General features: G+C 39.6%; 4 protein-coding genes and 1 long non-coding RNA gene across 8 annotated transcripts; all 5 read right to left on the bottom strand.

Moving 5' to 3' along the window:
• Positions 1 to 6,578: 6,578 nt before the first annotated feature.
• Positions 6,579 to 12,864, bottom strand: LOC309700813 (uncharacterized protein). Its single transcript, XM_082524645.1, has 4 exons — positions 12,471 to 12,864; positions 10,530 to 10,625; positions 6,851 to 6,948; positions 6,579 to 6,755 (listed from the first exon to the last, which is right to left on the bottom strand). Exons 1-4 carry the CDS (start codon positions 12,832 to 12,834, stop codon positions 6,663 to 6,665), a joined length of 651 nt encoding a protein of 216 aa, XP_082380771.1. The 5' UTR covers positions 12,835 to 12,864; the 3' UTR covers positions 6,579 to 6,662.
• Positions 12,865 to 16,685: 3,821 nt separating this feature from the next.
• LOC309700811 (uncharacterized protein) lies at positions 16,686 to 20,682 on the bottom strand. Its single transcript, XM_082524641.1, has 4 exons — positions 20,276 to 20,682; positions 19,513 to 19,617; positions 17,794 to 17,891; positions 16,686 to 17,336 (listed from the first exon to the last, which is right to left on the bottom strand). Exons 1-4 carry the CDS (start codon positions 20,637 to 20,639, stop codon positions 17,238 to 17,240), a joined length of 666 nt encoding a protein of 221 aa, XP_082380767.1. The 5' UTR covers positions 20,640 to 20,682; the 3' UTR covers positions 16,686 to 17,237.
• A 14,054-nt stretch (positions 20,683 to 34,736) lies between these two features.
• LOC309700812 (uncharacterized protein) lies at positions 34,737 to 40,855 on the bottom strand. Of its 3 annotated transcripts, XM_082524643.1 has the most exons (5): positions 40,603 to 40,855; positions 40,417 to 40,497; positions 36,860 to 36,958; positions 36,123 to 36,220; positions 34,737 to 36,027 (listed from the first exon to the last, which is right to left on the bottom strand). In XM_082524643.1, exons 1-5 carry the CDS (start codon positions 40,778 to 40,780, stop codon positions 35,929 to 35,931), a joined length of 555 nt encoding a protein of 184 aa, XP_082380769.1. In that variant the 5' UTR covers positions 40,781 to 40,855; the 3' UTR covers positions 34,737 to 35,928. The 3 variants fall into 3 exon arrangements, with proteins under 3 accessions (XP_082380769.1, XP_082380768.1, XP_082380770.1); XM_082524642.1 differs by having other exon boundaries at positions 40,417 to 40,855; XM_082524644.1 differs by lacking the exon at positions 40,417 to 40,497.
• A 1,085-nt stretch (positions 40,856 to 41,940) lies between these two features.
• LOC309700808 (uncharacterized protein) lies at positions 41,941 to 60,359 on the bottom strand. 2 transcript variants are annotated; one of them, XM_082524638.1, is made up of 5 exons: positions 58,671 to 60,359; positions 58,308 to 58,403; positions 47,230 to 47,346; positions 46,736 to 46,870; positions 41,941 to 44,295 (listed from the first exon to the last, which is right to left on the bottom strand). In XM_082524638.1, exons 1-5 carry the CDS (start codon positions 59,071 to 59,073, stop codon positions 44,291 to 44,293), a joined length of 756 nt encoding a protein of 251 aa, XP_082380764.1. In that variant the 5' UTR covers positions 59,074 to 60,359; the 3' UTR covers positions 41,941 to 44,290. The 2 variants fall into 2 exon arrangements, 1 of the variants encoding a protein (XP_082380764.1); XR_014274758.1 differs by lacking the exons at positions 41,941 to 44,295; positions 46,736 to 46,870; positions 47,230 to 47,346 and adding an exon at positions 55,778 to 58,215 and having other exon boundaries at positions 58,308 to 58,740.
• Positions 60,360 to 64,037: 3,678 nt separating this feature from the next.
• On the bottom strand, positions 64,038 to 68,243 carry LOC309700829. Its single transcript, XR_014274772.1, has 4 exons — positions 68,073 to 68,243; positions 65,616 to 65,714; positions 65,313 to 65,419; positions 64,038 to 64,595 (listed from the first exon to the last, which is right to left on the bottom strand). It is a non-coding gene; the product is annotated as an uncharacterized lncRNA (long non-coding RNA).
• Between the last annotated feature and the right edge of the window lie 3,152 nt (positions 68,244 to 71,395).

Raw genomic sequence — 71,395 nt, 5'->3', positions numbered from 1 at the left:
TTTTCGGTCATGTTATGTTTACCTGTCAAAGGCTTGTTACAAACTATGAAACACATCGTGCAGACTTCTGGATGTTAGAAGAAAACGAATACTGCTCATGAATGAGACTAAAGGCAGGAAGGTGTCCTTTAAAACTAAAAATGTTAATAGGACCTCCCTGTTTATATCATAGTTTATGATATAGCACGTGTATTTCAGTAATAGCCTGCTGAGGCCACTATACGTGCTGGCCTCATATCAAATGTGAAGGCAGACTGAGTCTATGTTTGACGTTTGTTTATATCTAATCTTCCTTTTCAAACATTTAAACAGCAGCGAGTCTGCAGCTGAGGGAATACAAATTCAAATTGTCGGAACAGGTTTGCTCGTTTCTTGGATTCATTTGGTGATTTATTAAATGTATAACTGTGTGGTGGGGCGTGGTCTGCGGTGCCGTGCAGGGAGGGCGGACGCACCTGCACGGCATCCTTAATCACGCCCGCCTAGTTAAAAACACGGGGACTGAGGGGTTTGGGGGTGTTGTGGTGTGGTGAGATGTAAATAAAGATGACTCTGAACGGTGCTCCGTGGTCCCGCCGTGTCTTATTCACGCCACATTGGTGCCGAAACCCAGGAGGCAGCACGGCGGGTCCATATCGGAGCCAGGGAATGGAGGAGCTGGCCCAGAGGGTGGCCGAAATGGCGGCCGCCCAGCGGGAGCAGGCGGCGGAGGTGCGTCGCCAGCAGGAAGAGCTGCAGGACCAGTCCGAGCGGCACCTGGAAAGGATTGGGGAGCTGGCGGCGCTGCTCTGGGCCTGGGCGCCACCCCCACAGGTGTGTCCCGAGGACAGTGAAGCGGTGGAGGAGCCGCGTGAGGCACCTCAGCAGCCGGAGGTGGCAGACGAGGCGCGCGGGGATCTGCGCCTGCCGGAGGAGGGGGAACAGCCAGGTGAAGGGCTGCTCCTGCCGGGAGTGGTGGATGAGCCGCTCCAACCGGAGGCGGCAGACGAGGTGCGCGAGGGTCTGCGCCGGTTGGAGAAAGAGGAGCTGCACGAGGGGCTGCTCGAGCCGGGAGTGGCGGCGGAGGGAGCAGTAGTGACGGAGGAGTCGCGCTATGGGCTGCTCCAGCAGGGAGCGACAGCGGTGACGGAGGGGCCGCGCAAGGAGCTGGAGGTCCCAGTGCCAGGGGAGCTTGCTCAAGTGGAACTGGCGAGCGAGGCGGGCGCCACGCTTGAGATCGCCGTGCTCGCCAGACCGGCCTCACCACCACCAGAGGCCTGTACACGCCACACCTCTGCCCAGCCACCTGTGAGCTGGGGCTCACGCTTGTGCCGGCCGCGCCGGGTGCACCTGTCACGTGTCCGACTTCCGAACCAGCTTTGCCTGCGCCGCTGGATTCGCGGGCGGCCGCCTGAACTCGCACCTCCCCGTCGCTTGGCCGGGGCCTGGGGGTGCCAGCTGTCCGGGCTGATTCCCTCTCCCACTGGCGGTGGGGGAGTAGGTTCGGCCGGATGGCTCCCCGGCCTCAATCGGGCGATGGGGGTATGTGGTGGGGCGTGGTCTGCGGTGCCGTGCAGGGAGGGCGGACGCACCTGCACGGCATCCTTAATCACGCCCGCCTAGTTAAAAACACGGGGACTGAGGGGTTTGGGGGTGGTGTGGTGTGGTGTGGTGAGATGTAAATAAAGATGACTCTGAACGTTGCTCCGTGGTCCCGCCGTGTCTTATTCACGCCACAAACTGTTATTCTAATCTGCTGCTGAGTCTCTTACACTTTTCTTTATGCTGTATATTTTCACGTCTCTGGAATAGTTGGCAGTTAGATAGTCAGCTGGGAAACTTTGTGTTAACTCATGGAGCTGAGGATATCGTGGATATGCTGACCTCGCTGCGTGGTGTACAGAGCGAGGTCAGCATGATTAATATTCACAATAAAAATATTAGCCGAACATCATGAAGTCTGTATGTGTTTCATAGTGTCGAACAACCTTTGTACAGTTAAAGCCAGCAGTTACTACATGACGGAAACACCAACGTTATCTCTTTTATGTGTTTATACACAGGTCACGCTGATTACTGAACAAAAACCCAAAGATCAGATGTTAAACAGATTTATTTGCTCTCTCTCCTCCTTAAACATGTTTTTAATGTTAGTTATAATTCAGAATTGGCGACTGAAACACGTAGGACACATAAGAACATCAGGAAATAAAACACCGATAAATATAACCTCAGTAAAAGAAGTCAGCGGGGGTTACTACAGCTGTGTACCGGGGCCTGCGCTTTGTCGGTGGGATTGCTTGCGAGGCGAGCGGGTCTATCCCACGCTTTGCCGTGAGACTGGGACGACATCTCCGAAATCATCGAAACACTTTTGCAAAGAGGCTGTATCTTGACAAACCGACCAGACACATGAAGATTAAACCACTACATTCTCGGCTAAAAAAATATCAAAACGGTATTTGGTAACACACAAACAGGGTTTTTCAAAGCTCAGTTCTGTTAGCTTCCACATGCCGGTTGTTGTGTGCTAGAAACAATGGCCACCAGGCCAAAGCAATGGTTTTGACTCAATCAGCGTTAACCCCGCCCCCTGAGTTTGATGGGTGAGGCTGACAGATAAAATTATTTCATGATGAGAGCCAGGCGTCAGGACTGCCAAAATGAAATAAATAAATATATCATTAAATAATTAATTAAATGTGTCAATAATTAATTAAATGTGTCAATAATTAATTAAAATGTGAAATACATAAATAATTAATTAAATATGTCAATAATTAATTAATTAAATGTGTCAATAATTAATTAAAACGTGAAATACATAAATAATTAATTAAATGTGTCAATAATTAATTAATTACATATATCATAACTATTTATTTAATTAATTAATTCCAATTTTAATTAATTATTGCCACATTTAATTAATTATTTAATGGTGTATTTAATTAATTCATTATGGCAGTCCTGGCGTTCCATACATTTCGAGCAGCCTTTGAATTGGGAAAGCCTTCTCTTGTCGCTGTGACGTAATCGGCCTTAAAATGCGGCCTTTAAGGCTGCAAACCCCAAATCCGGTCATTGGTACTTCCTGGCTTGTGTAGTTACTAGGTAACAAAAGCTCAACACTGCCCCTAGCGTCCTGGAGCACTTCTGTTGTGTTTTGGAATTTGCAAGTGTTTTTGAGTTTGCAAGTGTTTTGGATTTTGCAAGTGTTTTGGAATTTGTAAGTGTTTTTGAGTTTGCAAGTGTTTTGGATTTTGCAAGTGTTTTGGAATTTGTACGTGTTTTGGAATTTGTACGCGTTTTGGAATTTGCATGTGTTTTTTAGTTTGCAAGTGTTTTGGAGTTTGTACGTGTTTTGGAATTTGTACGTGTTTTGGATTTTGCAAGTGTTTTGGAGTTTGTACGTGTTTTGGAATTTGTACGTGTTTTGGAATTTGCATGTGTTTTTTAGTTTGCAAGTGTTTTGGAGTTTGCACGTGTTTTGGAGTTTGCATGTGTTTTTTAGTTTGCAAGTGTTTTGGATTTTGCAAGTGTTTTGGAGTTGGTACGTGTTTTGGAGTTTGCATGTGTTTTTTTAGTTTGCAAGTGTTTTGGAGTTTGTACGTGTTTTGGAGTTTGCATGTGTTTTTTAGTTTGCAAGTGTTTTGGATTTTGCAAGTGTTTTGGAGTTTGTACGTGTTTTGGAGTTTGCATGTGTTTTTTAGTTTGCAAGTGTTTTGGAGTTTGCATGTGTTTTGGAATTTGCAAGTGTTTTGGAGTTTGTACGTGCTTTGTCTCTAGGGGCCACCGTAGTTTTATGACGGGGACAGCCTCTATAAAGCTGGCTGTAACGAACAAAGGGGTGAAGATTTGGAGAGGGACACCGGCCTTGTCTTCCCTTCTAGAAGTGCATGCTTAAATGAGGATAAATGAAGAAGAGTAAAGATAAATGAAGATTAGTAAAAGATGAGTAAATGAAGATGAGTAAAGATGAATAAAGACTTTGTGAAAATGACTACTGAGTCCGGTGCCATCTCTGGATGCTCGAGGAATAAAAAGAACCGAGGTAAAACTGATTTCACAACAGTAGCTTACACTCTGAGGACCCCTGTACCACTTCCTGTTTGATACACATGCCACGAGGTCACTGCTGTGACACTTTGTTTGTTTTTATTTCATTTATTGCACACCTTTCTAATAAAACTCTGTGTTACAACCATAGTGCATCAACACCAAAGTCGATGTAATCCAAGATTAAATTTTTTTTTTTGTAAAAACAGCCTCATTTAGGTAGATTGTAGAGGCCATAAGCAAATGATGAAAAACAAGATGGCTTCTGTCAGAAAAACACGTGTTTTGAGAGAAAGTCGGGTATTTTGTCAACACCATCAGGATTTTTATCTGACGGCGTTGACCCTTTTTCTAATGGTGTTGACAAATGTCACAAAAGTGCGCTATTCACCATTTATATTAAGTTATTTTTTACTAATATTTCAATCATATTACTTCTTGTGTATTTTACTGATATTTCTGCTTCACAGATGTGTCAAATATTATCAAATTTGCCTTATCTTGAATCTCATTGTTTATGTATACATTATTAATCCTGTAGGAAAGTGCTTAGTCCTCTGCATTTAACCCATTCACTCAGTGATGCAGTGGGCAGCTACCAATCCAGGATAGCCTCTGTTCGTTGGATTTGAACGCTCAACCTTTCGATCATGTGGCATCTACTGAGCTAGCTGTGCCCCGAGAGCTGTTCTTTAAGTGATGATGTATGAATCCTGCTTTCGGGCCCAAACTACTCTGCGTTTATTAAGCATGTTGTGCTGTTAAAATGTTTTAATGCTTTTTATCTTGTTGTATTACATCTGAACAAGCCCCTAAAAACAGTCAGTGATCACTGTCAGCCTAACCATCGGGAACCCTCACGATAACTTTTATCAAGTGGAAAAAAGTTAGCATTCATCCTCCAGCTTCACTGTGTTTATGTTATGCTAACACAGCTGTGTCGCCAGCGGTCATGTAGCACATCACTATATACCAGCTGGCCCAACTTCAGTAACCTGACAATAGTCACTGCTGTTTAGTTTTCTGTCTCCATTTATGTTGGAAGTGGTAGCAGAGCTGGTATATCATGTTCAGGTGGAAACAAGCAATCTAACTTTAACTCTGTTAAATTTCATATATTCTGTTTTCATGGATGCCTGGATGTTACACCTGGTAGAGCAGCCACACTGATCATTTTATTAAAGATGAAAGAATTTAGACAGTTTGTAACTCTCAGTGATGCCGCAGAGTTCCTTTGACTTTGGGATCTGCAGCGGAGTTTGGACCTGGAAATGGCTAATGACATCAAACTTAATGGCCGGATAGCATCTCTATTGCTTATGCATAATTGTGTTGTGAATATTCATCCTTAATCTGTGAAAAAGCATAAGGTTCAGAAAAATTATAGTAATTACAAAATGGTACATTTCAGGCTAGAATAGCAAAGAGGAACACCAGTGATCTGAAAGCAAGAGAAAAAAGTCAGAAGAGAAGGTTTTGGAAACAAGCACAGAGAGACAAAAGGAGAGAAAGTCCAGCAAGGTCTAAACACACAACCACAGAGAACTTTAGGAATCAAGGAGTAGTAGACAGCTACTTGCTGCTGAACTATTGTAGAACTTGACATGTGCAAAAACAGAATTGTTATGACGTGTCTTGTGATATTACAAAGGTTGTTAAGGTTTAATTGTCATTTTGAAAGAAATAATATCTTGTTTTCTACTAGTGTGTCAACACCATCAGATTTGTGTCACCACCGTCAGCACGTTGTCAACTCCATAATATGGAGTTTTTGTTTATTTTTCTCTTTTGGAGAACCATATAGTTTCCTCCCTCATAATCTTCCAATAAAAATACGTAATTTTCTCAATAAATGTGTAATTTCCATGCCGCTTAATATGACTGTTTCTTATACAGATTAAATACAAGCTTCTGAAAATATGTATGACTGTAACTCTAATAATAAAAAGCCAAAACAATCTAACTTTTAAATGTGGTATAATTACTTTGAAAACATATGTGCATAAACAATAGAATAGAGAAGCTGCTAATAGTTTAAAGAGCTGAAACAACTTAATTTAAAATATATATTTTTGCATTTCTTTGTGTCTGACGGTGTTGACAAAAACCTTGTACTTCTGCAAAAACATAAATTATTAAAAAGGGAGATTGTACCAAAACATGGTGAGACAGCCAAAACTTAACAATTATATGTAAATATGTTTTTGAAAAATCAAAAAATATATTTTAGAAAATTAAAACCTGTTTTGTCCCTAATCTCAGGAATCACTGGTAACTAAAACCGATAAAGAATACAGACAGAGGATTCAAATAAATATGAAATGTTGGACTGTTTTTTTACAGGTTTTCACAGAAGCTTTGACTTGACGCTTATCTACCTTAAATCCTAAAACACCTTAAAGCAGGATAAACTGGTTTAACCTTAAAGGTCACATTCATTTGAATCTGACTCAAATGGTCTTACAGCATTTTCTTGATGTCCTGTTGTCCAAGAAGCTAACAGTTGACATGAAGAAAGAAATCCTCCAATGAGCAGAGGAGCAGCAAGATCTCAGTCATCAGACTGACCTCTGTCCACAAAATCTGAATCCACCAGGTATCATCCACCTGTCCAGGTGTGTCCATCAGCTTTGAGGCAATGTGAAGGGAAGAAGCTGAACCTGAGAGTAAACACTCTCAGCAGGAGCAGATCGACAGGGGAGCTTGATCTCCTCGTACTGAAACACAACAGCAGCACTGAGTACAGAACAAAGTAGCACTGAAGGAGAACAATGAGCATGAGCTGCAGGGTCACTTGTACACTTTGAGTTACCTGTGGAGCCTCCAGCCTCTCACTGGTCCCAGCTGGAGGGAGGTTTGCCTGATACTTGCTGATTCTCCTCTTCAGAGACAGTGATACACAACTCAGACCTGCCAACAGACCGTCAGAGGAGTCACTTCACCTTCACACTCACATCAGCACTCATCACATACAACACATTTCTCCGCTGTGCAGAGAAATCTTCCAACATCTGGGACAACACCTGGACAACAGAAGCACTGCTGAAGCCTGCTGGGGCAGTGAGCAGTACGTTTGTGCTGTACTGTCTGTACAGCGTCGGCTTTCAGCCCCCATGGATTACATCTATGTACTTTGGTAATATGTGAGTAACATAAAGAATGTTGTGGGCCAACTTTAAAAATACTTATTTCCACAAATGTACAACTATAAAACTACCTCACATACTTGCAGCTTATGTGTAAAAGTTACAGTATGAACCTGCACTTGTAAATGTTTTATAAGCTGGATGAATATAAACTACAGAAGCCTGAATCCACATAGTAAGAAGCGCTGCTGGAAGGAGAGGGTTACAAGATGAGTTGACATCTATTATAAAAATAAGAGGTTGGTTCAAAGCAAGCTTGACAGCTGGCAGAACACAAAGAGAGGAAGTTGTTTTTAAACTGTGACTGGAAGGTCTGAACTAAACTCTGATCAGAAACAAGTATGAGCAACAATGATCTCTTTCCACACAAGCAACACCAGCTGCAACACAGCTTTGAAGGTGAAACTCTAAAAGGACATGAACTTATATCTCACACTCAAAATAAAAGACAAGAACTACATGCAAAAGTGAAACTTGTACAGTTAAAATTTTCACTTTGAATATGAACATCTGATGTTCCGATTGTTTATTTTGGTAAGAATGATTAAACCCCATAGTTTTATTTTATTTAATGTCCTGCTTGAATATTCAGAATGAGTTTAAGCAAGTGAATTATGCTAGCCATGATAAGCTAACATTTAATAAACAATATTAAGAAATTAAACAATACTTTTTCTTCAAATAAGTCATACATTTCTTCATATTTGTAACATTTATTCACTGTCTGTGTTTTAGCTAGTAGTAACATCACTTATTTGCTCTTACACATTTGCTAGTCTTGCTAGCTGCGCCGTTTGGGTGTTGTTCAAGTCTCAACATGTTTTAACATTCATTCTGTCCATGATTAAGACTGAAGGTTTATTTTGACAGTGTCTGCCATCTATAATCCCGTTTTCAGTCAGGTTTCACAGTGAGCTCACCCGAAACTCTGGCTGATTGGGACCCACACCCGTTTTCAGGTGAAACGTCTTCAAGCAACTTTAAGAATTCCAGACGCCTTTCTTTGAAAGCTCTTTTAACTCAAAATCTGACTCTAATTCAACGTTAGATCTCTGACAGGGAGACAAGCTAATGTAATGGCTACTCAGAAGGCAGCTGTGACAAAAATACATTTTTCACAGTGTAAAACAAGATAGACCCCAAACATCCAGTCTGCATAACAACCTGGGATGCAATAGGTTTTGCATTCTTTGTGTTTAAGAAAAAGTTGTATGTCATTATGCCATAAGCATGAAAAAAAAATGTTTTCTTTTTTTGTCATATCAGGAATACTTCCTGATTCTACACTGTAGCAGGTTTCTGACAGAAACTAAGTATTTATGAGTACTGTTGTGGAAATTTTAACAATACACCTTCAGCCCCATCCTTTAAACCTTTTCCCTCACAGAGAGAATTATGACCTTGTTTTCTGCTTGGCCGTCACCCAAGGACACATATACAAGAAGATACATCCCTGATAAGCAAAAGGAGTCTCACTATCTATTTAACGTATTCCATGAACTAACAATAGCCTCACTGCGTGCGCATATATGTGTGATAGAGCATAAGGCCCATTTCTAGTGCACATGGATACAACTAGGTGAGAAAGTGATATTACTATTACTAAAGTGATTTAGCACACACATTTGAGATGATTTAGATTCAAATGGGTTATTTTAGTATAGTTAGTAATTTTGTAAAGTTTTTATTTTTTAGTATAACCTGGGCGATAATGTACATTTGGATAATTCAGTTTTTTGATTTGGAACAACTTAAAAGTTTGACTTTTAAAACTGAGTCAGAGAGATTTGAATTCTTTATTTGAAAGAAGCTGAACGATTTGAGTAAGATTGTTTGACTTAAAAAATTTAAGTCAAACTTAATTAAATTAGGTATAAACCTAATTTAATTACTTGTTACCAACTGAACATTAACTAATCAGTTGGATCAATTATTCTCTTTTTTCAGTGTACTAATTTTCAGACCTGCATTTGTGAAATATTTATTTCATTTTTTCTTACTAATTTAGTTCTAATATGAAACATATTGTAGACACCTGCATGCAGACACCACTGACTGTGAGTGATGAGAAAAATAATCTAGCTTAAAGTTTTACAGATTTTTGACTTTACCTCCAAAATAGTTTTGTAACTACTCTGAAACAAAACCAATTTTTTTAGAGAGCACTTTTAAATACCCAGCACAGGACCAAAGTGCTGTACAGAAAATAAGTTAAAAAACAATAGAACAACAGAAAAGAGCAAAAAAAATAAATAAATACACATAATACATAAAAATTTAAACAGCCCTATATTCAAAAAGAAAACAAGATAAAACAGCATAGAATCAACTAAAAACAACTAAAAACTTAAAATAAAAACCAACATCTCACGTGGTGTCAAAGGCCAGGGTAAAGAGGTGGGTTTTCAGGAGTGACTTAAAAACAGATGGGGAAGTGGCCTGTCTCATCTCTAAAGGAAGATCGTTCCACAGTTTTGGAGCTGCTACAGCAAAAGCACGATCTTTTACGCCCAGTCCTGGGTACATTCAGGAGCAGCTGATCCGCTGACCTGAGAGAGCGGGTGGGTGTATAAGGCTGCACCATCAGAGAGATAAGATGGGGCTAGGCCATGGAGAGCTTTAAAAGCAAATAAAAGAATTTTAAAATGAATCCTAAGAGAAATGGGCAGCCAGTGAAGTGAAGCTAAAATAGGGGAAATGTGCTAAAACTTTCGAGTGCCAGTTAAAAGACGAGCTGCATCATTTTGCACCATCTGTAGATGACTAATATATGATGCGCTGACCCCAATATAAAATGCATTACAGTAATCCAGCTGAGTGCTAACAAAGGCGTGGATCACTGTCTCAAAGTGCTGCCGTGAAAGAATTGGCTTTATTTTTGCCAGCTGCCTGAGCTGAAAGAAGCCAGATTTTACCACTGCCTTAATTTGATTATCAAACTTCAGCTCACAGTGCACTTTGACCCCCAGGTTTGTAGCAGTTGGCTTAACATACTGAGCCAAAGAATCTAAATACACTCTGGGGGTCTCAGTGGGGCGACCAAAAACCATCACCTCGGTCTTTTATTTTATTATTGAATTTTAAAAAGTTAACAGACATCCAAGCCTTAATGTCATCGAGACACTGAAGTAATGGCTGTGTGCGGTATGTGCCTTTTTTCTTTAGAGTGACATAGATCTGTCATCAGCATAAAAGTGGAAAGCAATATCGTGCTTTCTCAGTGCAGAAACGTGATCTGATGGTTACATCTATGCACCTCTAAATGCACCACGATGCTGCACACTGCGGAGGTGTGCTGATATTAATAAAACAGCAAACCACAATGTGAAAAAAGGACAGACTCACAGATTACCACAAAAACAAGTGCAGCATTCAAGCTCAGAGAGATAGAGACGGCATGATCACTCTGCTGGTTTTTGCTCTTATGTTCAGCTCTTGGATCTGAAAGAAGAAAATGGACACAGGTTGAGAAATAGGTTAAAGAGTGTTTGAAGAAACATGTCTTACATGTTTAAGGACTTTGGGGCTGATTAGTTGAAGCAGTTTGTGATCTACATTTCAAGAAAAGTTTGAGAATGAAGTTGTGAACTGGCCCAGCCGTCAACACTTTTTAACAAACTGGTTTCTTTGAAGCCTCAAAGTGTGGACGGCTGTCAGTTTCACAAAGGTACAAAGTTACTGTAAAAAGCTGCCTTCAGTTTAAGCATCTTAGACTTTTGAAGTCTGTTTATTTTCAAAGCTTTGGACCCTCGTGAGTGTGAAAATAGTTTTAGTTACAGCTGATTTAAATAAATGAGAAAAAAAAAATCATGCTCACATGATAAAGGATTTAAGTTGCCTGTGAAACAGCAGAGTAGGACTAGAAAGCAACACTTAAAACTCAAAACAGCTGGAGGGTTACAAAGTAAACATAACAAGGGCTGGGGACTTATTACCATTGGCAACATCCTTTAATGATATTGCTATAGAGCTTCGGTCAATCTTTCACCAGATGATCCCACTGAACCCTGTGCTGTTTGTTCTGGGTCTATCTATAGTTGGCCTCTCTGTCTTTGTACAAATGCTTTTGTTATGTAAACCTTTACATTTAGCGAGGCGATGTGTACTGTTTCAGTGGATTCAGAGACAGCCTCCCACTGTTACACAATGGTACAGAGAAACATTCAGAGTGTTGCCAATGGAGCGCCTTAGTGCCATTATAAAGGGCAATTATGATGCATTCTGTAGGATATGGCGGCCTTTGCTTGATCTCCAACCTCATGACCTTACTGTGCTAATACATAAAGGGAGATCACATTTTGTTTTTAAACATAATAATTAATGTCTGTATTCCCTTTTTTCTCCTTTTCTTTCTTTCCGTTGACTTTAAATGTGGAGCACTCGACATATTTTGACTCAGAGATGTACATTTGTAACTCATATACCTGTATTTGTTTTTTTTCTTTCTCTTCTTCTTGTTTGTATTTGGCTGTGCTGATTTGTTGCTATTTGTATTGTTCAAAAATAAATAAATCATTGTTTAAAAAAATATAACAAAGGCAAGGAACGAATAAAAAAAAACGAAGTGACGCACAGAATCTAACTAGGAACACACAAAGAGGACACTTTTTAAAGAAACTACATGATGTTTTCAGTTTGAGTCTCAAGACTTCATAAGCTATTATTTTTACTAAATACAGCATGAGCATGACAGGGACACCCTGCCAACGGGTCACTGGTGGAAGAAAAGATGTTGCAGATAAGTGTTCATATCCAGAAACACGACAATGAGGTGGAACCAGTGGACATATACTGTGTCCACTCAGAACAGGGAGGTATTTGGTGTAGTCTTTGGTTTCCACCAGTGTGCTAAAACTAGAAGCTGCCTTTAACCACGAGGTCACTGCCTGACGTGAACACCTCTAACAGCAGGACTCTGAGACCACATCCTATGCTGCAGACAGTGAGCTGTTATTAATACAATGATCCTGATCTGCACCAACATTTAACGACTTCTTCCTTTGACTGAAAACAGAACTTTGATTAAGCTGAACTTGTGAGATTTAGCTTTGGACTCATTCATACATATACGTTAGTGCAAACTTTTTTCCCAGAGTGCACTTGGGACCTCCAAACAAACAAGACTGAGTGGAAAAACAACATGCAGCACCCTGAGGCCTCACTCAGGATTCACAGATAAAATAACTAAGAACATTTTTAACATTCATTTATTTAAGGTGGTATGATGGCTGTGAGGGGCCATGTTTCTGTAGTTTTCAGCATTAAAGTAAAAAACCTTCTACTTACCTGAGATGACGTGGAAACTCTCCACAAACTGAATGCTGCCTCCTCTCTTGATGGCACAGAAGTAAAGCCTGCAGTCCTCTGCTGTCACGTTTTTAATCACGAGTTTGCTTCCCAGGATTAAAAATTTGGTTTCAAAATCAGGAGAGTAGTAGGTAGAGTCTGCTGAAGAAAAACTGCGGCCGATACCTGCTCTGAACTGACTGTAGATCTTCATGTACCAGTATGGGTCTGATGTCTGATTGGAGCAGGTTAGAGTGACATTGGTCCCCAGCTCTCCTCTGACCTCGGTCACGTTCTCGGCCTGTGCACAGAGCAGAAGCACCAACAGGATCATCCACAGGAGAACCATGATCAGCTTCAGCATCCACAACAAGACGGAGTCGTCTGAAAGCAGCTCTGATGGACTCTGACACAGAAGTGCTCTACACTTCCTACTTCAGGTGCTGTTGCTCACAAACCACTAATACCAAGTAACTCTACAGGAAGTGAAACTTGTTCACCTTCAGCCAGAAATCTGCATCAGAAATTTTATACAGTAACTCTAAAGGAAGGTTGACCGTTAAACTTAGACGACAGTGATGTCTTTAAAGTACAGAGGAGCAGAGAATGTACTGACTCATGATCATGTAGTACTAGTAGTAAATGTTGCAGTAGAAATAAAAAAACAGGATTCAAATTGTTGAAACAAATCAAAAGCATAACCAAATAGCATCCTTACTTTAACATGTCTGAGCTGAAAAAGTGGCTCCGTCTTGTGTCTCTAACCAGTTACTGCGTACTTTTATACTGCAGTCTGTACTACAGATACTTCTTATTCTCTCTCTAACAGCGGTGAAGCTTCAACTACAGTATGTAGCAGTAGCCTGTGTACTACTACATGACTGCAACATGCACTACGCCCTCTGGCAGTACTGCTTTTATTACAACTGTTTCTCCTTCATTTGCACTACAGCTGTCATCTATATTTAGTTTATACTTCTCTGTTTCCTTTTACTTCATTTTCTACTGTACTTTCTAGTTTTCTATTGTTCTACTGTAAAACGATGGGTAATAACTTTTGTTATGAGCAGAATTACTACCTCATTACTGCCCCTACTGTCAGCACTGATACTGCAAACTTAACCCTGAAACTGGGTCAGACTGTCTGTCCTTGACTTCAGCCTGGAGATGGTTTCAGTTCTAACACTGTTAGTGAATCTCTCTGTCACCTGATCTGATGGTGTTTAATTGCTGGTTTGTGCTGCTACTCTCAGTCTGATCACTGCGGTCATTATTATTTAAAATATCTTGATAGTTCTCATGTTTTATGCTCAGTAACTTTGCTTTCTGTTCTTCAGTCGCCTTCCAACTGCCTGTGTGAAACACCTGAATAATTTTTTCATGTATAATGTTATACCTGTAATACATGTATGTGGAACAAAAGGGTAAAAAAGGAAGAAGCTTTTATTGCTCTTACACGACACTCCAAACAAAAACAGAAAAATCATAAAGAAACAAACAAAAACTAGAAGCTAGGAAAGGAAAACAAATGAACAAGCAAACTATGACGCTATGAAAACATGGAAACACAGCCTATGGGGACAACACGACAACAAGCAGGGGAGATGAGGACAAAAGATTAACCAGAGGCTGGACAATAGGTTGGGACACAGCTGAACGTAATTAGTCACAAAAGGGACAGAGGAAGCAAAAGTGAAGTCAAAGCAAACAGGACAAGAGATTTCCAAAATAAAACAGGAAGCTACACACACACACTGAGACTCACCCCAAGACACATGAGCTTGACACAAGGACAGGGGAAACGAGACAAACTAGAGAGACAGTGGGATGAGGGACCAGACATGGACACAAGACAGACTAGGGAGACGAGGAGCAAAACACAGAGATGAACATGTGAACAGGGACAGAGACAGACACGGTATGACCGAGAGACTGAAAGAATAAGAGAAAACACAGAGATGAGGAGACGAGGACAGAGTGGACATGCAGCTACATGAACAACATATATAGAGCTAAAAATGCAAATGATAAAAAGTCAGTATACAAAACTAAAGACCAGCTAATACAGAACTAGAATATGGAAATCTCCTAAATCCAAAAGAACGAGTCACAAAACCAAAATCAACTTTAAAACTGGATCCGAAATATTACAAAATATCTCTAATATATAAATATTGTGATATTTAACAGAAAAATAAAATATATATGAATAAAGTTGGAATTGAGGTTACAATTTCAGGACCATGGAAAGTGCATGGAGTTTTCACCATGATCTGATGATCTGTCTCAAACACATTCTTAGTGTTGGACCTGCACTAATTCAGCTGCCTGCACTTTAACAATGTTTTATTTTTTAAACAAACACAGCAAAGTGCTACTGTTAACACCATCAGGCATTTTATGCGTCGCAGCCCACAAAACTAACCACACTTGCAGTCTTATTAGGACACTGCTATTTTGTCCTTTTTAGTAGATATGGTCATATTTACATACACAAAGGAACGTAAACCTGACAGTTACAGCATTGCTAACACAGGTGACAGTAGAAATATGTAACAACCTCTGAATTTTCTAAACCAAAAACGAATGAATCAAACTGAAAATGTGCACAAACATGGATTGCATGTACTTTAAAGGGTAGTACACGAGTATGGTTTTGCTTCACCTGCAGAAAAAATAAGACTTCCCTGAAACTGACATTTTCTGGAGGACAACGTGTTTCTAAACCTGTAGATGTTCAGGATTCCTCTGCGGTGTGCACTAGCATGTCCCACATTACTCAACACTCTGGCTTTGAACTGTCTGCTGATAGTAACTCAGCATACAAGTGTGTGTGTTCTCCTCTTTGCCCCACATTTCATGCTGGTGCTGTGGGTCTGTCCACTGTGGGGAAACCACACGGTTTGCTGTGAAGCCAGATATCCAAGAAGACACAACATCCATGACTTCCAAAGAATCTCACACTGTGATTGGCCAGAGCATTCAGGGATAGCTCAGTAGGTAGTGTGGTTGCCCCATGATCGGAAGGTTGGGGGTTTGAATCCACTGAACGGCTCCCCTGAGGTACCCCTGAGCAAGGTACCATCCCTACACACTGCTCCCTGGTGCGCCTGTTTAGTGGCTGCCCACTGCTTCACTGAGTGAATGGGTCAAATGCAGAGAGAGTAATTTCCCCACGGGGATCAGTGAAGTATACATCATTATTATTATTCGACAGGTTTCCACTTGTACTCATCTTAACAAACTCCGGGTGCTTTGTCAGTGTTTCTGTCTCTCTGTTTGTTTTTTTCATGGTAGAGTTTGAGCTTTGTGTGTGTGTGCAGTGATTATCCACAGAATTAGGTTTGTTTTTAATGCCGTGCTGCCTCATAACAAGAAATCCAGAAAGTCTTTTATGAAGTGACGTCATTGATGAAACTGAAGCCTCGCTGGTTCAGAAAGTGGTTCAAGTGTTGGTGTGATTTATGTGCATATAGAAAACTCAATGTATGCCCACATAATTTACGTGTGTGTTGGAGACATCACGTGAAAGTTTTTTCTCCAAAGCTAGAGAGCTCATTACTAAAAATCTAACTGACCAAGTCCAAAATATTTTTAGAGAATGTGAATGAAGTCACCATCAGCTGAATATTTGTAAGCACAATCATTGTCCCATCACTGGAAAGCAGTGCAACACTTAATGTCTCATGTCCTGTTTATTTAAACACTGACTGAAATCATATTGATCAGGATTTTTCCACATTGATGGACTTTTATTATCCTTATAAAAACTGATGAAATTAATTAACTACACAAAGTCATATTAAGGTGTTTTTATGTTTTTATTTCTATTCTTTGATTATCTCCATGCTGACACTGTTGGAACACAGCCACAAGGCCATAACAAATAGTTGAAATGAGCACATGAAACCTTGAGAAAGGAACTTTTTTTTAACCCCTTGGAAGAAAAGTTTCAAGGCTTCACTACTATTTACCCTTGCAGACTTTCACAGAGCATTAAATCCCTCTATCTCTTCGAGAGAGATGATGTCACCTATTTTCTTGTAATTTCTCACATGAACATGTTGCTTTTTTGTAGTTTCAGTTCTGTTTAAGCTCTGAATGTAAATCAGCGGATTCTGTTTTTGCACACACACATTGTCACACAGTAACAAAAGCACAACATGACACATTACGCTGTCTCATTATTTATTTAACAAAAGCTAAACCAACTGTTAATCCCAGCCTTACTGTTTCCGTAGGAATAAACAGGATTTGCAGCACCCAGGTGCACATCAGTAACTGATCATCAGTGAGCGTGAGCAGCTCTATAAAAGCAGCATTGTTGGCAGGTTGCAGGTCTGGAGCGTTCAGGTGTTTGTTAACACAACGCAATGATCTTCTAAATTCACTCCAACGTCAGATGGTCTTGAATTGAAAAAAAGAAAAAAAAAGAAAAACTACCTCTCACACTCTGCTTGATCTATTTATGACTTTTTGAAATTTAATTTTCAGTCTCTGGTAGCTTTACAATTTATATTGTTTTTATTTTTTTTAAATCTCAAGATTTTCAGACACGGCCTTTTTTTGTCCAACATTGTAACGTTCACACTGTGTTCACTATAATGTGATGAATGAAAGTGAACTGTACACATATTTACAGGTTTTTACAGCAGCCTCTGGGTCTGGTTTATCCATCTGAAGTTCTGAAGCACTTTAAAAAAGGTTTGGCAAAAAGTTGTGAAATCTGAATCCAGCAGGTATCATCCACCTGTCCAGGTGTGTCTGTCAGCTTTGAGGCAATGTGAAGCAAGGCAGGTGAAGTTTGTAGTAAATGCCCTCTGATGGAGGAGCAGCAGATCGAGGCGGGGGCTGGATCTCCTTCTTCTGAAACACAACAGCAGCACTGAGTACAAACAAAGTAGCACAGAAGGAGAACAATGGGCATGAGCTGCAGGGTCACCTGTACACGTTAGGGCCTTTCCCACTACTAACACTCGGCTTTGTTTGACTCAACTTGGTCTTTAGGTACATAATTTTCCATTAGGTGGTAGTACCTGATACCAGGTACTAAAAAAAGTAGCTGGTTCCAGTTCCTTGTTTTAGAATCTGCTGAGTTTCAAGGGATCTGAGGCGACATGCAACATCAATAGACTCCATGCCACCGATTGGCTAGTTAGTGGCATCATTTAACGAGTAATGAGAGCGAATTCTTCAAAAACTAAACAGCATTTTTGTGTTACTATCGCATACAAGTAATGTCACAGGATTCGCTACTCAATTGTACCAAACTGACCCAAACTGGGTCGAGTTGTGTAGATACTGGTTGAAAAGTCTGAGTTACCTGTGGAGCCTCCAGCCTCTCACTGGTCCCAGCTGGAGGGAGGTTTGCCTGATACTTGCTGATTCTCCTCTTCAGAGACAACGATACACAACTCAGACCTGCCAACAGACCATCAGAGGAGTCACTTCACCTTCACACTCACATCAGCACTCATCACATACAACACATTTCAGGAAGCACAGTCAGCTGCTCCTCCCAACAATGTGACACCTAATGAGTGCATAAAGGTTCCTTCCTCTCACTCCTTCCAGCAGAGCTTTGTATCATTCACAGTTCAAACTAATCCTTCTTTATCTCATCCTGGACAATAACGCACTCTGAAAATGTTTTTGTTTTTCCTAACAAACTGCTGACTTTAACTAAATAAATTACATGTAAATTTTCTTTATAATTGTGTTACACAAGTGCAATGTAAAACATTTCATGTGATGGAAACTGGTAAAACTGATATACAAGTTTTTACAAAGCACTTTTTTCAACTATTTGAATAAATAAACCTTTGATTTGACATATGTTACTTAAACTTATTGCTTCATGTTTAGTGAAGGTGAAAAATCATTTTTCTGAGTTCAGCTTCTTAGTTCAGTTTTTGTCCTGATCCTGAGTGTGACCCAGTGTTTTGTGTTTAATTTATATTTGGTGATTATTGTTATTCATGGTTTTAGTTCTTTTGAGGTTATATTTTGTTGTTCTGGTTTCTATTTTCAGTTTCTTCACATTCTCTGTGTCCCACGTCTGGTTACTTGTTGCCTCTGTGCTTCATGTTACTTCTGTTTCCAGATCTGTCATGTTTCCACGTCTTAGTGTCTACTCTGCATCTTTGTGAATTGTCTCATGCTTCCTGTTTTACTTTGGTAGTCCTCATCTTATGTAAACGTTTTTACATTTTCTTCCTTTGGTCTCATCATGTTTGATTACTCCTGGCTGTGCTCTCCTCCTGTTTCTCATTCCCTCGTTATCACTCTGTGTATTTAAGCCCTGTGTTCCTTTTTGCCAGCGTTGCATTGTGCCCTCACTGTGCTGGTCTTCCTCCCCCCCGCCCCCGCCGCCGCCGCCGCCGTGCTTCTTGGTATCTTTGTCTCTAGTTTTCTAGCTTTCCAGTTTTTAGTTATTAATTTCCAGTTTCCATGTTGTAGTTTGCATTTGATTTTTTTCCCGCTATAGAACAATAAAGCTGCCTCTTTAAGTTTTCATTCTGTGACACACAGCCAAACCATGACAGTTTAGCTCCACCCCCTTTAAGAGGACCCTAAAAATTGCACCTGCTGAGGGACAACACCCGTGCTGTCTGTGTTTGGACATGCTGCACTTTCAGTTCACACTGATCATTTTACAAAGGTTTACGTCATTCATTAAACTTTTCACGTGAACATCTGGTCTTCATGCAGCAAAAGCAGAATTTAAGACCCTTTTAATGGACTTATCTCAACAAAAACTAACGAAAGAGCAAATTAAAATCCTTGAAGTAATCTTGAGAGCTGCATTTGTACAACACAGATGTTATTCTGTAAAATTTTATTAACTTTAGTTAAGATGTTTGCATCCAAACATGTTTTACTCAAATGATAAAATAACAAACACAGACATAAAAACAGCTTCATTAATGAGCAGGTGGTTTGATTGCTGTTCTGTAACATGATCTAATGGTTGCACACTGTGGAGACATGGTGGTACTAGCAGAAGAGCAGAGACACCAAAGCTTCAGACAAACAGACTCACAGATCACCACAAGAACGAGTGCAGCGTTCAGGCTCAGAGAGCTCAGGATGAAAAGCTCACTCTGCTGGTTGCTGTCAGTGAGTGCGACAGGTTTTTGAGTTACATCTGAAAAGAAAAGGGAGACAGATTTATGAACAAGTGTGTGAAACATGTTTTACATGTCTGAGGACTTTTCAGCTGATAGTTTAAGAAGTTTGAACTGGCCCAGCTGTGAATACTTTTTAACCTTTTTTTTTAACCTTTATGATTCACACTTTAACTTTTGAATTTGCCACTCCTCTGTAAGAAAAATGCTTTGGTGGTCGCTTAAATCACTTGTCTCAAAACTGACATCAGACAAAGCTCACAACCCGCCCACTTGTCTTCACTAAAGGTTAGCGTATCTGTTGCTGCTACAAGAGGGTGTATTTTGCTGACATTCATTGGCCTCTGGTTTCCATGTTCATTGTTCCATTAGCCCACTCCTGTGTTACTGATAGAGTTACTTCAAGCTCAGCTGAGTTCATTGATACCCATGTAGTCTGAGACTGTTTGGACCTTTATTTTGTTATGTTGCTCTTCAGACTAGTCTAGTCTTTTTTTACACCTTAAATAGGAAATGTGCTGCATTTCTCTGTCAGACTCACATCAGAGGTGTAAAAAGAAGAAAACCACAATTTTACTGCCAGACCTATATACTTTTGGCATATTTAACTGACAGTGGGGCATTCTGACACCACATCCTCTAAAAAAGTCAATGCAAAAATGTTAACTAGTCAGTTACCTGAAATAAGATGGAAAGTTTCCACAAACTGAGTGCTGCCTCCTCTCTTGATGCCACAGAAGTAAAGCCTGCAGTCCTCTGCTGTCAAGTTTTTAATCACGAGTTTGTTTCCCAGGATTGAAAATTTGGTTTCAAAACCAGGAGAGTAGTAGGTAGAGTCTGCTGAAGAAAAACTGCGGCCGATACCTGCTCTGAACTGACTGTGGATCTCCATGTACCAGTGTGTGTCTGATGTCTGATTGGAGCAGGTTAGAGTGACATTGGTCCCCAGCTCTCCTCTGACCTCGGTCACGTTCTCGGCCTGTGCACAGAGCAGAAGCACCAACAGGATCATCCACAGGAGAACCATGATCAGCTTCAGCATCCACAACAAGACGGAGTCGTCTGAAAGCAGCTCAGCTCTGATGGACTCTGACACAGAAGTGCTCTACACTTCCTACTTCAGGCACTGATTATGTTGTGTGCAACACCTTCAGACAAACCACAAATACCAAGAAACTCCACAGGAAGTGAACCTCCTTCACATCCAGCCTAACGTCTGCAGCATTGACTTTACTTTGTGCAATCACCATTTCAGGTATTAACGTGATCTGGCCTAATTATACAGTTACAATGCGCATATATATTTGGAGTGTGGTGGGGTGCAGCTTAGAGAGGTAGCTGTGTTTTATGAAGAGATAAAGAGTCTGATTAATCCTGCTGCCCTGACCTCTAAAGGTAGTACTAGTAATACATGTTTTAGCAGAAGTAACAGCAGAAGCTACATCAATGTAAATTCTGAAACACTGAACAGCAGAGCTAATGGTCATCATTGGTCGAGCATGTTGATGAGCTGATCAGGTGGCTCCATCTTGTGTCTTCAAGCTGTTATAGCAGAAAAACACAAATATTTAAATATCTAGAACTCTCATAGTACTCATATTAAAAATCCAACTCTATTCTATATTAGTGCAGATACAACAAACTTCTACTACAGTTCAAAAGTCTCTAAAAGTTTGAAAAACTGACATCTTTAGCTTAGATTTATAACAAGGCTCAGTTGATAGATTTCTGGGAACTGGAACTTAATGATCTTGAGCTTGATTATATGGACACAAATATTCCACGCACATATATTTTATGTAGGTGCAAGATCATTTAAGGCTATACTGGATTCTCTAATGCACAGAGAGCCACTCCAAAGCGGTCACCACTGGCGTAATGCAATATCTTTTTTTTTTTTTACCACTCAGTAATCTGGCTGCACCATTTGACTAACTCCAGTCTACATGTGCAGTCTTTTCAGGGCAGCATTTTTTCCCTGCATCTGCGTGTGTTGTTCCCGGGTACTCCGGCTTCCTCCTCCAGTCAAAAGACGTGCAGTTAGTGGGGTTAAATCAATTAAATCTAAATTGCCTGTAGGTCTGAATGTGAGTGCAGATGACTGTCTGTCTCTATGTATCAGCTCTGCGACAGACTGGTGTACCCTGCCTATCAACAGCTGGGATAGGCTCCAGCCCCCTGTGACCCTGAAAAGGATAAGTGGAAGAGAATGGATGGATGGTGTCGTCTCTTCCAGACTGGATGTTTAAAAAAAATTTACAGTTTGGAGATATTCTGAGCTGCAAGATACTCTTCACCACAGGATTGCTGTGCTTTAGCAGAAGGAGTTTTTTTCTTTCTTTTTTTTAAAAATTATATTTCAACCTAAGAATGGAAGGTGAAAAGTGTGACCTTTGTTTTGGACTCTTGTAGCTGGAAAAACTGTGGGACACACACATGGTGGACTCACTCAGTCTTTTTAAGGAACAGTGATTTCCAAGAATCAAAGCTAAATTCAGCTCTTCATTATCTGCATAATAATTAAAAACCATGTTTATAATAATTTGACTTAGATGGAAGAAAGAAAACAACAACAACAAAACTACCGGCTCCGACATCGACCTCTGTGGGACCCCAAATGTCATCACTGCATCAACAGTGATGACATCTGCAGTGTCTTCCAGTGTTAACTGAGAATGTCTGAATTTAAGAAAATATTTACACCAGTTAAGAGCCAAACGCTGGACTGTGTTTCAAGTGCTCAATGAGCAAGGGAAAGGGGGCCCAGGCCCATCCAGACCGGGGCCCAGCGCAGCAGCGCCTCCCGGCCCCACAGAGCCCGGGACAGTCCACCCAACCCCACCACAGAGAAAACTGCACCCACCCCACCATCCACTCATCTTCCAGACTACATAAGACAATAAACACCCAGGCTGAGATCTTCCTCCACCTCTCCTGTATCTCCCCCTCCTGCAGAGAGAGCCCCTGAGGAGAGGAAAGCTCCTGCAAGATGTGACAATCTTCCCCACCAGTTGAAGAGCCCCCCAGGTGGCTCGATGCACCGGCGGCACCCTGCGCCAGGGATGGGCCCCCATGCACCCACCCGCCCACAACCCCGGCAACACACCAACCAGGACCCAAGCCCCCGAGGCCCGGCCCGGGCCCCAGCCCAGAGACGGAGCGCCCCCAGAACCTCACGCCCATCCCGGACCCACCCAGGGGCAGCCAGGCTACCAGGTCAGTAACCCACGTCCGTCAGCACAGACCCTCCCCTAGCCTCGCTGCACGCAGCCGCGAGGAAACAGTCACCTGAGAGCCAACAGAGCCCCTATCCGGACATGACCGCTACCCCGGGTTGAGCCCCCCAAGGAAGATGCCTCCGGGGAACCCCCCGACGCCCTAAGCCTGTCCCTACCCCCACACCAATCACAACAGTGAAGGCGGGACCAAACTATGACCCCCCACCCCCACTAGGTGATAGAGCTGATCAAAGGAGCCCAGAGCAATTGATCTAATGTGGTGGCAGAGGCTGTATCAAGACTAATGTAATCTAATAGATAATTTCTATATTGGTTAGAATTAAGATTATTTTTATTTTTCCAGTTCATGAGGACAGTTTTCTTGGCTATGCATAGGGCAGTGAAAACCATATGGGCGATATTCTTTTCTGAAGTGACATTATCTAAGCTGCCCAACAAACACACTAAGGGGGAAGTTGGAATGTTACATTTCAGACACTTCGATAAGTCTTCACATATCTCGCGCCAAAACTTCTGAACTGGTGGACAGAACCAAAGAGCGTGGATATAATTGTCCGGTGAATTGGTTTGGCAGTGGGAGCAGGTGTTGGTAGACGTAAAGCCCATCTTGAACATCCGATGACCTGTATAGTGCACTCTATGTAATATTTTGTATTGAATTAATTGAAGACTGGGATTTCTAATTGCTGGTGTTTTCTTAAGTTGCAGTCCGTTTGGCCTCTCAGGCCCACCGTACAATTTACAAAACTCATCCACTCTTTTTCTCAAAATCTTAAACACAAGTTTAGGCCACTGAGAATTTGGTTTAGGGAAGGGAGTTTAATGTTTTAGTGATTCAGAAAAACTTTAATGAAACCTTAAACCTGCATTCTTTCCAATATCCAGCAGGGGGAGACTTGTAGCTATAAAACGATATCTGAATGGACCGGAGTTTGTGAGAAAATAAGTCTACTGATCACCTGATATCTGATCATTAGTGATGGGATTTTTAGAGAGCCGCTCTTTTGGCTCCGAACCGGCTCTTCAGGTTGTTTTGTTGCTTTAATTAATTAATTATTAACAATAATATAAAATTATGCACAAAAGGAATTACTAATGTAAAAAAAAGTGGTTTTATTTATATATGTTTATATATAAATATATGTGGTGGTCCCTAGAGACAAAACACGTACAAACTCCAAAACACATTTGTAGCGTTAACTGAACAGAGCTACCTAGATCACTTAAATTACACAATTGAAAGCATATGTGTATTGTTTGTGTGTTTATACACAAGCACACATATATATTCAAATAATTTAAAAAAAAAAAGTTAATTTACCTGTTACTGCCACACACCAAATCTGGTCGTTGGTACTTCCTGGCTTGTGTAGCCATTGGGTAACAAAAGCTCAACACTGCGCCTAGCATCCTGGAGCTAGGCACAGAGCCCCCCCCTCTTCCCAGCGCAAAGCACAAGGCTCGCGTGCGGAGTGAAGCGGAAGAAAAAGTGCGAGAGAGAGGGTGAGAGAAAGAAAAAAAAACATGGCCTCCCAATAAGGAGCTGGATCGCATCGTTCACTTCAAAGAGTTGGCTCTAAGAGCCGTTTCGTTCGCAACCAACACATCACTAATAAGAAGGATGAGACCAGTAATGAGGAAGGCTGAGCAGTATATGATGTCGAGCTGATGATCTGGTGTGGAGCTGTTCTGCTGATGATGCTTTGACTCAGTGGAAGGAGAGATATGTGGAAAAAATATAGTAAAAAAAACACAAAAAAGCAACTAGAAAATTGTGACCTGTTTGTATTCACACTTTTAAAAATGATGCTGCTAGCATCATGATGAAGAATCTGCTGAGTTTCTTGTAACAAGAAAAAAGTGATGAAATTAAAAATAAGATAATGACTTTGTTGCGGGGCAAAGACGGTGGCGCGGCTGTGGCGAGGTGGTCTCACCTGAGCAGCATCAACAATCATGCTGCACCTGCTTTAAAGGGCTGAACTATGTCCTGCCGTAATTGTTGTTGTTGTTGTGCAGGTGCGAGCTGGAAAACTGCAGCTGGTTGTGTGTAATTGACAGCAACTGAGAGTAATAAAAGAATGCTGAAATGTATAGAAATGTGATCGCCTCTGCCATGTGGTTATTACAGACCAGTTTTTTCCTTCTTCTTGGAAGCTCACATCTCTGAATGTTTTCTGTCCACTGCTCCCAGCTCTGCTGCTATGTTTAGAAGTTGTCTTCTGACCGCTTGGACCTGTTTGCTGGATCTCCTTGCTTTACGTAGAACTAGGTGAGCTGGGCTGGTGGTGCTCAAGATTTCTCAAAGCCAAAGTACCTGATAGTAAAAAGTGGGGTTGGTGATCTGATCCTGGGGATTGAAATAAAGGTTTCTTGATCCTGGTCGCTACCTTGAGGTTTGGAAACTGCAGACTTTGACAGTTGCTGACTGGTCTCTGAGTCATAGTCATTATCATAATGATGCTCCATGTGATACAGAAGTTGATTTTTGTTCTCTGCACAGGTTTGACAACTGTGGTGAAAACATAGATGCATAAATACAAGTATTCAGAAGACACACCGCTCCTCCTCTGGATGTTTTGCACCTCATCTTTGAAGAAGAGCAAAGAGCACTTTAAATTAGGTGTTAAATATATTTTGATCGCCCACTGTGTGGTAATGTGTCTCATAATCACATGAGGTATTTTGATCTAAATTTATATATGCTTTAACAAGATGAGTTAACGTCTTGGTTTTTGGTCAGGCTTTTATTAGAGACCCACAACCCCACCAGGAAAACCAGCAGCTGTTTATGAGGAAGTGATTCAAACCTTTGTGATATTTTCAGTTGTGATGTTTTCTAAGTTTGTGAGAAAAAAATTGTAAACATGGAAGAGAATTAATAGAAAAGTGCAAGTTTTATGAATAATTGTCCATTTTTATAGTTTGGCTCTACGTATTATCTGATTTATATCATTATACATGTTTAGACTGAGTCAAAGCCGGAGACGAATATGGCATAAAACAAAAGCTAAAGTTTGTTCTCTGCACAAATTGTGATTAATTGTACGGTTACATTGTATGGTAATGTGTCACATGTACCCACCTGATCAATGACCAGTTCAAGTCTTGGTTTTAGTTAAAATAAAGTTTTTATAGACACAAAGTCACAACACAAGAATCAGATGTTTCATTTTAGTCTCAGTTAAGGAGGGTGTTAAAGGTTAGAGGGTATGAAAAGGATTCACTGGGGAACAAACATACAGTAGGTCTGCATTTAGTTAGACAACAAGTGAGTCAAGTGACAGTCTGTCCATGTGACTGTGCCACAGCTGTTGCAACAAAATAAACACTCCTGATGACGATTCGCCAGGAATCAGTTTCAAGTTGACGTCTCTGACTTTTGGGTTTAAAAGGAAACATGAGTTCTCTTGCCTCATGACTATGACAACATCAAAAACCCGCCGACTCACGCATCCAAACACAAACAGAATATTGCTCTTTAGCATTGAATTTTAGGCCACTTTGAATGATTTACACTCAAGACAAACTTGCATTAAGTCAAGAATGACTGAATACACCTTAACAATAGAGGTTAGTGCCAACTTTGACGAGTTTAAAACAGACGTCTTCGCATATCATCTCTCCTGTAGCCTCCTTCAGGGCTGAGAGGGAAAGAGGATGTGGTTTCAGAGTTTTTTTCTTGTCAAGTCACACTCGGTTCTCTGTCAGACATTTTTTTTATGTGAACGTCCCTGCGGTGACAAAGACTTCTGCAAAGCTGCTGAAGCCTGTTCATGCCTTAGAAATAATAAAATGACCTTCACTCATGCAGATCCCCACTGACTTCTAGCACTAACTAAATATCTGCAAATGCTGCTTCTAGTGTGTCGAATTCGTTATTGCCAAATATAATCTTCTATTACTGCACAGTGCAGACACACACACACACACATTACTACACACTTACAGCTACTTCTAACACCTACTCTAGCTATAATACAGCTGTTATACAACTTCTTCTATTTTTCATTAGTACTGTTACCACTAACACTATTATTATCATCACTAATTATATCTAATTATATTACATATCTAAGAGGGTTTATTTGTCCTCATAAATTTTGTTGTATAATGTGGTAAACACAGGTTTATACACAGATGACTCTGCTCTTTAACTGGGTGTTGATATTCTTCATAAGTTGGGTTTAAAATAATTTTTGTGACAACTTTACACCAGAAATAAGGACGGGTTAGGAAACTTTAAGGAACTCAAATAAGGGTCAGTAAAAAGGGAAATCAGTGACCCAGCAAAGTGAAAGGTTCCCAAATCAACATTTTTGTGTATTTACAGTAATGTTTCTTTCAAATTTGTACACAACACTACAACAATAACTTGGTAACAAATCTAAAAAGTTATTATTAACTAATGACGAGTTTTGAGTGGGTGAATCAGGGCACATATGCCAAATGTCACCATTGTAACCGTCTCTAATTTTTTTAAAAAAAGTTGAAAATGCTGTTTGTTTGCTTCCATATATTGTCTATTCTGAAGTATGTTTCATAAAAAAATCCCCAACCCTACACAAAAACAATAGTGTAACAGATACATGTCTTTCCAAAAAGACTGTTCCACTTTAGCTGTCTTGTTGAAAGTTTCTTTAGAAGTCTTAAGCAATGCTGTTTTTTTTAGGATGGCGTCAGATATCTGAGTCTAAAATTAATGACAATTCCAATGACTCTGCTTAGCTGGTAATGGTCAGTCATACAGTGCTTGAGTTGGGATAAAATTCACAGTAAATATGTAAATGCATAGAAATATAACTGCTGACCCTTAGAACAGTTTAGCAAACAAGCTTCCCTCTTATGAAATGCAGAAGTGTCTACATTGGCATGTTTCCCATAGCTACTGTAGCAGAGTGAATATTATATTTGAAAATTGCATTAATCACATTGTATGGTACTAGTATAAATAATAGCTGCCATCTGAGCATCCCTCACTGGCTCGCTTGTTGCTGTATATATCTGTGCCTTTGGTTATCTTACTTCTATAGCTGTTACAGGTAGGAGTCGCGTGCATGTTGCTGCTGCCTCAGTTTGAATTGGCCACATTTTTGTTGATTGGTGCTACTTGTGCTTTTGTAGAGATCACCTGCGCATTATTTCCTCTGAAGCCATCAATCGATTGCTGGTATGTTTTTATTTTGTGCCGTACATTTAATCATTTCACTTGGTAGTAAACAGGTGTTTTTATATATTTTGCTTTATCTTTTTGTTTTTGCCTGCCTGCTGTATATGGAAGCCTGTTAGTGTGCATTTATTGTATTAAATTGTTTAATCAGAGCAGATGTGTGAAGCTGAGCTGCAGGTCCTCACCTGGCATCACATTCACCTGCTGGTAACCCACAGCTCTGAATTTACAGTAAATGTACAATTGAATCCTTATTTTACTTTGATATGTTTTGATTGGCTGTCATTACATTGTTGTTTTGCACTGAAGCATGTTTCTGTCCCAAGTAAAGCAGATTTAAGAGCTGATAATTAGCATAGTTTCAAACTAAATATTCTCTAGGTGAAATTTGTTGCCGGCTTTTTCTCTTTCTTTGTAAAAGCTTTTGAGCTTTCTATTGCTGCTCTGCCATTGTGTTGTGTGTGTGTGACATCACTGGTTCCTTGAGCTCTTCCTCATTATTCTCCCACACAAAGAAATGATAAGAATCATGTGGTGTTTTTACACCACTTTCTCTTCGTCTTTATGTTCTTTATGTTACTTGCGGGTCCCTTTGTGTATCTACTGATGTTCCTCTTTTGACTGACTTGCCTCTCAGTTCCTAAACATTTTGAGATTGGCTAATTGTTCAAAAGGTTTCTATTCTGAACTCAATAAGTTCTTAAGGGGAAATTTCTGAACTACCATCATAACAAAAAAAAAAAGACTTAGCACAAATGCAGGCTGTGCTTAATGCGCTTTATGCTTCAAAGACAAACGTGAATAAGGCTCAAAGTAAACTCTATGAACAACATGTGAATGTGATCCTGTAGGATTATGCTAGGAGAAAATATCTGGTATGTTTTGGTAATGTAGATAAATAAATGTGTGTTTTGCGTTTGCTTTTTGTTTTCTTTCTAAACCAACTGATACAAATGCATGATCATTGTCGTTATTCTGCGTGGTTTAAAGTACATATACAGTGATGATAAACTTGTGGCTGAAGCTTGCTGCAGAAACAGGAACTAGAGCTCTGAAAGCTGCAAAAATTCAACCCCACAAACTGATGTGGCACAGGTAACTTTAAACACTCCACTAGATATGAGGCCTTATTTATGAAAGTAATGAAGAAGCCACTCTAAAAAGAACATGCCAACAAGGGTTAAAGTGAAGATGCATTAAAACAAGCTACAAAACATCTAAATTAATGCTCTTTGGACATATAAGACAAAAGTGTCTATGTTCAGTGATAGTGCACAGCATTACACCTGGGGAAAACCAAACACACATGTCAGCACAAGAACCTCATGTCAACTGTTAGCACGATGGAAGGGTGATGATTTGGGATTGCTTTGCAGTCATGAGACCTGGGGACCTTACAGTCATTGAGTTGACCATGAACTCCTCTGCATGCCCATGCAAGTATTCTAGAGCCAAATATTGATGCTATCTATCTGACAGCTAAAGCTCAGCCGCAGCTCAGGCGTGCAGCAAATCTCCAACAGAACAGCTAAAAAAGAAAAGAATCAATCAATCAATCAATCAATCAATCAATCAATCTTTATTTATAAAGCACTTTTCATACAGAGAAAATGTAGCACAAAGTGCTTTACATAGTTAAAAGCAGCCCACCCCACCCTCCAACTCACTCCCCACACTCTCAATACACATATATCCCCCCACCCACACACACATACACACACGCGCACACTTAAAGAGTAAAAATTGGGCTGGGCTCGCATGAGCCAAGTGAGGAAACACTATAACAGGGAGCCGTCTGCACCGGGAGCCGGTCACAGACCGCAGCCTCCAGGCTGGGCACACAGCAGGAGGGAGGCAAAGGAGCCCCCCAGCCAGGCTGAGAGGACCCCAGAGACCCAGCAGCCACGGTCAATAACAGCCCCGGTGCAGAGAGCGCCCTCCGAGGAAACACTGGAGATATGACGCAATACAATATATATAGTCAAAGTCAAAGTCAACTTTATTTGTCGATTCTGCCACATGTACAGGACATACGGAGAATAGAAATTGCGTTACTCTTCAATCCCTAGATAAATAGCAAATGAACATTTAAATATATTTAAATATAAAAGTGATTAAAAAATGCAAGTAAAATAATTAAAAGTAAAAATTTAAATAAATACAATTTTACATATAACAAGAAAGCTATATAATATACAATATAATGGGTAAGTGACATTGAGTGTAAACCAGGCAGAGTAGTGCAAATAGGCAAATAGTGCAAATGGAGATTTAGTAGTGTACGGTAAGAGAAAGTGTAACAACAAGGTCTTATGAGGTAATGGCAGTCCAATGCTCCACAAAGTGACTGGTAACTGGTGCAGGCCAGTGAGTGAGTCAGAGAGTGTGTGTGTGTGTGTGTGTGTGTGTGTGACAGAGTTCAGTGAGACCGTGGAGGAGAGAGGGGAGAGGGGGCAGAATCGGGAGGGAGTTAAGCTTCCTGACAGCCTGATGGATGAAGCTGTCCTTCAGCCTGCTGGTCCTGGCCTGGAGACTCCGCAGTCTCCTCCCCGACGGCAGCAGCTTGAAGAAGCTTTGCATTGGGTGTGTGGGATCAGCCGCTATGCAAAGGGCTTTTTTAGTGAGACGGGTGCTGTAAATGTCCTGGAGGGAGGGGAGAGAGACACCAATGATCCTCTCTGCAGCTCTCACTATGCGTTGGAGGGTTCTATGACAGGACGCATTGCAGGCTCCAAACCACACAGTGATGCAGCTCGACAGGATATATAGGGTAAAATGATAAAATAAATAAGAACAGGATATAATATAAATATAAATAGAATAAGAAGATTAAAAAATGAATAAGAATAAAATCAAACAAATATTAGGTAAATCCTAAATTAATAATAGAATAACAGGATAGAATAAATAAGCATAAAATAAATAAACGCTAAGTAAAAGCTAAATTAAAAAGGTGGGTCTTGAGCCTGTTCTTAAAAACATGTACGTTCTCTGCAGCCCTGAGCTCCTCCGGCAGGCTGTTCCACAGACGAGGACCATACCACTGAAACGCTGCCTCTCCGTGAGTATGTGTCCTGACTTTAGGGACAATCAAAAGGCCAGTACCAGAGGACCTCAGGGTCCGCGAGGGTTCGTATGGTAAAAGCAGATCTGAGAGATAAGAAGGCCCAAGACCATTAAGACATTTAAAAACCAATAAAAGAACTTTAAAATCGATCCTGAAACACACGGGGAGCCAGTGCAGCGATTCTAAAACCGGTGTAATGTGGGCCCGCCCTCTGGTCTTCGTCAGCACACGAGCTGCCGAGTTTTGCAAGAGTTGTAAAGTTGAAATATTCTTCTTAGGAAGACCAGAGAGCAGGGCATTACAGTAATCAATGCGACTGGTAATAAAAGCATGCATCAGCATCTCCGTGTTGGCCCGAGAGAGAATAGGGCGGACTCTGGCTATATTTTTTAGATGATAAAATCCAATTTTAGTTACATGTTTAATATGTGGGATAAAACCAAGCTCAGAGTCAAAAATAACACCCAGGTTTTTCACTTGTAGCGAAGGACATAGTGAAAATGCCTCTAATTTAGACAAGAGTTTCTCTCTCTGAGCCTCAGGACCGACAATTAAAACTTCAGTTTTGTCCTGGTTAAGTTGTAAAAAGTTTTCTGCCATCCAAGATCTTATATCCAAGACACAGTTAAAAAGGGCATCCATTGGTCTGGTGTCATCAGGAGACACGGAGATGTACAGCTGCGTGTCATCAGCGTAACTGTGGAAGTTCACTCCATGCCTCCTGATGACACTGCCGAGAGGCAACATATACAAATTAAAAAGTACAGGGCCTAAAACCGACCCTTGAGGCACACCACATGTCATTTTATGGATCTTAGAGGAGCATGTATCCATACTCACCATAAAAGATCTGTCTGAGAGATAGGAAGTGAACCAGTTGTGTACAGCACCAGAGAGGCCCACCATGTGTTTCAGTCTGTTTAAAAGAATAGCATGATCTACTGTATCAAAGGCTGCGCTTAGATCCAGTAGCACCAGGACTGAGAGCTTTTGGGAGTCCCAGTTACATCTAAGATCATTTAAAACCTTTAGGAGAGCCGTCTCTGTGCTGTGGTTCACCCTAAATCCAGACTGGAATATCTCCAGGATCTGTCTATCATTGAGAAAATCAGTAATCTGAGTAAAAACAAGTTTTTCTAAGACTTTACTTAAAAATGGTAAGTTGGATACAGGTCTGTAGTTATTAAAATCATTACAATCCAAATTGCTCTTCTTCAGAAGGGGCCTCACCACCGCCGTTTTAAAGGCAGCAGGGAAGACACCCAACTGAAGAGAGCAATTCATCATGCATAAAAGCTCAGCCTCAAAAAATCCATAAAGTGTTTTAAAGAGTGAAGAAGGAATTGGATCTAAAAGACATGTGGTGGGTCTCACTGTGGAGAAAACCTTCTGAAAGTTCTCAGCATTAACCAGGACAAAGCTGTCCAGTGTCTCCTCAGGTACAATCGAGCCCTCAGATGTGTTTACAAACATATCGCGATTAGATAAAATATCAGATCTGATGGCGCTGATCTTTCCCCTGAAGTGGTCTGCAAACTGCTCACAGAGCGAGTCTGTGGGGGTTCTTTGGGAGCTGTTAAAATCAGGGTTAAATAAATGATCTATGGTGGAAAAGAGGACCTTGGGATTATTTTTGTTAATACTGATTATTTTGGCGAAGTATGAATTTCTTGACTTCCTTAATGTATTATTGTACACTTTAAGTTGCTCGCAAAATATTTGATGGTTGATATTATTTTTAGTTTTCCTCCATCTCCTTTCTGCTGCCCTGCAATTTCTTTTGAGTTTTTTGACTTCTTCGTTTCTCCAGGGTGATGCATGTTTTACGTTAATCTTTTTGGTGGTGAGTGGAGCAACGGAGTCAAGGCTTTTCTTCAGTTTGCTGTTGAAATAACTAAAAATCAAATTGCAGGGTGCAGGTAAAATCACAGGGGGGCATTTGACTAAAACCCTGGTAAAATTTGCAGCCACTTCAGAGGTTAGATAGCGCCTCCTCACAGTTCGCACCGAGGTCTCCCGCTGAATAAAACCGGTGATGTTAAAAAACACACAGTAGTGGTCAGAGACAGCCAAGTCAACAACAGAGGACACGCTGGTGGACAGCCCATGGGTGATGACCAGGTCCAGAGTGTGTCCTCTGTTGTGAGTCGGCTGCGTGACGTGCTGGGTAAAATCCAAACAGTGAAGAATGTTTAAGAATTCTTTTGCTGCAGGGTCAGAAGGATTATCTATGTGCAGGTTAAAATCACCGGTTAAAATTATCATATTATATTTTGAATGTATGTTTGTTAAAAATTCTGAGAATTCCTTGATAAAAGCAGCGCTGTCTTTAGGTGGTCTATAAACTGTGACAGATAAAACTGGAGGGCTGCTGAAAACAATAGCATGGAATTCAAAAGTGGTAAAATGATCAAATAAAATTTGTTTGAATCAAGTTCAGCAATGGGCCAATCAAAGGTCAGACCTCAACCTGATTGAAATACTGTGGTGGGCCCTTCAGAGAGCCGCGTATAAACGAATGCCTCCAAGTCCCAATCAAAGGAACTTAGTAAAGAAGAGTGACCCAGAATTGAACGTGAGAGATCATTAAACTCAGTTTTTCTACACGCTGTTTCTGAATTTGGGCTTTGTTTGTGTGTTCTTGTTCATCTCAGGTTGTAATGGATTCATTTTAGGACATGATAAAGACTTTTTATCACTGGTGTAAGTCACACAAATCCAATGATTTCCAAATTCAGATTAACAAATATCATCATTCTTGATCTGCCATCTGGACCTGTTTTTGCCCCATCTTCTCTCATCCCTGCTCGTTTTGCTAACCTTTTTGGGATTTTTGGTCATTCAGGTTCAGTTATTGTTCAGTACCTTCAGTTTCTTTTATTTCCCCCCCATTTTATGTTTCTGTGTAGTTTCTTCTTTGTTTTGCCATTTTGAGTTTGGTATTTTAGCTCATTTGTACTTCAGAGTTATTTCTCTTATTCTCATTCCTGGCTCTGTAATTTGCAATCATGTTTTTCCTGATTTTGTCGGCTTCCTGCCTGCCTGTGTTTCTGTTTACAAGTTCAGTTACTTCCTGCTTTATTTTGTTTGGTGTTTTGTCTCTTGTCTTTGTATTTAGTTTCACACCCCTTCTCTTATTTTCTCAGTTAGTAAAACTACCCTCCCAGGTATCTCCTGTTTGCCCTCATCATCTTGTTTATTTATTCCTTCAGCTTTATTCAGTTTTTGTTGTGTTTTTCCTCATTACATTTGTGTGTGTCTCATTTCTGTATAGTTTTTGAATTCCTCATTCCTGGGGAACATTTTCATTGGAATTTAGCATTAAAGCTGCCTTTTAAATGTATTTCCTGTCTCCTGGGTCCTACATTTGGGTCCAAATCCTGCCTACCAGACATGACACGTGACCTGTTTGTACTGGTTGGAGCAGGATGGGGCCCAACATGGTCAGAATACATGGAAACAGGAAGCTGGCCTTTTACTGAGAAGCAACAACTGAAATTGTTTTTACAGGTTGTCACTTGCTGTTGTTTTCAGAACGTGTGAGGAAAGCGCTGAATAGTTTCCTGCGAAATCTGACCAACAAACACTCACATGGCCTTGAGGAAAGAGGAACATTGTGAAACTCTTTTTTTAAATAATATCATCCAGATTTGTTTCTGTCCCTTGTTGTTCTCAAATGTTTAATAGGTTCATATTAAACATTACAAAGAAATACTTCAAACCACATTTTCTCTTTCAAACAAACAAATCACTGGTGTGAACTCAAGTTCTATTTGTGTTAAATAACTACACGAATGCCTAAACCAAAAATAAATGCTGTAATCAAACTGAAAATGATCGCAGTGTATTTTCACAGAACAAAAGAATAATGCCACAGGTATGTAGAAAGTTCTTTTACATATTCTTATACTAAAACAAACCTGTTATGCAATAATTTGCAAAGACCATATAATCTTAGATTTTAAATCAACAGCCCAAATGTTCAAACTGAGATTATTAATGTGGATGGATTAGTTATTTGTGAACAAAGTCTTTCTGGAGAACTTCAGTGTTTACCAGGGATGCTTTAAAAAAAACACATTTAATTTTGTTACATGTTATTGTGACAGACTGGTGATCTGTCCAGCGTGTACCCCTCCTTTAGCCCTATGACAGCTGGTATAGACTCCTGCATACTTAAAATGGATAAGCAGAGGAAAATGGACGGCTCAGTAATTTTGACAGCTTCTCACAACATTATTTTTAAATTTGATGCTGCAACAAATTAAAAAAAATATGTCTTTCAAAAATCACATTTCTCACAGTCAACATGTGATATTTTGTCTTTGTCCTGGTTTCACTTCTGTTTGACATTTAATTGTAAAATGCAGCTTTCTGTTGTCATACTTCATCATCATGCTGACCTTTTAGGGAATGAGACTGTGTTTAAAATCTGTGCTTTGAAAACAGCATAAACAACAAAACAGCTGAAACAAAACAACAAAAACTGATAAACAGATACAAACTATAAGAGAACAAATAAATATTAAATGTTGGAGTTTCATATTTACAGGTTTTCACAGCAGCATTGAGTTATGGTGTTAAATCCTGAAGCACCTTAAAGCAGGTTTGGCTAAAGGTTGTCACATTCTTGGGTCCATCTCAGCTCAGAAGCAGAGCAGATTGTCTCTGACTAAAATTAATCTTGCAGCACTTTCATCAAGTTTGTGGAAAATTTTGATTCAGAACTTTTGGTCCAACAACTCAAACCAGAGAGGAAAAAATAAATCCTCCTACGAGCGGCGGAGCAGCAAGTCTTCAGTTATCAGACTGACCTCTGTCCAGCAGGTATCATCCACCTGTACAGGTGTGTCCATCAGCTTTGAGGTAGTGTGGAGCGAGGAAGCTGAATTTTGTAATAAACACACTCTTGAAGCGGAGCAGCAGAGGGAGTGGGGAGCTGGATCTCCTCGTACTGAAACACAACAGCAGCACTGAGTACAGGACAAAGTAGCACTGAAGGAGAACAATTAGCATGAGCTGCAGGGTCACCTGTACACTTTGAGTTACCTGTGGAGTCTCCAGCCTCTCACTGGTCCCAGCTGGAGGGAGGTTTGCCTGATACTTGCTGATTCTCCTCTTCAGACACAGCCATACACAACTCAGACCTGCCAACAGACCATCAGGGGAGTGACATCACCTTCACACTCACATCAGCACTCATCACATACAACACAATTCTCCACTGTGCAGAGAAACCTTTCAACATCTGGACAGCAGAAGCACAGCTGAAGCCTGCTGGGGCAGTGAGCAGTATGTTTGTGCTGTACTGTCTGTACAGCGTCGGCTTTCACCCCCCATGGATTACATCTATGTACTTTGGTAATATGTGAGTAACATAAAGAATGTTGTGGGCCAACTTTAAAAATACTTATTTCCACAAATGTACAACTATAAAGCTACCTCACATACTTGCAGCTTATGTGTAAAAGTTACAGTATGAACCTGCACTAAATGTTTTATAAGCTGGATGAATATAAACTACAGAAGCCTGAATCCACATAGTAAGAAGCGCTGCTGGAAGGAGAGGGTTACAAGATGAGTTGACATCTATTATAAAAATGGGAGGTTGGTTCAAAGCAAGCTTGACTAAAAATTACTGTGGCTGAGCTGGTTGCATTAAGTACTGCTGCATGAGTTAGTGGTAGCATTTCTGCATATCTACATATGCAACATGTTGCTGTGGAGGGGTGCTGGTATTAATAGAAGAGCAGACAGACCACAGAGATTTAGACAAAATGACTCACAGAGTACTAAAAAGAGCACAAAGTTCAGGATCACTGAGCTGACGAGGAAAGTCTGCCTCTGCAACACTCCACACTCAGGGTCAGGGGTTGGACAGATATCTGGAAGAAGAAAAGTTACACATATCGAATAAGAAATTATAGTGTTTCGTAAAACTATCAGACATTAACAATGTTTTCATGTCTGAGGCCCAGCTGACTACACTTTAACAAATAGTTCATCTAGTCGACCCAAGTTACTGTTTTATATTACAGGAACTTTCAAAAGCTGAAAAAAATTGCAGTAATAAAAAAAAAACGTATCTGTTTTTGCTCAGGCTTTGGGCAACGCGATTCCCGTGTTGTGCCAAAGACATTTTGCACTGGTGTTTATTTATTATAATATTAGAAATATTATTGTTTATTATTTTAACCTTTGACCATCTATGAGTTGTAGTTTTGAGGGTGAGTGGTAATTGATTAGTGAGCGATTAGTCTGTTGTAACTTTAGAGACCAACACAATGGTGGAAAACAAATGTTTCCAAGATTAGGTGAGTTGACAGGTTGATTTAGCAGCTGTTAGGATGATGTCTTTTTATGTTCTCAGGCACCCAAGTCAGGGAAGTCTAAGTAGCTTTGAAAGAAAGCAACTGGACTTGAAAGAAACTTTTTAGATTAGAGAAACTTAAAGTAGTCCAGTCGCTTTCTTTCAAAGCTCCTTGGAGCCTTTTATATTTCAAATTGGCAACCTGTTGAGGATCATGTCGTATTTGAGCAGCTGTCTTTAGAAATGAATGATGTCATCTTTCAGGTAAAGCCTCAAATTTTGTTTCGACTGTTCTTCTATTGTACAGTAAAGAGGTCACACTTCAAAGAAATAAGGTTACCAGAGATGGGCAGTAACACGTTACTATAATCCGATAACTTTTTTTTAAGTAACGAGTAAAGTAAGGGATTACTATTACAAAAAAGGTAATTAGATTACTGTTACTTTCCCATAAGCATGCTGCATTACTAAACCATGATTCTCATGGCAGTGACGTAAGCGAGTGCGACGTTCGTGGCAACAGTGGATCATATATCGAGTGTGGAGAGAGTATGATCCTGCAGCGTTTAAAGCGTGGAAGTACTGACCTTACTTTGAATTAGATTCTGTCAAAAGTGACAAAACATTAGTGTCCTCTGTTCACTGCGTGGGAAGAAAACTTCTTTTTACAGTGAAAAAACCCTTAACTTCAGAGCAAGCTGCCACGGGAATGTGAAATTCACAAATCCTTCGACACACTGCGGCACACCTGCACCAGGGCAAACCTCCGCCTGCCCCACTCCTGCTTTACAGGGGAAAACAGAGCAACAGGACCGTTGAGTCTTTGATTTTATTTCTTTTCTGCTGTGTTTTATGTGCATCTATTTGAAAGACTGAGTGTAAACAAAAAATATATATTTTATTTTATGAGCTGGAATGTGCAGAAAATAAGTTTAAATGTTAAACAAATTTCCTCCAGTCAGAGAATGTTGCATATAATTTAATTTTTGCTTGATGCATAAAGTTAAAAGATTAAAACTAATAAAAACAAGTTTTAAAAGGAGACTTTTTCATTTGATTACAGTTTGTATGGTATTAAAGATCTATCACTTTATCACCTATTCAGGTTGTAAATCATGTTTTTAAAAAGTAACTAAGTAACTGATTACTTTTGCAAATAAGTAATCAGTAAATTAGCAGGATTACTCTTGGGGGGGGAAATGATCAGTAATTAGTTACTGATTACTTTTTTCAAGTAACTTGACCAACACTGGATATTACTGAAGCTTTACTTTACCTCTAAATAGGACACTGTTACAATAATGACTATTTGCAGAGAACATTTAAAACACACAGTCACAAATTTCTTTACTGATTTGATAAAAACAAGCAAAATATAAGTTTATATTTCCACACAGACAAACATGCAGTCTTACATTCAGTCATCATGTTGACTAAATGAACTATAGTCAAAATAACTGGCTAAAGATTAAGGAAAAGCTAACCTACAAAGGTTTCAGATAATTCAAAGCAATCATTAAACTGACCAAATAAGAAAACTACTTTCATGCCATGGTCATCTCTGGATATGAAAAAGTTCCACTTCCAGTTCCAAGACACTCACAAAATGATCAGAGGGACCAACTACTGGAATGAAGTCTTGGCAGATCTGCTATATTGCCACATACCTGATCATGTAGGGAAATATATATGCTCCAAATAAAGTTTATAAATGAATTCTAAATTTCTAGCAGCCAAGCTGCTGGAATAATTAGAGATTAGCTGAAGGTTTGAGCAATGCATGGGAATACTGAATCAGAACAATCGAGATGGGAAGAAGTTAAAGTTTGTGCTAATGGTTCCTCCGCTCAAGTGAGCCAGTGATGGTTTGATTTTTGCAATGTTTCTAGATGAAAGAAACAAGACTGGGTGAGCTTTGTGATGTAAAAGTTAAATATCAAGATTCAAATGCTGATCAAGAACAACACCAAAGTTGTGATGGAGGAAATCTCATCAAAATTACATCAGCTATGAAGTAATCACTGTGGTAGGAGGTAATAAATCTTTTATCAGTGATAAATTCAGGAACATTTTGTTTTATCTCTAGAGACAAGCCTATCACTGCATTAGTCACAACAGGGAGCTTCACCTATTACAGTCTGTGGTTTCCAACATTATACAAAAAAGCAACCATGAATGCACTGCACCACATAAATACCTCTGGTGCACTGCAGGGAAACTGTCACCACAGCCACCAAAGCCTGTGAGCTAAAGAACAATGCAATTTCAAACAGCATGATACAGATCTGCAGGAAAGCGTTGAGTTTTTGACTAAGAAATAGCTTCACTAAAGCGTACCAGTGAAACTGTGTACAAACAATTACAGTGGAACCCCGACTTACGAATACCCTGTTTCACGAAAAATTCAATTTACGAAGGCACTGAACGGCAATATTTCTGCCCGTGTTACGGCAAAATGCCCGAGTAACGACATCCGCTTTCTCTGATTGGCTGAGCCTACAATGCCCACAATGCCTTCCGAATCATGTGACATCCCCTTGGCTTCTGTACTTGCGCTTTGCTGTTCCACTTGAACGACATATTGTTGTTCTAGTTAGCAATTAGCCTATAGCCTATCGTTCAGCATCGCCTCACTCAAAACGCGCAATGGGTGCTTCGACTTACGAAAATCTTCGACTTACGAAAGACCCTCGGGAACAGATTCATTTTGTAAGTCGGGGTTCTGCTGTATTAATAAATGTAGTTTTAGTTATCAAATACAACTCTTTTTTTTAAATATATTTTTTTCTTTTCTTTTTTTTCATTGTGCACTTTGGCCCTTAGAAAACACAACATGCAAGATACTGAGAGCTGACTGAAGTTACACATTTAAGTTATCTTTATTAATCCTTTATATCCAGGTAAAAATCTCATTGAGGTTAAACATTTATTTTTCAAGAGAGACTTGGCATCATGGCAGGTCTCTCAAGTAAATCAATAGTAATAAGTACTTCTGTTATTATTAGCATTAAATTTAATAAACTTTGTACTTACCTGAGACGAGGCTAAAACTCTCCACAAACTGAGTGCTACCATTTCTCTTGATGCCACAGAAGTAAAGCCTGCAGTCCTCTGCTGTCAAGTTTTTAATCACAAGTTTGTTTCCCAGGATTGAAAATTTAGTTTCAAAATCAGGAGAGTAGTAGGTAGAGCCTGCTGAGGAAAAACTGCGGCCGATACCTGCTCTGAACTGACTGTAGATCTCCATGTACCAGTGGATCTCTGATGTCTGATTGGAGCAGGTTAGAGTGACATTGGTCCCCAGCTCTCCTCTGACCTCGGTCACGTTCTCGGCCTCTGCACAGAGCAGAAGCACCAACAGGATCATCCACAGGAGAACCATGATCAGCTTCAGCATCCACAACAAGACGGAGTCGTCTGAAAGCAGCTCAGCTCTGATGGACTCTGACACAGAAGTGCTCTACACTTCCTACTTCAGGCGGTGATTATGTCGTGTGCGACGTCTGCTGATAAACCACAAATACCAAGTAACTCTCACAGGAAGTGAAACCTTCTTTTTACCTCCAGCCTGACTTCTGTAGCAGGAATCTGACACGGAGCTTTCAGACTCAGTTCTTCTGGAACTGAATTTTCACATTACGAATGGTACTGTAGGAGTAATAACAACAACACAAGCAAAGGGGAGTTTAAAATCAGCATGAGAGGACAGTGTTTCATTTAAAGTACAAAGCACAGGTAGAAAAACTAGCAGTAGTAGTATATGTTTTAGTAGAAAATAAACAGACGTGCAGATACAATGAATGAATCCAAAACTATCCAGATTTGAACATGTCTGAACTGACTCAGTCCTGTTTCTCTGTAAATAAAAAAAATCTTCATCTAGAACTTCAACTGTTACTCCAGTGAAACACATCTCAAGTCAAATCAGACAGTAAATTAAAGGACAGTATATTTAACCCCTTCAAACATGGCTTTGCGTCTGTTACACCACAGCGCCTCCAGTTGTATCCATATATTACTGCAATCCACAACCCACTGAATTCCTACTATAAATACTTCTATAACCTCTACTGCAAAAGCAGGTATTAAACTCTTTACACTCAATATTCTCACTGAAACTTTAACTACTGTAATTACAGTGTACCCCATTCAAAGTGTATTAGAATGACTACTTTCACTACTACACTCTGTACTACAAATATTACTCAATCTGATTAATCTAATTCAAATATGAAACTGCTGCCTTTATCATAGCAGCAGTGAAGCGTGATGTGAGTGGCATTTAGCTACATCTGCATAACTGCAACAATAACCACTACACACTCTGACAGTACATTTTACTAATGCTCATCAAATAACCTTCTGCCCACAGCCCTGGTTTTAGTGCCTGCTATTACAACCTAAAACTATGACAAAGTTGCTCCTCCATTTGCAGCACTACTATCATCTATGTTCTGTTTATCCGTCTGTGACTGTTTACTGTTACCGTGTTACTGCGAAATGATCAGTTACAACTTCTGTTAATGACAGATATCAGCCTGTTACTACCTGTGCAGTTAAAGCTGATCCCTGAACTGGGTCAGACTTCCTTGAATTCAGCCTGAAGATGGTTCCAGTTAAGAAACTGTTAGCTGACATAAAATGTACTTTACTATATACATGACTGATGTCTTTAAAGGATATCCAAAACACAACAGCAAACACTTAAAAGATATTTGAACTTGCATGCATGTATAGATGGTGCATCAACACTGATGCAGTTTAAAGTTAATCAATATATATGAGGCCAAAACTACTTAAAAATATTTGACCAGAATTGAACTTTTCATTCATTTGGGAGCTGTGAGCCTGTTGTGAACCTTATGTTGGAGCACATACGCAATTCTGAAAAAGTTGTTACACCGTAAAACATTTTGAAGACAATTGTTTTGAGACATTCTTCTTCCATCAAATTTAAACTACATAAATATTTTTTTTCCAAATTGTACTTTTCCTTAGTTTAAACGTGCTATTGTGAATTAAATAGGGGTTGATGAGATGATGAGTAAAATTATTAATAACACCTGAGATGAGTGATACCTTTAAAGTAACACACAGGGACAGCACCAGCAGTACATGTTTAATAGAAGTAACAACAGCCATAATATGGTTTGAATTTATAAAGGTCAGAGTGAAGATCATCAACACATGCGAGCAGATCAGCTGTTTTCATCTTCTGTCTCCAAACTGTTGCTGCAAAGAAACTCAAACATGAACACAATCTGAAAACAGTGAAAAGGTCAAAGCAGACAAGCTAACACAGGTGGTACATTTTCTAATACTGTAACATTTCTAAAACATGACATTAATCATACATGAGTAGAAAAATGCGTCTTCAGCATCACTTTGTCAAGTGTAGGCTGTGTACAGGCAGGATAGGACCCAAAGTGCAGACTCATGGAGGCAACCGTGAACTCAAACTCAGCTTTTATTGCTGGATGGCAGAACAGAACAGTAAACTAAATAAACTGAGAATAAAGAGAGCTAAATTGGCAGGCAGGCAGAACACACAGCAAGGGATGATAGAGATCACAACACAGACAAAGGAAAACACAGGGCTTAAATACACAAGCTGTGCCCTAAAATGTCGGCTGCATCCTTCGGAGGACCCGGCCTTCGCGGTCTACGTGGGCCGGGTCCTTCGAAGACCGAGTAGGCCGGAAGAACGAGGCTGTGAAATGGGACAGTCTAGCCTTTTGATTAGCATCACCGCTGTCTCGGTGGAGTTTAATAAACTAAGCCGTCTGCTCCTTGCTATCTAAAATATAATATCGACCATCTCACACTTCTGTTTCATCAGTTTTCTGTTTCACGTTTATTCAGCTGTGTGAAAATCCCAGAGGAACCCACCAGATGGATTAATAAAAATTTATTTAATGTAATCTAAGTGAATAACTCTAATCTCAGCCAAACCGATTTACTACGGAACAAATAAAACACAGAAAAAAGCCAAACAATTACATTTTAAAGTTATCTGAGTGACTTATATATCGTGTTTAACCTGTGTAGCGAAAGACAGCGGGGGTCTGAAAACAATGAAGCCGGGAGTCCACTGCTCTCGCCGGGTTAAGTGACCATTGAACCCCCCGGCTTGCTATCGAGCGGGTGGGTAACAGACGTCTCAGAAAACGTTGGCGCACTTTTGCAAATATGCGATGTCTTGATAAACCAAGCAGTTATTTAAAGTTTACACAGCAACTTTCTCGCCTGAAAATATGTTAAAAGTTTATTTTGTGACCCAGAAAGAGTAATAAGAGTAATATTAAAACTTAGTAGTGCTCGCCATTGTTGGAAACTGGAATTGGCTGTGCCGCGCTATGAATTCTGGGATATAGTGGGGCCACAAAGGACACACCTGACCCATCCTTCAATTTTGGGCAAAATAAAGGACGGATTAGTTGGACACATTTGAAGGAGTCGAGGAATTGGGACAGCCTTCGTCACCTGGCTGTGGCGTAAGCCTTCAAATACGGCCTACAGAGGATGCAGCTTACGTTTTGGGACACAGCTACAGAGGGAGCAATCAGGGAATGGGAACAGGAGACACAGACCTTCAAAGTAAAACAGGAAACAACAACTGAACTTACAGACTCACAAGCAGACGCTGCAACAGAGGGAACAGGGACGTGAGACCAGGGCAGACACAAACACGGACTGGACACAGAACAGAGGGAGTATGGAAACCAAAACTGAAGAACTACAAAATCTCACACCAAGAAGAACTGAGGGAAATAGAAATACAAAACAGAAAGCAAAACCTTCACAGTAATAAACCGAGATGAGAACACAAAGGTACAAAACTGAAAACACTGGGTCAACAACACAGGTACCCTAACACACTTCAGTACATGGAGGGTTGGAGTGGATCTCATCCTGAAACAGAGAGCACAAATAATCAGCACTCTGTGATTGTACCATTGATATTGGTATTAAAGTTAACAGCAGCAGAAAAATGGCATTAGCAACACTAAATCCACACACAGAGTGGGTTAAAGCAGTTGTGAGTCATGGTTTAAGAGCTTTGAGGTGAATGTTGTGGTGATTTGGCGCTCTGTAAATAACATGACATGAAAAGTAGTAATAGTTACTAGTGATGTGCGATACCACTGATTTCCTTTCCGATCCGATACCAAGTAATATTCAGGGTGGTATCGACGATACTGATCCGATACCGATACTTTGTACAAAATGGATTTTATTTATTGTATCTCAAATTATAGCGTCATAATGATTACAGGACATCAGAATACCTTCTTCTTATCACTTAATAATGCAGAGTTCATCATATAGAAATAAAAAAACTAAAGTTGTGTGCTATTTGAACACCTTGCCTGCCTGGAGGACTAAAGGACTCCGTGAGAGACTCTCACCCTAGCAGCACCTGTCCCTCTCCTCCTCTTCAGTTCGCCTCAACATACGCTCGTCATATTTTGTGATATGATTTACTCTGAGGTGTTTGACAAGGTTAGTGATGTTGCCACAACCATACATGCCAACCCTCCCGATTTTTCTGGGAGAATCCCACCTTTCTCCAGATTTTCCACCCGGACAACAAAGTTGAAAAACCATATCGCAGAATTCATAGCGCGGCCCAGCCAATTCCAGTTTCCAACAATGACGGCAGCGACTTAGTTTTAATATCACTCTTATTTCTCTTTCTGGGTCGCAAAAAAACTTTTAACATATTTTCAGGTGAGAATGTAGCTGTGTAAACTTCAAATATCTGAGCCGACCGACACATCGTCTTCAAACCCCCGCGGTCTTTCACCACTCGGGTTAAACATGATGTACAAGTCACTTTGATAACTTAAAAATGTTCTTGTTTGGCTTTTTCAGTGTTTTATTTGTTCGTGAGTAAATCGGTTTGGCTGAGATTAAAGTTATTAGATTAGATTAAATTAAATTAAACTTTATTATTCCCTCGGGAGGGTTCCTCCGGGGTTTTCACACAGCTGAATAAACGTCAAACAGAAAACTGATTAAACAGAAGAGTTTACGTCAGTGTCCGGTTATATTTTAGACAGCAAGGAGCAGACGGCAGAGTTTCACTCCACCGAGGGAGCTCGTGACGTACTACCCGGCTTTCTTTAGACCGCGAAGGCCGGTCCTCAGGTGGAAGCAGCCTCTGAATTTGGACACCCCCGCTGTTTCCGGGCCGGCCAATAATAACGGTGACATTTAACGTATTTTACCCGATAAATAAACCCTGTAAAATATATTTATCCGCCCAAACAGCCCTTTTGAATGTCTCCCTAATTCTGAGGTCTCAAGGTTGGCAAGTATGGCCACAACACCTCACTTTTTTTGCCACATTTATTGCAAACCACGGCTCAGCTGTTTGTGGAGGTAAAATACATCCGCACAATTACGCTCAGCCATTGTTGTGAGTGCGCACGCCAAGGGGCTGCGAGACATTTATACAGCCGTATTTCGCACATGACTATGAAAGGCGGAAGAGGAAGTAGTTCCTTTGAATGTAGGCAATCCGAATGTTATAGTTTCTTTCCACTGTGTTCCTGTTAACGATAAACTACAAATTTACTCTAAATTACTAAAATATCGATATTTTAATGTGAGAATCGATTCTAGAACATAAATGATTGGTATCGGAGGAATCGATATTTCAGGATCGATCCGCACATCACTAATAGTTACAATTGATATTAGCATTAATGTCTTTTTAACAAATACAGCTAACATGTATATATGTACATGTGTACTGTATAACTGGTGTCAGCAGTCCCAGCTGGAACTGTTTACCTGGGCACTCTGCACAGTCTCTGCATTCCAATTGGTCACAGGTCGAGGGCTGCACACCTGGAGAGATTTCCTCTTCATCCACAGAGACGTAAAAACCACAACTGCCAGCAGAGCAAATAACCCGTTAACTGTCAATCAACATCCTCACTGAGAGACTCATAAACATGTGAGCATGACCCCAAAATGATTATTGTGTTCATCTGGACGTAGTGTTTTGGGTCAGAGAAATGTTTTGTCACTCATCTAAGTGACTTCTTCAGATTCTGAGACTGAATTTTTTTACCTGCGTGATTAAGCATGCATCAAAACATGTGACTTTTTTCCGCAAAATAAATAATAATAACAATGATAATCAGATCTAAGCAGAGTGTGATCCAGATTAAAAACTAAAATTAATGCCTTCTTCCTGTTTTTCTTCCTGCAGTAATCTAACATGTCTTAATAAATTCAGCTTGGTTGATTCTGAGAGATCTTCCAGCACGGGAAATAACGCAGTGCTACGGATATAATGAATATTGGCTCTACCAATGTTAATCCAACAAATAAGACTCACCCAGTATGACAAGGGTGATGGCAGTAATGAGGAAGGCTGAGCGGTATATGATGATGAGGTGATGCTGTGATATGGAGCTGCTCTGCTGCTGAGGGTCTGGCTCAGAGGTTGGAGAGATATCTGGAGAAAGAAAAACTGGAAAAAAGGGTGAAGATGAACTGAAAATCTAAAACAGAAAAAATGAAATGAAATTCCTAAACTTTGACACAGCCAGGAGGAGGTAACCGTGGCAGGCTTTTCAAGTCCCTTTCTTGAATCACTTCCTTTGTTTCCTAGTGTCTTTTTGAATTTATCATCAGATTATCTTTGTAAGTCTTCCTTACCAGAAACAGACCATACAGTTTTTAGAGGTTTCTTAAATTATTTTTTCTACATATGTTGTTTCACATTTTAACACTGAATGATTGCAGTTGTTAATTACCATAAACATGTCAGCATTTTACTTATTTTGCTTCTGTAGTTTTCAGAGTTAAAGTCAAAAACTGTGCACTTACCTGAGATGAGGTGGAAAGTCTCCACAAAATGAATGCTGTCATCTCTCTTGATGCCACAGAAGTAAAGCCTGCAGTCCTCTGCTCTGAAGTTTTTAATCACGAGTTTGTTTCCTAGGACTGAAAATTTGGTTTCAAAATCAGGAGAGAGGGTAAAATATGTTGAAGAAATCTGGCAGCTGACACATGCTCTGAACTGGCTGTAGATCTCCATGTGCCAGTGGGTGTCTGAGGCCTGATTGGAGCTGGTTAGAGTGACCTCTGACCCAAGCTCTCCTCTGACCTCGGTCACCTTCTCGGCCTCTGCACAGAGCAGAACCACCAACGGTATCATCCACAGGAGAACCATGATCAGCTTCAGCATCCACAACAAGACGGAGTCATCTGAAAGCAGCTCAGCTCTGATGGACTCTCTACACTTCCTGCCCCAAATGCTGACTTCAGCCTATATGACACCTGATAAAATACCACAAGTACCAAGTACCTCACAGGAAGTCCAACTTGTGCACCTTCACTATGAACACTGCTGGATGGGTTAATATGAGAGACTTTCTGTTGCTTTGTGATGAATTTTAAATATGGCACTGCAGTATTTAAAGTACAGGAAAAAGTGTTGAATTTAACTCTAACAAAGTCAAAGTATGTGTTAACATTTTGAGCTTCAATACAACGCTTTTCAAGGTTTTGCATTAACACAACTGGACAGTGGCAGCTTGAGACACAGATAGAGGAACAAGTGGGAGAGAAAAACATTTAAATTAAAAGAGCAAATCAATGAAATTAATCGTTGCCAAATTTCAAAGCCATTTATAAAATAACACTCTTTTTGGAAAGATTCACTTTACTGGAATTCTAATAAATATCTCAACAATGACCTCTACAGGATGGAGGAGGCGGTGTGTGTGGCCTGTGTTTAGTGTATTCAGTTTTTCTTCCTCCAGATTAGCATCCGTTGTGTTCGAGTCCAGCATTTGGGTCCAGCCTCATCCTGCCTGTCACAGCACCGTGCATGACGCATGATATAACTCAGTAATCAAGGAAAGAGCCGTTGTTGTGACTTATCTATGTATTTATATATCTATATCTATATATAAATATATAGATATAGATATATAGATATACACAGACTTTTTTTTCTTTTTGGTAGGATTTCATCTTTCAAGTGTTGTTACACTTTGTTGTTACACTTTCTCTTACCGTACATTACCAAATCTCCATTTGCACTATTTGCCTATTTGCACTACTCTGCCTGGTTTACACTCAATGTCACTTACCCATTATATTGTATATTATATAGCTTTCTTGTTATATGTAAAATTGTATTTATTTAAATTTTTACTTTTTAATTATTTTACTTGCATTTTTTAATCACTTTTATATTTAAATATATTTAAATGTTCATTTGCTATTTATCTAGGGAGTGAAGAGTAACGCAATTTCTATTCTCCGTATGTCCTGTACATGTGGCAGAATCGACAAATAAAGTTGACTTTGACTTTTGACTTTGACTTTGAAGTGTTGTGATTTGTGTAGCTTGTTTAAAAGACTATCTGTTTTTGTTTTTACATTTTGATTGTGTGATATTAATTCCAGAACCATGAATGCATGACAACCTTTCCAATCATACCACAGCCAAAAGCTCCCAGTTAAACATACCTGAAAAGTTACACTCACGTCTCAACTGACGATTATTAATGTATTTATTTCGGTGTCATTTTAGTTTCGCTTTTGTGCCTCTTCACAATAATGATGTGTTCCCATTCAATGTGATTTGTTCAGCAGCTGACAGTCGTTTGCTTGCTGATGTACCTAAATCATGTTACCTAGATAACTGCCTAATGCAGAGATGTCAAAGATAAGGCCCAGGTAACAGAATCAGCCCGGTAAAGACTCCAGCTTGGCCCACTGGGTGTCTTTAAAACTGTGAAGCAGGGCATAGATTTTGGACATTTAACTGTAATTTCATAAGGTTTATAGCTGATAAAGACCTCCATTGCCATTCAAAATACAGATAAGTAATAGATAAATAATAGATGAAAATTTAAATGACAGAAAAGTTTTTCACTATTGACATTAATAAAGTATTACTTTACAGTGTTTCTATTTTTACAAACAGCAAACAAAAGTACATTTTTTGGGAGTTAATAAAAATAAGAGTCTGGGCCATTAGATACTGTAATTTTACACATTTATTCTACTATTACTGTTGAAATTGCAAATAAATTAAGCTGGGTTTTGCTAATCCAACCCACTTATGATCAAAGAGGGGCTGTATATAGCCAACGATGCAAAATACGTTTAACACCCCAGCTATAATGTATTTACTCCATGTCATATGTCAGTCAGTGACATTCTTCATTGCAATAGTCCATTTGATTTCTTTCACTCATCAAATTAAAAAAATTCTGACTGTAATAGAGGACAGCATGTTTTATTAGAGCTAACCACAGCAGTAATATAGTTTGATTTAATATACAGAGTCAAAGATCATCATGAGTTTAACATGTGTGAGCAGATCAGCTGTCTTCAGCTTCATTTTCTCATACTATAACATTTTTAATACATTATGAAATAACATTAATCATAACCGATATATGCTTCTTTAACATCACTTCAATGATATGGAGGGTTGGAGTGGATCTCATCCTGAAACAGAGAGCACAAATACTCAGTACTCTGTGGTTGTACCATTGATATTGGTAGTAAAGTTAGCACCAGCAGAAAAATGCCATTAGAGACACTAAATCCACACACAGAGTGGGTTAAAGCAGTGGTGAGTCATGGTTTAAGACTAGTAGCTGACTTCACAGTGACTGCATCCATCTTAGCTTTAGCATTTTAGTAATATTAGCAGCAGTAGCGCCTTGAGGTGAATATTGTGGTGATTTGGCGCTCTGTAAATGAAATGAAAAGTAGCAATAATTACAACTGATATTATCATTAATGTCATTTTAAAAAATACAGCTTACATGTAAATATGTACATGTGTACTGTATAACAGTAGTTGTGGATCAGATGAGCACTCACACTAATGTCAGTGTTAGCAGCTCCAGCAGTGGTTTGTTTACCTGGGTGCTCTGTCTCTGTATTCTAGCTGGTCACAGGCTGAGGGCTGCGCACCTGGAGAGATTTTGTCTTCACCCACAGAGATGTAAAAAGCACAACTGCCAGCAGAGCAATAACCAGAGAGAGTTATTAAAGCTGCAGAGAGACTCATAAACATGTGAACATCACTTTTTGTCAAAAGTAAACAATAGTAATAATGACATGAACATGAATATTAATAAGTTATATTAAAAAATAGGTTTAGTGTTTTATTTTTGAGTTTGAAGTAGAACGTAATCCTGATAAACACCAGAGTTTGTCATAGTGGCCCTGAGAGGTCAAACGAGATTCAGTTTAAGGTAACACCAGCAAAGAAAAACACAGCAAAAGCATACGAAACACAATGGAAACAAAAAAAGACAACAAAAGTTGAATAAAACACAGCTGAAATAGAAAAAACAAATCAGGAAAGACAATAAACATGTTTCTCATGACTAACCCTAACCCGTCATAGCGAAAACGGAGACTTTCTAAAACGATGACGCATGTTAGTCATATGATGCAGTCATGTGACTAAGATAGCGGAGGGCATTATACAGCAGTTGTTTTGTTTGCTCTCAATCTTGACAGCCCTATTAAAGATTAATATCAGTCTGTACATGCTCCAGATGGCTTTTCTTCAAATTCTTTAACTCTCACTCGCTTTTGCAACTTTGTACTTTTGTGTTACTCGCAGCAACAACTCCACCTCATTGTTAGTCCATTTAAAAAACTCGGTGCTTTTCCTCAACATTTTGCTGCAACGTTTCAAAGAGCCGGAAAGTCAGAAATGAGGCAGGTCGAATCTTCTTGCGTTTCACGCATGCGCAGTACTGGAACGTAAGTGTTTTTGGCCGTTTCAATGTGGACGCACAACTCTGTGAAAACGACTGAAAATGCTATTGTGGACGTGGAGCGTTTTCAGACAAAAATGCCGTTTTCAAATCTATCCAGGCTAGTGTGGATGTAGCCGGGGACACTTTCAAAAGAAGCCCAGGGTTCATCAGTGTTGTGAGTGAGAAAAGATGCAGGGCAATGTGTGTTTGAATCACATAATTAATATAATACTGCATACATGTTTGCCTTTAGCTGATAACAGTTAGCTTGCCTCTTCTTCTGCTGTTCTATATTCCCCCCCCCCCCCAGAAACACTTGTTTTCTTTCGTGATTTATTTCTTCAGATTTTTTGGGGGGGTATTTTTGCTGAGTTTTTTAGGCTTCAAGGAGCTTTATTGTCATTCGCATCACATGTTTAGATGAGGTGGAATGAAATTATGTACACACGGTCCCGAAATGAAAAGAAACAGAATAACGAAGAAACGAAGAAAAGGTAATAAATAAATAGTTAAAAAAAAAAAAAAAAACAAAACAAAACAGAATAACATGTAATAAAATAACTGTGCTCTACTCGACTGCGGAGGAGGCGATGGCGGATATGCCGACTAGGGGATTCCAGATCGCTAAAGTCATCTTGAAGCAGCTGTCAAATCTGACGTGGGAGAAGACGGGAATGTCGCAGCGGCGTGACTCGGAGGGGCACAGAGAAAGACCCATTCGTGAGCAGCTTCAACTAAGGAGGGGAGGTTTATACTGGTTCGGGGAACAGTTGATGGTAATCAGGTTACTTTAATGAATGTGTACGCCCCACCAGGAAGTGACTTTTTTTAAGTGAGTTTTTTTAAGAACATTGTTAATATAATGGTGACAGAAACTCAGGGCCCTTTAATTTGCTGCGGCAATCTGAACATACGCCTGCAGCCGGATCTAGATAGCTCTAACAGAATGAAGCTGGAATCGAGTACCTTATATAAAAGAATTTCAGCATTGTTTGACGAGGTGGGTTTAATTGAAGTATGGAGAAATTGTTTCCCTACTCTTCTTACTCTCATTTCTCAGCCCCACACTCCCTTTACACGAGGATAATTTTTTTTTGACGTTTGGAAGAGATAGGGATAAAATCTTAACATGCGAGATGGGCTCGATAGATATAAGTGACCACGCACCGCTGTATCTGACGATTGATATGAACGTATACCCCAAAATTTCAATTTGGAGATTGAATTCATCTCTGCTTAAAGATGTGGAATTTAGGAAAGTAACAAGGAAAGAGCTCAAAGACTATCTCAAAATTAATGATAATGGGGAGGTGTCACCCCCGATACTATGGGATGCATTAAAAGCTGTCATGAGGGGGAAGATCATAGTGTTTGCCTCCTTCCATAAAAAAGTAAGAGAGGAAAAAATGGAAGAATTACAAGAGATTCAAAAACAATTAGAAAGGGAGCACAAACATACGCCTTCAGCGGGTACTCTGCAGAAATTAACAACGATCAGAACTGAAATAAATACGTTGAGTACACAAGCGATAAAGAGAAAATTGTTATATTTGAAACAGAAGTATTATCAAGGGGGATCGCAATCAATGAAAATTTTAGCGTGGAAACTTAAGAAGAAGATAGCGGAGAATACTGTAACTAAAATTAAACACCCAGAGACAGGAAATATAATGACTCATCCTAGTAAGATACAGGATGCCTTTGAATTATTTTATAAAACATTATATGCGGGAGTCCCACGGGGGGCTGAGTATGAAATGGACGATTTCCTGAATTCTTTATGCCTACCAAGCCTTAATGAGGAACAAAATAAAATGATGATAGCGGAGGTGACGGAAGCTGAACTTATGAATGCCATCAATAGGTTGAAATACAATAAGTCACCAGGCTCCGATGGTTACACCGCGGAGTGGTATCGGGAATTCAAACAGGACTTGAACCCTACATTACTCACTACTTTTAACTGTGTGTTAAAAACAGCGCAAATGCCGCCGAGTTGGAAGGAGGCTATCATCTCGGCTATCCTGAAAGAAGGGAAAGACAAAATGGAGTGTGGCTCATATAGACCCATTTCTGTCCTTAACATAGATTATAGACTGTTTATTTCGATAATGGCCAGGAGAATGGAAGAAATTTTACCCGACCTGATTAGTAATGACCAAACAGGGTTCATAAGACGACGACAGACCCAGGATAATATACGCAGAACTCTTCATGTAATACATCAGATACAGACATCTAAGAGTACAGCCATGCTTATGAGTATTGATGCAGAAAAGGCCTTCGACTCCGTAAATTGGGACTTTCTATACAAAGTCTTGGATAAATTCGGCTTACATAAGGGAATTGTTGATACGGTGAGGGCATTATATACTAATCCCACCGCAAGAATTAAAGTTAATGGTTCTCTCTCAAATAGCTTTGTTCTGCAGAGAGGAAATAAACAAGGCTGTGCTTGGTCCCCGCTTCTGTTTGCTTTGTATTTAGAACCTTTGGCACAATCAATTAGACAAAATAAAGATATTAAGGGGATTACCATTGCAGGACAGGAACATAAGCTTGCTTGCTACTAGTGATGGGTCGGTCGCGAACGAAATGGCTCTTAGAGCCGAATCTTTGACGTGAACGACGCGAGCCGGCTCCTTATCGCGAGCTGGATTTTTTTTCTTCTTTCTCTCACCCTCTTTCTCGCACTTTTTTTCCGCTTCACTCAGCACGTGAGCCTTGTGCTTTACGCTGGGAAGAGGGGGGGGGGGGGGGGGGGCGGTAGTTACACTCAGTAGCACAGGAACAGAGCGGGAGGGAGAGACAGAGAAAGAGCCAGGGACAACAACGTCACATAAAGGTATAGTAATCATCCACAACTATTTTCAGTTGCAGATGATAAAGGATTCAGAAAGTTTATTCATGCAGGCCCATATGACAGAGAATGTGCATCTTCTTTTTGTTTTCATATTTTAATTTATATTTAATTGTGTTGTGGTTTGCAGTGTTTTGTGTTGTTTCACTTTAAATTTGTAAAAGGAAAAAGCTGAAAATTGAAATAGTTAAAAGTTTAAATGTGAATAGTTGATTTATTTATTACATTTTATGTGGAGTGAATAAATAAAAGTATATTTACGGTGGCCCCTACAGACAAAGCACATACAAACTTCAAATCACGTACAAACCCTGAAGCATGTACAAACTCCAAAACACGTAAAAACACGTACAAACTCCAAAACACGTAAAACCTCCAAAACACGTACAAACTCAGAAGCACATAAAAACTCAAAACACGTACAAAAGACAACAGAAGTGCTCCAGGATGCTAGGGGCAGTGTTGAACTTTTGTTACCTAGTATCTACACAAGCCATCAAGTAGCAACGACCGGATTTGGTGTGTGGTAGTAACAGGTAGAGATGGCACGATACCACTTTTTTATGTCCGATACCGATATCATAAATTTGGATATCTGCCGATACCGATATGAATCCAATATAGTGTTTTTTAATCAACAAAACTGTTTTTTTTTAAATATCTTGCTGCATTTTGTATAAGTTCATACTCAAGTTTAAAACAACAACTACACTAAAGCTATTCTGTTATACCTGTATGCAAAAAAAAAAAAAATTCATAGTTCAGCAATACTGATCAATCTAATAAACTTAAACCTACACCATCCTCCCTATTCTGGTATTTTAAAGAGTACGTAGCGTAAATATTAAGCAACCTAACTAATAGGGTTCCAACTCCCAGCAACAACAAAAATAAATAAATAAAAAATACGGAACCACCCCTCACGCTCCACCTCATGATGCTTAATCAACGTAATCAACCTTAATTTGATGCAGTGTGAAAAAAAAATGCACAGAAATCAATTATTTTTCAAGAAATATTAAATAGATTCAACATCTTTCTTCAACAAAATTGCAGACTGCACAGATGGTACCTTCCCAAAGGAAAAAGTACTATAGCTTACTAGGGTATATATATTAGACTTAATAGTCACTATATACAGTAATTGACTTCTATTCATTTTACATCAAATTAAAACTTTGGGTGTAAGATTCGGATAATTATTTATTAAAAGCTAGACATTTTAAATGAGAATAAGAAAGAAAAGTATGTCTTTGTGCCCCCTTTTCCCTGTTAATGCCCTATCGGCCCCCCTGGCTAAACTTTGCTAGATCCGCCCCTGCACAGTTACCAGCCGTCAGCTACGTAGAAAAAGATCCTCCAGTAGAAAGTAATAATAAATACATTCTAACAACAGCTGATCAAGCTTAAACGTGCTGGTGTTGTTCAGCCGCTGGTTTCCTCTTTCTGGTGCAAAGTGGGCCAAAAGCAAACAAGAGACATGGACTCACGACAGAAAAGCCGATCAGCTGATCGTTAAGCAGTTTCATGATTGAAGTAGCAGCCAGAAGAGGCAGTCGCTCCATATATCGTTTGGTAAGATTAACGCAGGAATGCTTTACAAACATTCAGAGATGGACTTACACACTTGCTTTACTTCTCTCGGGGATAACTTTGTCGGAGATGAAATGCCGGGTTGCTAGCGAAGCTCCAAATGCTATCCAGACCACCGACAGGTCCCGCATGCCACAGCCGCTCTATCACGTGATGCATACTGCTCCGACGTGCTAACGTTCTGAGGTGAGTTACGGCGTGTTGCAAGTTTTGTGAGGTGCTTTCGTGATATTTAATGGATCGGATTACATTTTTTATTTTTCTCCGATATCCGATCCAGTAATTTAGGTCAGTATCGGACCGATACCGATACGTAATATCGGATCGGTCCATCTCTAGTAACAGGCAAATGAACTTTTTTTAAAAATTATTATTATTTGACTATATATGAATGCTTGTGTATAAATACACAAAGAATACACATATGCTTTCATGCTTTAAATTGTGTAATTTAAGTGATCTAGGTAGCTCTGTTTTTGAAGTTCAGTTCATGCTAGAAATGTGTTTTGGAGTTTGTATGTGTTTTGTCTCTAGGGGCCACCGCATATATTTATATATAAACATATATAAATAAAACCACTTTTTTTTACATTAGTAATTCCTTTTGTGCATAATTTTATATTGTTGTTAACAATAAATTAATTAAAGCAACAAAACAACCTGAAGAGCCGGTTCGAAGCCAAAAGAGCGGCTCTTTTTAGTGAGCCGAACCGAAAGAGCCGGTTCTCTAAAAAGAGCCGGAAATCCCATCACTACTTGCTACGCGGATGACATATTGATATACCTAGATCAGCCCACTAACTCCTTGCCTCCGTTGATGAATCTATGCCAAATTTTGGAAACTCTCTGGCTATAAAATTAATGTCTAAAACTCAAATTTTCAGTTATAACTATAGCCCTCCGGCTCACTTGGTTGATCGATATCCAATGAGATGGCAAGAAAAGTCATTGAAATATTTAGGAGTTGTTATTCCTAAGGATTTAACTAAACTATTTGAGGAGAACTTTGGTTCCCTACAAAGGAGAATAGTGGGTCATATTAGACGATGGAACATGATCCCCTTTCTCTCTCTACACTCACGAATTGAATCCATCAAAATGAATATTCTGCCAAGATTATTATATTTATTCCAAACACTACCAATACCTATTGATTCAAGCCAATTCAATGAATGGGATAAAATAATATCACGGTTTATATGTCTTGATGGATTCGAACATTCGAGAATGTATTGACAAGGTTTGCAACCCCTGGGTGTCATGTACACTTACTGTATGGAGAAAAGTCGTGAAAGAATTTAAATTGGAACGGGATTTGGCTTTATTTAAATGGTATGCATATGACTCTGACTTTGTCCCGAATAAATTTGACTCACGTTTTAAAAGTTGGTCTGCTAAAGGGTTATCTACATTCAATTGTTTGATTAAGGATGGGGACTTAATTAGTTTTGACACACTGAAACAGAAATACAATCTAGAAAAACAGGATTTTTATCAAGACTTGCAAATAAGACATTATATAAAGACAACAATCGGTGTGATGTGAAACACTAATGTGGAATTGGTAACTTTGTTTAGACAGGCGTATAGTGGGGATGTCAATACAAGACTCATTTCCTTTTTGTATAATTTTCTCATAAATAAGCTTCCCCACTCAGCTGACTATGTGAAGATGTTATGGGAAAAGGAGGGAGGGATGTGTATTTCAAGGGATGAATGGTTTCAGATGTGGGAACGGCAATGGAGGAGTACTTCCTCCAACAGATGGAGGGAATTTGGATGGAAGTCTTTGATAAGGTTCTTTATTACTCCGTGTCAAAAGGCTCATTATGATGTGAATCCTCCTGTGTGTTGGAGAAACTGTGGACACCAACGAGCACATCACACCCATATTATGTGGGACTGTCCTGTGCTACGGACCTACTGGAAAGACATTCATGGTACACTACAAGGCATTTTTGACTGTACATTCTCTTTGGACATGAAGACAATCTTTTTTGGTTGTATACCGCAGAACTGGTCTAAAAATGACACGTCTGTTAAGAGCTTTACTTGTTGCAAGTAAGAAAAGTATAACTAAGAAATGGTCCTTGCAAGATATACCGACCTTGTCATTATGGTGGGAAATTACGCTAGAGATTTATAGGATGGAGGAGGTAACAGCTTATGTCACTGACAGGGTGTGTTGGTTCTGTTCGTGTTGGGATAAGTGGGTCCTATATGCCAATACTCATAAGCCGAATCTTCTTTTCAAAGCTTGAAATTACCAACCTAGCTAACTGGTCACTCCCAACTATTCAATGTCCCTTTTTATTTTTTTTATTTTATTTTAATTTTTTCGTTTTGTTTCATTTTTCCCTTGTAAATTGTGTTGTTTAATGCCTGTAATCACTTTCGTGAAGTAATAGTTTAGAAATAAAGAATTAAAAAAAAACATGTAATAAAATAATACGATAAATAGAGTGCAACAACCTGACCAGTAGAGAGTATGGATATAGAATGTAGGTATAATACTTTACCAGCAAAAGGGTATTGTAACTGTTTTTCCATCTGTTTTCTTGTCCTTTCGACCTCAGGCTCACCGTACTTAGAGGGGTTTTTTTGTTGTTGTTTTTGCTGCAATATGTTTTATTACATTTAGCTCGCCTACATTGGTGATACAAATATTGATCAGTGCTAAAGTAACAGCTGTCAAATAAAAGCCTCACCTAGTATGAGAAGGATGAGGGCGGTAAGGAATAAGGCTGAGCGGTAAATGATGACCAGCTGATACTCTGATATGGAGCTGTTCTGCTGCTGATGACCTGAAACAGAGGATGGAGGGAAATGTGGAAAAGATGAAGATGAACTGAGAATCTAAAACATACAAAAAACACACGGAGAAGTTAAATTCAGAAACTTTGATGAAGTCAGGAAGAGATGATACTAGCAGGCTGTTCCAGTCACTTTCTAAAATACTAATGTGAATATCCAACAAGAATCACTTCAGAATTTCATCAAATTATTTTTGCAAGTCTTTCTTAGAAAAGCAAACTTTACAATTTTTTAAATAAGAAAAAACTTCTGCTTACATGACACAACATGGAACGTGCTGATAAAATGAATGTCCTTTTTTCTGATGCCACAGAAGTAAAGCCTGCAGTCCTCCGCTGTCAAGCTTTTAATCACGAGTTTGTTTCCCAGGATTGAAAATTTGGTTTCAAAACCAGGAGAGTATAAAGGAGTGCCAGTTGAAGAATGACTGCGTCCAATATATCCTTTGAATTGGGTGTAGATCTCCATGTACCAGTATATGTCTGGGGACTGATTGGAGCAGGTTAGAGTGACATTGGTCCCCAGCTCTCCTCTGACCTCGGTCACCTTCTCGGCCTCTGCACAGAGCAGAAGCACCAGCAGGATCATCCACAGGAGAACCATGATCAGCTTCAGCATCCACAACAAGACGGAGTCGTCTGAAAGCAGCTCAGCTCTCATGGACTCTGACGTCCTCTACACTTCCTGCCCCAAATGCTGACTTCAGCCTATATGACACCTGATAAAATACCACAAACATCAAGTACCTCACAGGAAGTCCAACTTGTGCACCTTCACTTTGAACATTGCTGGATAGGTTAATATGAGAGACTTCCTGCTGCTTTCTGATTAATTTATGTTTTTAATTAATACAGAGCAAAGTATGCAATGTATAAAATAAATCTGTTTTTGCAAAGAATTACTTTTATTGGAATTTTATTAAATATCTCAGTAGTGACCCCTACAGGCAGGAGAAGGCAGTGTATGAGTGTATGGATAGAGCATATAGTTTTCCCATATGATGGAACAAATATATAAACTGTGATAGTAGATAATAATATTTATTTATATTTAGTACAGGAATTACAAGTTTTTCAAGTGTTGTGATTTCCACAGCGTGTTTGAAAGACAATCTCTTTTTGTTTTTGCATTAATTTCAGAAGCATGAATCCATGATACCTCCCAGTTCAATACTGGGCATGTGCAGAGGTTTTCTTCTTCTTCTGTTTGGTTAAATGGCCGTTTACTCCCCAGTGTACGAGGATATCGCCACCTACTGACCGAGCGAATGAGCCCTATTGTAAACTGAATTAGTGTCATTACAAATATGTGTTAAATTTGATTTAGTGATAGTCGAGTGTGTTTATGCTTGTCTGTGTGGAGAGGACTGTTGGAATAGTGATGATGATGTCCGCCATCACTGTCATTTGCCAGTAAACACTTAATCTGGTTGATTATGATAAACATGTGTTGTAGTTCTCCAGAGGCCTGGTAATGAACTAATCATTTGATTCAGGTGTGTTGACCCAGGGTGAGATCTAAAACCTGCTCTAATGTATTTAGTAAACAATATTACACAGCTGTATTATAATTTGAATTAATAAACATCAGAGTCAAAGATGATCATCATGTTTATATTTATTGTTAATTTAGGACTTTTTTGTGTTAGTGAAGGTTGTGTAAAAGCGTGCTATAGAAATAAACGTTGACTTGTCTTCATCTTTGGTCTCCAAAGGATTACTGCAGAGAAAACTCAAACAAGAAGCCGCGCTGAACTCGAGTTTCTGTTTCACAGTGAAACAAATCAAAGAAGACAAGTTAATGAAAAAGTAACAGCAGTCACACAAGAACAAAAAGGATCTGAATCCCAAACTTGAGCTTTGAGTTTCCCAGTCAAACCTAGCTTTGAAGCACATGTTAAAAGCACTTTTACTTATGTACTTTTTGTAAAAAGATAACATACTCAAAATATTAACTCATAGGACAGTCTGTGGAGTTCAACTCCACTTTGTTGTATAGGTTAGTTTAGTCTGTACAACACAACAGTAAGCATTTATGTTTACAGAAAGGTTTAAATAAACTTGACGTTATAAAGGTGAGTCAGCTTTGATGTACTGGTGGGACTTACACCCTGAAGTTTGAATTCTTGGACTTTGAAAGGTTATTTTGCATTATGTTTGGGTTTTAGTTTTATTGGTAACTTGTTTTCTCATGTCCTTCCTTATTACCTTGTTTATTTAGCTCCTAAGTTCAGTGCCTGTTAATTTCCATCAGTGTTTTGTTCATGGTTTATTAAGGGTTCTTGCTTATATTGTTTTCCTTCCCTGTTGTGTGTCACGATTGGTTGCAGGGACTCAAATGCAGAGCAGGTTGTCAGTTCCAAACACAGAGTTTATTTACAACACCAAGTGCAGAATATATACAGTGGGGGGGAAATCGGGGGTTCCAAGGGTCCAAGACAAGGTCCACGGAAAAACTCTCTTGCACTTGTTCTCTTCTCCTAACTCCAACACACACATGTCCACACAGCGAGAAGGTCACAGGAGGAAAACTATCACACAGGAAAGACAGGTTACACAAAATCACAAGTCTCGCAGAAGAGCTGAGAGGATCACTAACATGTCTCGCACAACCATCCAGCGACGAGAAGGTGTGCATCCCGTCCTTAAATGGTAGGCACATAATGGCACATAACAGCGAACAGGTGTGTGGGCCAAGGGCGAGAGCCCGCAGTGAGCTCCGCCCAGGCAGAGCGGCGAAGGAGAGAGAGCAACACAAAACACATGTAGCCTTGTGGGGCCGGCTGGGCAGACAAGGGGACCATGACAGTGTGTTTGTTTTTCTGTGTGACGTTTGAGTGTCTTAGCGTTTGTCTCTTTGATTAGTAACTTCCTGCTTTACTTTGGGAGTGAGTTTTCTCCTGTGTGTGCATGACTCATTTGATTTGTACAAACATTGATCAGTGCTTAATGTGTTTGAGTTGTGCAGCAGCAGCTGTTGGCTCTACTAATGTTAAATGAATAAATAACCATATATGACAGCAGTAATGACGAAGACTGAGCAGTACATGATGAGGAGCTGATGCTCTGATGTGGAGCTGCTCTGCTGCTGATGGTCTGACTCAGCGGATGAGAGCAATCTGTGAAAAAAGAACAACAAAATGATCTGAAAGATAGATGGTGCATATATAGATACGTGTGTATACTTCCCACATGAAATAACTTCCTTTATTTATTGCTTTATTGATACAGTCTTCATCAGTGGTTGTTAGTTACCATAAACATATGTCAGTGTTTTTCTTCTTTTTCTTTGCTTCTGTAGTTTTCAGTATTAAAGTACAAAGCCTTGTCTTTACCTGAGACTTTGAATTGGGTGTAGATCTCCATGTACCAGTATATGTCTGGTGTCTGATATGAGCAGGTTAGAGTGACCTCTGACCCCAGCCCTGCTCTGACCTGGGTCACCTTCTCGGCCTCTGCACAGAGCAGAACCACCAACAGGATCATCCACAGGAGAACCATGATCAGCTTCAGCAACCACAACAAGACGGAGTTGTCTGAAAGCAGCTCAGCTCTGATGGACTCTGGCGTCCTCTACACTTCCTGTCGCAAATGCTGACTTCAGCCGATATGACACCTGATAAAATACCACAAGTACCTCACAGGAAGTCCAACTTGTGGACCTTCACTGTGAACGCTGCTGGATGGGTTAATATGAGAGACTTTCTGTTGCTTTGTGATGAATTTTATTTATGGCACTGCCCGTACGGGACAATGTGTTGAATTTAACACTAACAAAGTCAATGTAGGTGTTATTAATTTTGAGCATTAATGGAACACAACTGGACGGTGGCAGCTTGTCCACTGAGACACAGAAAGAGGAACAAGTTGGAGAGAAAAATATTTTTAATGAAGTCAGTTCAGTAGTCTTTGTCAAATATCAGAGTGATGTACGAAATAAACATCTGTTTGGAAAGAATGACTTATTTTTATTGGAATCCTATTAAAATGTCTCAGCAGTGACCCCTACAGGCAAGTGTAGCTATAGAACGTGTTCTTCCTGTATGTTGAAACAAATATATACAGTGTGATTGTAAATTAATTTACTCATTTATTTCAGGTATGTTCAGGTGTTGTCATTTGTACAGTTTGTTTGAAAGAAGACTTGTTTTTGGTTCTACATCTGTTTGATGGGGTGATTTTAATTCTGGAAGCATGAAGCTCTTTCCAATAACACCAAAGTCAAAACCTCCCAGTTAATAAATAATAGATGAATATTTAAATGACACAAAAGCGTTTTTACATGTCACAGAAGCTGTGTAATTTTACAATCCATCCACTCAAAAAAGGGTTCAATCAATTTCAGTGATTTTCTTTAATTTAATCATATTTATCTAAATTGAATCCAGTTGCCTAAGTAACCATGTAGAGTGGGATGCAAAAGTTTGGGCAACCTTGTTAATAGTCATTATTTTCCTGTATTAATCATTGGTTGTTACAATAGAAAATGTCAGTTAAATATATCATATAGGACAGCGGTCCCCAACCTTTTTTGAAAACCATACATTTCACACCTGAGCCTCAACTCTCCCGGCCCGGTACCAAACGACTCATGGACCGGGACCGGTCCGAGGCCCGGGGGTTGGGGACCGCTGATATAGGAGACACACACAGTGATCTTTGAGAAGTGAAATGAAGTTTATTGGATTTACAGAAAGTGTGCAATAATTGTTTAAACAAAATCAGGCAGGTGCATAAATTTGGGCACTGTTGTCATTTTATTGATTTCAAAACCTTTAGAACTAATTATTGGAACTCAAATTGGCTTGGTAAGCTCAGGGACCCCTGACCTACATACACAGGTGAATCCAATAATGAGAAAGAGTATTTAAGGGGGTCAATTGTAAGTTTCCCACCTCTTTTAATTTTCTCTGAGGTGTAGCTTCAGAGTATCGTAGTTAGTAGAGTAGTTCAATATGATATATTTAACTGAAACTTTTTATTGTAGCAACCAACAATATATACAGGAAAACAATGACTATTACCAAGGTTGCATCCCACTGTAAAGCATTTCCTCATATGTCACATGTCAATCTATTCTTTATTTCACTCTCATCTGTAATAATTTCACTCGCTAACTTTCAAATTAAACACCAGTTATTTTTGCTCATTCTTACTTGAACTGGTGGAAAGTTATTCATCACCTATTGCCACTGGCTGATGCATCACTTCCTGTGTGGACGCAGGAGAGATCGGCTACACAGACATCTTGAATCAGGATGTCTGATTGTGTGGTAGGCTGCTGGACAATGTGGGTAAAAGCAGATGAACAGTCAAAGCTGAATGATTCATGTATTCCAGTAATTCTTTTAAAAAAAGTCTGAAATGCTAATTTAACTGAGTTTCCAGGGAGTAACAGAAAAGGAGGCCACTGGGCTTTAGAGCCGCCTCAGTGTGAGTAGTTGTTTCTCAGGAAAGTGTATAATTAACTCAGGAAATCACTTCCTTTTTCACGCTTTGTTTTTACACTTTTAGACAAGCGTTGGACAAAAGAAGTATTTGTGCTAACAGAATTGTTAGCTAACTTACAGATACATAATATTATACTGCTTTAAAAACTACAAATGCTACTTCAATTACCCACAATCCTGTTTATTAGAGCTGCTTTTAGTACAACCGCAAAAATAGTCTTTAATGTATGTATTGCTAAGCAGTTTACATGCAATTCTATACGTACTACTACAAATACAATATGCTGTTGACATTACTGTTGACATTATATATGTTTGTACTTCAGTCGCTATAGTTAGTCATGTGATACTGTTATAAATAGTGCTACCACATCCACTTAGTGCCTTGTGGATGCAGCCCTTAAAGTTTCAGACATGCTTTCAATTTTTAGCTTAATAGGTTTCAGACTCTCTTAAGCTGCACTTCACATGTTCAAAGGGTTCCAGCTGACACTTGAAGCACATCACATTTTTATATGAAGTTTTACATCATAAGTACGCAGCTGTTTTCTTACAATCCTGATAATACACAAAATGTCAATTTATGTCCTGCAGTAGACAAAAATGCATGAAAATGTATTTTGGGGGTTAAATGTGAAACAATTCAAATTGTCCACAAAAGCAACATCTTTCAGCTTACGGGTAAAGAAGTCTTTCAGTGAGCTTTTGCCCGTTGGGACTGGATCACCTTGTTCTGAAATAAAACACAAGCAATGAATACGGAGAAGAAGCAGTACAGTGGTGGAACTTTAAACAGTGGTAGTGTTGGTGCTGTAGTATTAGCAGTAGTTGCTGCTGTAGTATTAGCAGTAGCAAACATAGAACAGTTATCAGAGATTAGGGTGGATGTGGCTCAGCTTATACAATACGTCATTAAACTGCCCACATATCAGAGAGTACACATTTCACTCAGGGTGTACATGTAACAATTACTAAGTGAGACAAAAAAAAATGCTGTATGAATATGTTTGAATGGAGAAACCCAGTGGTCTCAACTGTTAGCTTGTCCTTCAAATGTTGATTTGTCCCATTTTGAAACCTTGAAGTGATTATTCTCACTCTTGTCTCTGTTTTTGTTTGTTTGTTTTTAATGGAGCTAGAAGTGACCACTGTAAACTCATCAGGAAAATGTTAACTGAGCTCAGAGATCAAGTGAGGAATAATTTCATAGGTCGAAAACAGGTTAATTTTCTCATAGAGATTTCTATAAAATCATATTTTTAACCATAGGTGTTAAAAGCAAAAGGATCAATGTTATAAAATTTCTTTTGCATCTTTATTACACAATTTACTTTTAGATTTAACTATTACTACTACACTAACTATTACTATCAGGTCTTCTACAGTACTAGTTTTTGAACATTAGCGGTCACAGTATCAGTTTTATCGATGAGAGCAGTGGTTTGTTTACCTGCGCAGCCCTCAGTGTGTCTGTGTTCTCATAGATGTGAAGTGAAACATTATTCTTCTGGATCCTTCTGGATTTTCTCTTCAAACACAACACTGTAAAAACAGCACCTGCAACAGACCACTGAGTCACGTCACCATCAAACTCACAATTACACAAGATGTGTGGACTGGTCTGATAAATGTTTCTCAGTCCCTTTACTTTAGTGTGATTATGTTCATTAGAAAAATGACCAGGCTTCAGATAAACACTTATAGATTTGGTAGAGAGTCTGTTCAAGTGTCTTATCTATGATGGCTCACTTACCCAGTATTACAAAGACAACAACAGTAACAGAGACACAGATGATGATGAGCTGACTGAGTCTGCAGTCGATTTGGGGGTCGGTGATGTTTAGGGTGACATCTGACAAAAAAAGAGGAAAGATGAGCTGAGAAACTGTTAGATTCACAAGTCATGACCTTTCTTTGCGTTTTCACTAGATTAAAGCTCACACTTTAAAACTGTTTTTGAACTTTATTATTATTTAGAAGTGATCAACTATAAGCGTCAATAGCTAGCAAACAGTTTTGTAAAGCAGTGGATATGTACGCGTTATGTTTGTTTTTCTTGCTCATCAGGTTCAGATGATTGAGAGGTCTCATTGTCATTCTCACAGTGCACTGGAAGTTTTCATTTTTAAGTGTGCATGGTGAAGTGTTTTATTTTTAATTACCATCTTTTTTAAAGTTAAACAGGTCTTTAGTTTTTTTTGTAACCAGATGTAACCAGATAAAGTGCAAATGAAACTAACCAGTGAGATTCAAAGACACAGCATCCAAACACGAGACAACTTCTTGGTTGGTAAACTTGTTACGTTATTTATTATCTCCTGTCCTAAAGTGGACTCAATCACCACCAACAACACCAAGGACACCTTGAGAGAATTTACTTTTTGTTTTTTAAAAGAGAGAAAATAGCTATGTGTACACATCGCATGCTAGACGCTTCCTTGAATTTGTGGTGAAAGTGAGTGTCACCAAATCAAGTGTTAGATATGTTCAGATCAACTACTTTGACCTTTAAAGTGGAAAGCTTAGAAAAGACAAAAAAAGTAGTAGATGTGATAAACTGTGGATTCAGTAAATTTCCAGATGAGTGAATTCTGTTTAATTTTAGGACTTACTTTTTTTTTTTTTTAGAATAATTATGTGTGTTTATTTACAATATGTTCACTGACTGCAGCATCTACACTGTTGGATGTTGACACTTCAAATCTATGTTAATGAGTACTTTCTCTCATCAACATAGAAGGTAAGCACAGTAAAATGGAGATGACTTTTCCATCAGTAACACACCATCAGCTACGTATGCATATGCACATGTGTGTATTACCATTGATGCACCCTTTCCACTTACATAATAAATGAATTGGACCCTGAACTGGTTCCAAATTTAACCCGCTGAGTGTAACAGACAGATGCAAAAGAGCTGCACATTAAAATTTTTAGAATATTTGTTTAATCGGCTCACTCAGCGCAGCTTCCTGCTGGCTTGTTCCCTCGAAGAGCTGATATAAAATGCTAAGCTGGTAAAAACGTGTTCCCTCACTTGTTTATCACCAACAACCATTCCCATTTGTGCTGCTCAACGGTGTTCTGCAGGTTGGAGTTGAGAACAAATATTGATATTTAAAAATAACCATCCATCCATCCATCCATCCATCTTCAACCGCTTATCCGAGGCCGGGTCGTGGGGGCAGCAGCCTAAGCAAAGAGGCCCAGACCTCCCTCTCCCCAGCCACCTCCTCCAGCTTATCCGGGGGAATACCAAGGCGTTCCCAGGCCAGCCGAGAGATATAATCTCTCCAGCGTGTCCTGGGTCTTCCCCGGGGCCTCCTCCCGGTGGGACATGCCTGGAACACCTCACCCAGGAGGCGCCCAGGGGGCATCCTTGTCAGATGCCCGAACCACCTCAGCTGACTCCTTTCGATGTGGAGCAGCAGCGGCTCTACTCTGAGCCCCTCCCGGATGGCCGAACTTCTCACCCTATCTCTAAGGGAGAGGCCAGCCACCCTTCGGAGGAAGCTCATTTCCGCCGCTTGTATCCGCGATCTCGTTCTTTCGGCCACTACCCACAGCTCGTGGCCATAGGTGAGGGTAGGGACGTAGATCGACCGGTAAATTGAGAGCTTCGCTTTTACACTCAGCTCCCTCTTCACCACGATGGACCGGTGCAGCGTCCGCATTACAGCAGCTGCAGCCCCAATCCGTCTGTCGATCTCCGGCTCCCTTCTTCCATCACTCGCGAACAAGACCCCGAGATACTTGAACTCCTCCACTTGGGGCAGGAACTCATCCCCGACCCGGTTTAAAAATAACCTAACCACATAATGCAGTATTTTCATACACACAACAAGACCTCACATTCAACAGAAATAGAGGAAAATATTTCAGAAAGTGGCAAACAGAATGTTAACTCTGAGATGTGCTGATACAAAATGTAATGTACTGCAAAGAAATCCAGACCTAAACACCAGCGAGACGCAAAGAAAGCTGTTCAAATAAAATTAAAATCAGTCAATTTAAAAAAAAAAAAAAAAGCCCATGATGCGAGAATGAAGCTACTTCACACTGTGTTACTCCATACAGGACGTAATGTAAAACAAAACAAAAACTTTGCCACTTACTTGACACTGTCAGGTTTTTCAAAGTATGCTTTACCACTAACGGATCATGGGGCCTGAACAATAAATAATAAAGTTAAATAAACTCTGGCACTTACCTGAGATGACGCGGAAAGTCTCCACAAACTGAATGCTGCCTCCTCTCTTGATGCCACAGAAGTAAAGCCTGCAGTCCTCTGCTGTCAAGCTTTTAATCACGAGTTTGTTTCCCAGGATTAAAAATTTGGTTTCAAAACCAGGAGAGTAGTAGGTAGAGTCTGCTGAGGAAAAACTGCGACCGATACCTGCTCTGAACTGACTGTAGATCTCCATGTACCAGTATGGGTCTGATGTCTGATTGGAGCAGGTTAGAGTGATATTGGTCCCCAGCTCTCCTCCGACCTCGGTCACGTTCTCGGCCTCTGCACAGAGCAGAAGCACCAACAGGATCATCCACAGGAGAACCATGATCAGCTTCAGCATCCACAACAAGATGGAGTCGTCTGAAAGCAGCTCAGCTCTGATGGGACAGACAAAGAAGTGCTCTGTACTTCCTACTTTACATGGTGAGTTTGGCTGATGTCACATCTGAATTAAAAAAAAAAAGAAGAAAATAAAAACCACTGACACCTCAGAGGAAATGAAACCTTTTCAACCTTCAGTGAGCACTGTGCAGCTCAGGTTAACACTGCTTTTAAAGTTAATCTGACTCTAACACCTCTGTGCTGCTTCCTTCTGCTGCTCCCACTGACAGCAGTAAAACTACTTCATTTACTTGTACTTGAGCAAGAAAACATGAAAGCAAATGAACCAATCATAAAACTATCTTAATGACTGAGTCAGCTGTTGTCTGCTGTAGCCTGCTTTTCCTGTGATCAAAGTCTCTGTCTTGCACTCCCTTCCTGTTTATAAATGTTAGTGTTCTTAACAGATTCAGATTCTGACCATTACCTTATAATGATGATGAAGAAGATCATTTCTTTGTGAAACTAGTATCTTTGAAAATACTCCATTACAACTAGCACATCTGCCTCATTTAAGGATTTAACACCTCATCATATCTGAGAGAGAAATATGTGTGATATGCATTTATGATAACTGAACATCCACTTGTGGTGTTTGGGCTTTGACTGCACCAGTGTCTACAGGCAGAGAGACAGACCTGCTTAAACGTGATGTGGTTATAGCAGTTATTCAGCATTCACAGGATTGGTGGTGTGATTCTCCACTCATAGGTTCCTACACAGCTGAGTTATGATGCATTCATTCAGTTGCACCTGAAAACTCTCCGACATGTATTTCTGTTCTTTATGACAATCACTGATAAGATAAGATAAGATAAGATAAGATAAGATAAGATAAGATAAGATAAGATAAGATAGAACTTTATTAATCCCTCGGGTGGGTTCCTCTGGGAAATTCGATTTCCAAAAAAGCACAGCACCGACAGAAGTTACAGAGTTATACACACACACATATATATAAATACAGAGACAATATAAATAAAATATACGAAGGGGATAAATAGAATAAATAGGAATAAAAATAAAAATACAAGTGAATTGCACATTTCAAGTATTGAGTCTATTGCACCGTTGACTATTTACAAAAGTATTGCACAAAAGGTATTGCACAGTGAGGTGAAGAGGCACTACAGCTTAGTTGTTCCCTCCTTTGTCCTCCTGTTTCCCCTCCCTCTCCCCTCCAGAGAGGAGTTAAACAGTCTGATGGCGTGTGGGACAAAGGAGTTTTTAAGTCTGTTAGTTCTTGTCTTTGGGAGAAGCAACCTGTCACTGAACAGACTCTTCTGGTTGTTAATGGCCGTGTGCAGAGGATGCCTGGCATTGTCCATAATGTCCATCAGTTTCTTTAATGTCCTTTTCTCTGCCACTGTCACCAGAGTGTCCAGCTTCATGATGATACTGTGGGAATTTCAGTGAAAGTATTCAGATGAATTACACAATATTACTGTCATTCTTATGCATTATTATGATCTCAAATAGGAGCTGATAATGTGTGTTTGACTAAATCTCAAAAAAACTAAATATGCACTGATGTACAAAATTACACCAGGTGTTTTTTTTCTGAAACAGAAAGAAAAAGGTACTGAACTCACAGCTTTAACACAAACAACCGCAAAAGCAGCTATGTGCATCTTTCATCATTAACATCTCATAGGTTCATTTTTAGTTTTGTTAGCAGCTGTGATTTTAGCAATAGTAGCAGCTCTTACAACTGGAAACAAGAAGAAATACTCTAATAGCATCCATACTAATGTCACTGCTTCTACATGGTTTGCTTTGGTTTTGCTTTTGTTAAACCAATGATGCCACAGTGTCATAAGTGATGTATTATTGTTCATCTTGGTTGTAGTTACTTAATTTTAATACCTTTAATTTTATTTTGTGCCGATATGTTAAATATTTGAATTCTAGAGGTTTTATTTTCTTTGTATCATAACTGCGAATGCTGCAAATATCTGTAATGGAGTAGCTGTTGACTCTACTAATGATATTACACCCACCCACTATGAAAACAATGAGGGCGGTAATCAGGAAGGCTGGTCTTCTGCTGCTGCTGGTCTGAGTCAGTGCATGAAGTGATACCTGGAGACAGAACAACTGAGATAAGTTTAAGATGAACTGAAAATTTTAAATCATGAATAAAAGCAAGAAATTTCTGTCTCCAGCTGCCCTTTGACCTCGGTCACATCCTCTGCCTCTGCTCAGAGCAGAACCATCCACAGGTGAACAATGATCAGCTCCAGCAACAACAACAAGTCTGAGTCGTAGCTCAGCTCTGTGACTGACGGTGAAGTGTTCCACACTTCCTTCTTTACACGCTCGTTTTGGCTTTTTTTGATAAAACAGCAAACCACAAATACCAACTTTGTGAAAGCCATCTGCCTTTCCCTCTGCTGCCCTGCAGACACACTTACATAGGCTCATGGACTCCCTGCACGCACATTCACATCCAATCACTGTACTCTACAGACTTCTCCATTTATCTTCTTTTAATCTTTTCATTTATCTTTTTTTGTTTTACTTTATCACAGAGGGCACCACTGCAATTTTGTTATGTTATAGCAACATAATGACAATAAGTAAATCTTGTTTAGCAGAACTAACAGCAGGTCTAAAGTAGTGTGAAGTAAACTCTAAATAATCAAACACCAGAGCTGGTGGGCTTCAGCTGTTCAACAAAGATGATCTGATCAAGTGGCTCCATCTTGTGTCTCTAAGTTGCTTTTGCAGAAAAAACTCCTGAAACCTTAAATAAAAATGATAGTTGACACACAATCTGTAGTGTGGTAGTTTTCTTAATCAGCACTAAATTTGCTGTACCACTCGGACATTAGTCTGAGTCTATTTATAGAAAGATTTAAATCAAAATTTATGAAGTATTCGGTTCCACAGAAGGCCAAAAATGCACAAATGTAACC

This window comes from Aulonocara stuartgranti, assembly GCF_965226115.1.
Source record: "Aulonocara stuartgranti genome assembly, chromosome: 23".
Classification (NCBI taxonomy): Eukaryota; Metazoa; Chordata; class Actinopteri; order Cichliformes; family Cichlidae; genus Aulonocara; species Aulonocara stuartgranti.
This window is presented reverse-complemented; position numbering and strand designations above follow the sequence as displayed.

Bases quoted from the DNA above. Each gene is read 5' to 3' on its own strand.
- LOC309700813 (XM_082524645.1), bottom strand. From the start codon at position 12,834: ATGCTGAAGCTGATCATGGTTCTCCTGTGGATGATCCTGTTGGTGCTT. The intron at 10,626-12,470 runs GTAAGTAGAAGG...TTCTTCTTTCAG, and splicing joins GAGTTTCCACGTCATCTCAG to ATCCAAGAGCTGAACATAAG. The intron at 6,949-10,529 runs GTGAGTCTGTCC...GTCTGTTGGCAG, and splicing joins ACTTGTTTTTGTGGTAATCT to GTCTGAGTTGTGTATCACTG.
- LOC309700808 (XM_082524638.1), bottom strand. From the start codon at position 59,073: ATGAGAGCTGAGCTGCTTTCAGACGACTCCGTCTTGTTGTGGATGCTG. The intron at 58,404-58,670 runs GTAAGCAGAAGT...CCTCTGTTTCAG, and splicing joins CACGTTCCATGTTGTGTCAT to GTCATCAGCAGCAGAACAGC. The intron at 46,871-47,229 runs GTAAGTGCACAG...CCTTTTTTCCAG, and splicing joins GACTTTCCACCTCATCTCAG to TTTTTCTTTCTCCAGATATC.
- LOC309700812 (XM_082524642.1), bottom strand. From the start codon at position 40,780: ATGCTGAAGCTGATCATGGTTCTCCTGTGGATGATCCTGTTGGTGCTT. The intron at 36,221-36,859 runs GTGAGTCATTTT...GTCTGTTGGCAG, and splicing joins TGTGCTCTTTTTAGTACTCT to GTCTGAGTTGTGTATGGCTG. The intron at 36,028-36,122 runs GTAACTCAAAGT...GTTGTGTTTCAG, and splicing joins AGAGGCTGGAGACTCCACAG to TACGAGGAGATCCAGCTCCC.
- LOC309700811 (XM_082524641.1), bottom strand. From the start codon at position 20,639: ATGCTGAAGCTGATCATGGTTCTCCTGTGGATGATCCTGTTGGTGCTT. The intron at 17,892-19,512 runs GTGAGTCTGTTT...GTCTGTTGGCAG, and splicing joins ACTCGTTCTTGTGGTGATCT to GTCTGAGTTGTGTATCGTTG. The intron at 17,337-17,793 runs GTAACTCAGACT...GTTGTGTTTCAG, and splicing joins AGAGGCTGGAGGCTCCACAG to AAGAAGGAGATCCAGCCCCC.